This window comes from Saccopteryx leptura, chromosome 6 (assembly GCF_036850995.1).
Source record: "Saccopteryx leptura isolate mSacLep1 chromosome 6, mSacLep1_pri_phased_curated, whole genome shotgun sequence".
Lineage (NCBI taxonomy): Eukaryota > Metazoa > Chordata > Mammalia > Chiroptera > Emballonuridae > Saccopteryx > Saccopteryx leptura.
The window spans coordinates 157905245-157976001 of record NC_089508.1 but is presented as its reverse complement, the minus strand read 5'-3'; the positions used below and the strand labels follow the sequence as shown (position 1 = coordinate 157976001).

General features: G+C 50.0%; 1 protein-coding gene across 1 annotated transcript; it reads right to left on the bottom strand.

Moving 5' to 3' along the window:
• Nucleotides 1-21773: 21773 nt before the first annotated feature.
• On the bottom strand, nt 21774-57726 carry TGFBI (transforming growth factor beta induced). The gene is made up of 17 exons (XM_066343513.1): nt 57538-57726; nt 52509-52607; nt 41803-41867; nt 40406-40566; nt 39892-40056; nt 39465-39611; nt 37375-37516; nt 34654-34866; nt 33716-33853; nt 32796-32941; nt 31918-32054; nt 30986-31116; nt 28537-28661; nt 27226-27328; nt 23987-24066; nt 22896-22920; nt 21774-22410 (listed from the first exon to the last, which is right to left on the bottom strand). The coding sequence occupies exons 1-17, from the start codon at nt 57669-57671 to the stop codon at nt 22370-22372; spliced, it is 2052 nt and encodes a 683-aa protein (XP_066199610.1). The 5' UTR covers nt 57672-57726; the 3' UTR covers nt 21774-22369.
• Between the last annotated feature and the right edge of the window lie 13031 nt (nt 57727-70757).

Below are 70757 nucleotides of genomic sequence, written 5' to 3'. Positions count from 1 at the left end.
GGCTATAAGGCTTTTGAAGGCTGAATTTACCCCTCAATCATCTTTGAAGGGCCTGGCACATGATAGATGATTTTTAGGGGTCTGCTGAATGGATGAGCTCACCATCCAATGCCAACCAGTGTAGATTTCTCCACTGAGAAAGGCCACCAAGCCATAAACGTGGGGTAGCACTTCCTTTGGACTATATGTCCTTTTGGACTAGAGGATGGGACTGTTTGTTAAACCTCTAATCACCAGACACTCCCATTTTTTAGCCTGATGCTAGCCGTGCCTCCTAGCATCCTATTCTGCCTCTCTGAGCCTCAGTTTGCTCACCTAATAATAGGATTTACCACACAGATTGTGGAGAGGATTACTGAAGGAAAGGTAATAGAAAATGGAAACTGCCCTGGCTGGTTGGCTCAGTGGTAGAGCGTTGGCCTGGCGTGCAGGAGTCCCGGGTTCAATTCCCGGCCAGGGCACACAGGAGAAGTGCCCATCTGCTTCTCCACCCCTCCCCCTCTCCTTCCTCTCTGTCTCTCTCTTCCCCTCCCACAGCCAAGGCTCCATTGGAGCAAAGATGGCCTGGGCACTGAGGATGGCTCTGTGGCTTCTGCCTCAGGTGCTAGAATGGCTCTGGTTGCAACAGAGCAATGTCCCAGATGGGCAGAGCATCGCCCCCTGGTGGGCATGCCGGGTGGATCCCGGTCGGGCGCATGCGGGAGTCTGTCTGACGGCCTCCCTGTTTCCAACTTCAGAAAAATACAAAAAAAAAAAAAAAAAAAAAAAAAAAAAGGAAACTTTTCCTGCCATCTGTCTCCTTCTCTCCATCCCAGGGCACTCAGGATAATATCTCTGGCTAAAGGTTACCCCAGGAAAAATTTTTCTTATTGATCATAGAAGGGAAAGGGAGCCAAAACCCTGGAAGGTATGTCCTGCCTTGCCCCCAGCTAGCTTTCAATGTCAATTCTACTCCTGCTTGTTAGGGTAATTTATTTATTTATTTATTTATTCATTCATTCATAAATCAAATATTGAGTGTTTGTTACTGCCAGGTACTATGGCAGGCCCTGGGAGACAAGGATCATATGTAAGACAGATACGATCTCCCTGCCCTCATGACACCATCCTCTGCCTCCCTTGGAAGTGTCTGGGTTTACTTAAGTGTATACTTGCTAATGAATGAAAAAGGCTGCTAATGAATGTAACAGGCTGATGTTACAAAGAGTAAGGTGTGTGTGTAGGGGGGGGGGTGAAGAGGAGAGAGGTGGCCCTTTTTAGTGTTCAAGGAAAGACCCTCTAAGGAGGTACTGTATGAGTTGAGTGTTAAAGAATGATTGGAGGGTGGAGAGAACTGAGAAATAGTGAAGGAGCTAAAAAAGGGCATGCTTCAGGAACCTGAGATGGCAATGTGGTTGCAGCAGAATAAGGGAAGAGGAGGGGCACCAGGTACCATCTGAAAGGTAGGCGGGCACCAGATCTCTCAGAGAATGGAGTTTGGGTTGGAGTCTAAGAGTGAGACAAGATCTTTTAGCATTCTGAGTAGGAATGGATGTGGTCAGCTCTAGTGTTTACAAAGATGGGGCATTTCCTTACCGTCCACTTGTCCACCAGGGGGAGTTCCTGGGACGTACCACTGTGTACTTATATTCTTGCTGGCCAGTTCTCATTCCTCAAACCAGGCTCCAAGCTCCAGGCTCCAAAACCCGGGCATGATCAGATTAAGGGCTGGGAATGGAGAGGAGGGGGAAATGATTACTCTGTTAATAGCTCACTGAACCCACTATGTGCCTGGTGCCTGAATGAGGTGCGTTATCACAGCATAACTTCCCAGGTCTTCATCAGGTACATACTATTAGCGGACCCATTTTAGGATGGCAACTTGGCAATTATAATTTTAAATGTGTATGCTACTCAGCCCAGCTATTCCACTTCTGGGAATTTATTCTCAAGAAATACTTGTTCTCCTTGTTCATTTTCATGAAGAAGCTTGTGCAAAGATATTCACTGGAGCACTATTTGTAAACTAGAGGAAAAAAACAAAAACAACATCAATGTCTGGTCCTACCAGGGGAATGGCAAAATAAATCACAGTTCATGCGCTCTTGGGTAGCTATTATAAATAATGAGAGATCCCAGACGTCTCCGTGGGAACATCTCCCAGACACACTGCAGAACTTCCCACAAAGCTGGTGCAGCGCAGTCTCATGATACCAAACAAAACACAGCCATAAACAAAACAAAGCTATATAGTTTTGTTTACTTTCATATATGAATTGATAGAAAGAGGTCTGGAAAGAGGCAAAACAAACTTTTTAAAAATAACTGTTATCTCTGGGGAGGGGTTTGGGTATGTGGCTGGGATTAGAGTGGCTCTCATTGCCTGTACGGGTTTTAATTTTTCATGTCGTTTTTGTTTCACAAAATGAATATAAAGAAACAATTTATAACAAGTTTGAGGTTGTAGTCAAGCAGTTAGGAAGTAGAGGAGCTGGGCTTCCCTCAGGCTGGGGATTAAAAGCAGTTTCTGGTATAATACTGTCCTATTCTCCCAGCTAGGGACTCTCTTGCTTAACAGATGTTTGCTGCATGTCTACAGCAGACCAGGCACTGTGCTAGGTATAAGGAAACAGCAACAAATGAAATAGAAGATCTGTTTGGTGGAGTTTACTTGTTGTTTGACATATTTTAAAGCAAGATGGGCAGATAAAGCCGATGGGTAACTCTTCCCCTTTCCTAAGGATTCCAACTTTGGTTCTGTCCCTGAATAATTGTGTCTCTTTTTGTAATTCCTAACATTGCAATTGTTTAAATGGAGTCTCAGTTTACTCATCTGCAAAATGGGGCAACATTATCAAACTCACAGTTGTTCTGGCCATTAAATGGGTAAATGCTTAATCCAGAGCTTGGTATTGCGGTATGTGCCCACAGATCGGGGACATTTTTATTCTTGCTGTGCCAGTCCCTTTGTTAGCCATTGTGTGGGCAATGTGTCCATCCAGCGCTTGAATCCTCCCAAAGGAAGGAAGTACAGTCAAGGAGGTGGGGCTGGGGGCAGGGAGGAGGAATGAGTCACCGGACATTATCCTTGATCTGGAGTTTCTCCTGGGCTTTGAGGCTTTAAAGTCCTCAGCCTGCAGGCTCCATCCTGGGCCCCATGCCCTGATAATCATTCACTAATTCACTCACCTTCCCACCCCAAATCATTTGCTAATCATAAACCTGTGTCCTCAGGGCCCAGCTCAGAACCTGACACAGAGATGGAAAATCTGCCACAGCCCTGGAAACGCTCACTGGTGCTCCTGGGCCATGTGATGGAGGGCCTGACAGCTCAGGGACACCCTGAAAAGTTTCTAGGAGAGGCCTTTGCCACCTGATGGCCTGACCAGGGCCGGTGGCCCGTGAGTGTTCACCCGTACCCTGGGCTTTTCTGGACTGTGCACTCCAGTCCCTTTCCTAGATGCCTTCCCCTGTTCCTCAGACAAGCTTGGGACAGCCAGCAGGGAGCAGGCAGACCACTGACACAGACAGCCCAGAGGGAGCAGGCAGACTGCTGACACAGACAGCCCAGAGGCGTGGGGCAGAGGCGCCCAGCCCCTCCACTCACTCCACTATAGTTTATCAGGGGTAGTCAACCTTTTTATACCTACCGCCCACTTTTGTATCTCTGTTAGTAGTAAGATTTTCTAACCACCCACCGGTTCCACAGTAATGGTGATTTATAAAGTAGGGAAGTAACTTGACTTTATAAAATTTATAAAGCAGAGTTACAGCAAGTTAAAACATATAATAATAATTACTTACCAAGTACTTTATGTTGGATTTTCACTAAGTTTGGCAGAATAAATCTTTATAAAACAACTTACTATAGTTAAATCTATCTTTTTTATTTATACTTTGGTTGCTCCACTACCGGCCACTATGAAAGCTGGAACGTTCACTAGTGGGCGGTAGGGACCAGGTTGACTACCACTGGTTTAGAGGCTAAAATCGCCCTTGGTCTCCTGGGTCAGCTTTAGCTCAAGCGGTTACTTTGTCATGGCAGACTTGACTCCCTGCCTTGGGGTTCGAGACCCATGGGTGCTTGCTGACCCTTTTGTACCAAACTCTCTTTTCTTGATTCTGTACATAATTTCCTTTCTTTGAGGATTTTAAATTGGTGCTCTGATGCTCTTCCTTTTGCCAAATTGTTGGGCAGATAAATTATATTATGCTGACTTTGTTAAAGATGGCGCTGCCCACGTGGAAGCCTGTTGCCAGGTGGATAGTATTGGTTGTCTTTCTTGCTTGGGATGGGCGTGATTATGTTAATGTGTGTTGGGGGCGGGCTGTGGGCAGGCAGGATCCTTGTAGCCTGGGGCTTGTTTTTGAGACTAAGCCTTTCCCACCCTTTTTGATGTGGGGTGAACTTTGTATCAGAGACTTCCTTGTTTGTATATTGGATTAAAGGTTTGGATTTCTACACTATAAAGTGGGGCAGATTGGGAGCTTGCTCTCTTGGTTCCTGAGATTAGCATTAGAGGAGACAGCAGAGAAGGAGATGGGGAACCAGAGGTGAATGAGACTGGTGAGCTAGAAATCTTTGATTCTAGGAAACTCGGATAAGTCAGTAGCTTTGTGAGCACTGAATGAGTGGGTTTTAGAGCCCAGTGCGTCTTTTTACTTGACTGCCAGATGCAAGCTAGGATTAAAGGTAATGGCCCACCAGTTCTTGGCTCTGTTGTTTCATTACCGACTGTCCGAATCAAATGGGGACATGCATGGGCCAGGCGGCTGTGATGGTGGCACGGCTACTAGCCTTATACCAATTAACTTAATTAGTTGGTTGAGTACTCTTGGGCCAAGGTCAGCTATGAGACAGCTGAAAAAAAAAAAAAAAAGAATGAAAAGGAAAAGGAAAAGGCACGCAGCAGGAGACTCTCGTGGTCAAAGTCAGAAGCCCCAGGAACTTGGGCTGGAGTGTGGATTCTGGATTTCATTACTAATACCATGAGAGAGACTCTGAAACTTGATTAAAGATCATTGTCGTTTACTGTTTCATCTTTAGGCTGGTGAGGTAGATACCTTTGATTCTAGGAAACTTGGATGAGTCAGTGGCTTTGGGAGCCCTGAATGGAAAGGGAAGTGTTTTTCCACTGTGTGTATTTCTTGCCCGCCAAGCGCAAGCTAGGATTAAAGGTGACGGCCCACCAGTTTTTGGCTCCATTGTTTCATTACCGTCTGTTCAAATCTAATGGGAACCTGCATGGTCCAGGCGGCTGTGAGGGTGGCTGTGGCTACTGGCTTTACACCTCCTTCCACCTCATTTTCTTCAAAGCGCTTGCACATATTTCCAGACATTTGATGTGATTTTGTTTACTGTGTGTATGCTGTTGATTTCCAAGTGTACATCTCAAGTCAGGTCTTTTCTGATCTTCTGTTTCTAATATCCAATTGCCTACCTGAAATTTCTCAGAAACATTTCAAACCTGATTCACCAGAACACTCGATGCCCTCTCACCCACCCAAACCAGATCCTTCTTAGTCTTTCCTATTAGAAAATGGAAGAGCCAGTCATGGCCAGGTAGCTCAGTTGGTTAGAGCATTGTCTTGATATACTAAAGTTGTGGGTTTGATCCCTGGGCAGGGCACATACAAAAGTAAAAAAATGAACGCATAAATAAGTGGAACAACAAATCAATGTTTCTCTCTTTCCCTTTATTTCTCTGTAAAATCGATAAATGAAATTTTTAAAAATTAAAAATGGGCCTTGGCCAGTTGGTTCAGTGGATAGGGCATCAGCCAGGCATGAGGATGTCCTGGGTTCGATTCCTGGTCAGGGCACACAGGAGAAGGGTGACCATCTGCTTCTCCACCCCTTCCTTTCCCCCCTTCTCTTTTGCCCTCTCGCAGTCAGTGGCTCAACTGGTTCAAGCATCAGCCTCAGGCCTGAGGATAGCTTGGTTTGGAGCATTGGCCACAGATGGGGGTTGCTAGGTGGATCCCAGTTGGGGGTGCATGCAAGAGCCTGTCTCTTGGAAGGAAGGAAGGAAGGAAGGAAGGAAGGAAGGAAGGAAGGAAGGAAGGAAGAAAAAAAGAAAGAAAGAAAGAAAAAAAGAAAAAAAGAAAAAAGGAAAAGAAGAAAAAGAAAAAAGGACAGTGCTATCCACTTGGTGGCTTAAATCAGAAATTTGGATGCTATCTTTAACTTTCCTCTTTTCCTCACTCCCCCAAATTTGGTTTTGCTTCTGAATTGTATCCTTAATTCAATCACTTACCATGGCCACTGTGCATTTTGTCCAGACTCCTTGACAACATCCAGCTGGGTTCCTGCTTTCTCTTAGCAACACCCCCCTCACACACACACACACTCAGTTCTTTCTTTGCACAGCACAGTGATCTTCCTTTCCAATTTTCTATTAGGAAAAATACAAGGACATGCTCGAAGCTACTGGGGTCCTATCAGGGTACAAAGCTAGCTGGCCCTGTGGAGCACAAGGAGATGACCTGAGTCCACCTGGATCCCTAAATCTGGATCTTGGGAGAATGGACCCCATCTTCAGGCAGGAGCTACTCCTGGACAGCGGGACATGCATACATCAGGCAGTGGGTGACATGGAGACTCAAGTACCAGCTTCTCTTCTCAGGGAATAATAGTTCATCTCTTAGCTATGAAAAGACCTCCAGATAGGGTAGGGCTGCACCCTGCTGTATCTTTGGCTCATCTGGCTGAAGTTCTGGCTTTTAAAAGCTCCCATGCAGGGCCAGACAGACAGCGGGGCTTTGACTGTGAGCCTCCCATGACCTCCGTCAGCCGTGGGGTGGGGAGCTGGAGGGCTGGGCCTGTTTTACAGGAAAGAAGGGGCCACTTCTGCCTCCTGTGGCCCAGGGCCCTTATTCTCTCCTGCTCCTTTTGACCTCAGCTGTAACTGAGCCCCCTTTTTCCAAGGACCTGGGGGCTCCAGCTCAAAGAGGCATAGCTGAGGCAGGATATTAAGAAGCAAGGACAATCCCTTGGCAAGTAGGATGGGAAAACTGAAACAGAAAGGTGAACACACTGGCCAAGCAATTTACAGCCAGATACAGAAGGTCACAGGACCAAAAACCCTAGGAAACTCCGATAAGTCAGTGGCTTTGGGAGCCCTGAATGGAAAGGGAAGTATTTTCCCACTGTGTGTATTTCTTTTTTTTTTTTCCCACTGTGTGTATTTCTTGCCCACCGGGTGCAAGCTAGGATTAAAGCTCATGGCCCACTAGTTCTTGGCTCCGTTGTTTCATTACCATCTGTCCGAATCAAATATGAACCTGCACAGACCAGGCAGCTGTGATGGTGGCCGTGGCTACTTGCTTTACACCCTGGGTGCCTCTAACAGGCAAAACTGGCTCCGGCCTCGCCTCCAGGGTGGCCTTTTATCCCGTGGCATATCCTGCGCATGCGATTTAGAGCTCCTGACCTTTCCTCCCAAGAGATCACATCTAGGTCCCAGTTGTATTTCAGCTCCAGGCCCAGAAAAGCAGCAAAACCAGGCAGGCAACTTCAGGACCAGCTGCAATGACTCTTGACCCCTGCACCTGTGCTGACCAATCAGTGGAGACCACACCCCCAAAAGGGCACACCTGGAAAAGCTGATGAATATTCTATTGAGATCCTCTCCTAACCTCCCAGTCTTGAAAACCCTCAAAAACAAAGGACCCAGTGCCCTTCCCTCCCCCTTCCTCATTCCCCACAGGGGAGCATCTCCTAAACTCAAAGGGACCCCAGGATACTTGCAACCAGGGGAACAATGGGCAGCAGCAGCAGCTTGTCCAGCACTAACCTACTAAACCTGTCCCCAACCCCTCCCCCGCTGTCTGAGTCTCCAGGGAGCTTTGGCTCACCTCTTTCCTATAATGTTTCTGGAGAGCCAGAGCAGCACTGCATAGTCTCTCTCCTGTTGTTTCTTCTGTTCTAGGCCCTTCCTGGTTTCACTTTCCACAGCTTTAATAAACATACTCTCAAAATCGCCTGGACTTGTGAAGTCTTTTCTGCACAAAATCAAGAACACACACACTACAGGCCGGCCCAAGGCAGATCCGCTCTGGGTGGTCCCTGAATGGTAACAGCTATTCTGAGATCTGCATTTAGGAGACCATTCAGAAGCCCCCAAAGGCCCTTGCAGAGAAAGCCAGTAGTTCCTGGGAGGCCAGGATATGTCCTTGGAAAGGGTACCCAGTGACTTCGTGGGGAGGGGAATGTTGGCACCTGACTTCTAGGGTGGGCATGGGATTGATGGGATGGATTTTACTTTAAGGGTAGAGAAAAGGATCTCACCAATTCTGAGAGCTGGAGCACCGAGTCCAAGTTATCACCTCTATACTCTTGCTTTTCTCATGCCCATTGTGTCCTGGGTGACAAGCACTGTGCCTAGCATGGATTAGGGGCCAATGATGAGACAGCGGATAAATGAAAAAGTATAGATGAGTCCAAATGGCAGCTGTCCCAGAGGATATTCAGAACCAAAGGCTCTTCTCTTTCTTTTGCTCCCCTGGGGCTGGTGTGAATGGGGGGGGGGGGGGGTGCGGGCTAGAGGCATGTGGAGTCAGCGTGGGCTCACCTAACAGACAAACTTGTGATGTGAAAAAATTCTTCACATCACAAGTGGATGTCTCCTTTAGGGTCTTTAACGAAGAGCCTCCACTCAGTTTCACAAGAACACAGGCAATCAGCAAAGCAGCCTTAATCCCCACATTCATCCCCACCCTCAGCCCTACAATAAACTGGCTGTGTGATGAGGGGGCCTGTGACTCTCTGAGCCTCAGTTTATTCATCTGCAAAATGGGGGTTTACAGATAATATTACCTACCTCACATGTGAGAAAATATTATTTGTACCATTAACTATATATGGTACATTAACCATGCAAATGACCAAAAAAAATAATAAATTCTGAGGTGTTCTAAATTAAAATTACAGAAACCAGAGAGTGAGAGAAAGAAACATAACAACCTTTTAATAGCTGTGGGTCAGCTCTGACAAAAGACTGCTCACCTTCCTGGACCTCTGTTGGAATTTAGGATTAATTTCCAGGTGGGTATTTCCAAGATTATCCAAACGAGAGACTAGCCAGGTGCGATTGAACCCCAGAAGCCTCTGCTTCCTATTTGCACATGAATTTCCCAATCTGCTGCCCACAGCTACAACACAGGGGCCCCTACTCCTGGGGGACTGCCTGTGCCTGTCCCTTTCGATTCCGATTCCCGTTCTCCAGTCCCCCTGTCTACAGCTAATGTAAATGCTTTCAGAATAGCTTGCATCTTTCCCCTCCCTGTTAGAAATACTGAGGAATGAGGAACGTGTTTTCTTTCCTGTTTAGCCATGCTGCTGGTGCTTTAGACTCCATGTCCCGAGACCGCTCTGTTTTTGCTAGCCATAACTTAATAAAGCCTTTCTGTTACAAAGACTTGCAGCAATGGAAGTTAACATTTTTTTTTTACCACATACATGTTAGTTAACATATCATTAACTAACACAATGAAGGTTTTACTCTCCCCAGCTCATGGCACAGTACTTGGCATACACAGGCATTCAGTGCATATTTATTGAAAATTTAAATGCTCAAAGTAATAACAATATCCTTTCAGGGAAGTGTTAACTTTCCTTATTCCCCCAGGCCAGGGAGACCCCACTGCTTTCAAGACATGGGTGTTTAGTCTCCAGAAACAGATGAAAGAAAAAAGAAAGAAAGAAAGAAAGAAAGAAAGAAAGAAAGAAAGAAAGAAAAAGAAACCCAACAAACTCTGTATTGCATCTCCCTGGCAGCTGTTGGTGAACCAATAAATGAACATCTGGAGAGAAGGCTGAGCCAGAGCTCATTAAAATCACCGAGTCAATGGCTTTCCTCCAAGAATGTTGCTTTTTGCACATCTGCATAATGATACCAACTTGGCTGCCCCGGACTTTGTCAAGAAGCTGGAGAATTCATGCTGGGATCCAGATGTGGCTGGCAGGACCCTAGTCTGCTTCCTGCTCAACCCGACCTGGCCCCCTGGGTATGGAGCCTAGAGCAGGGGCTGAGAGCCAGACACTCTGTTGGCTCTGGCCCAGCAGATGTAGCCCTTTCCTTGAATAGCCATTCTTAAACTGACCCCTGCATAGAATGACCTGGGAGGCTTGTTAAAACTGCTGGCTGGCTCCACCGCCCCCCCGCCCCCCCACCAAGTTTCTAATATAGTAGGTCTCAGGTGGTGGTGGTGGTGGTGGGGGGCATTTTTGTTTCTAACAAGTTCCCAGGGGATGCTGCTGGTTGGGAGACTACACTTTGGAATACATTGGGCCAGGGCAGTTCTTCTGCATCTGCTAGGAAGTTTACCGCTGAAGGTGTGGCCTCAAGATCAACAGTGTTAGTGCCACCGGGAAACCTGCTTGAAATGCAGAGCCTGCCGCTCCATCCCTGACGTACTCAATCCGAATCTTCATTTTAACAAGTTTGAAAAGCACAGAGGGAGGGGGAAATATGCAAATTACTGGGCCTCTCCCCGGCCCTACTGAAACAACCTCACAGGGTAAGGCCTAGAAATCTGCATCTGTAACAAGGTCCCCAGGGGGTTCTTATGCATGGCAGTGTTAGAGACTCTTCCTCTGCATATGAACATCACCTGGGGAGGTTTCACAACTCTGAGGTATGAGTCCCTTAAGACCAATTAAAATTAGAATCGCTGGCACTGAGGTCCAGGCATCAGGAATTTAAAAAGCTCTACAGCAGGGGTCCCCAAACGGGCCACATGCGGCCCCCTGAGGACATTTATCCGGCCCCAGCCGCACTTCCAGAAGGGGCACCTCTTTCATTGGTGGTCAGTGAAAGGAGCATAGTTCCCATTGAAATACTGGTCAGTTTGTTGATTTAAATTTATTTGTTCTTTATTTTAAATATTGTATTTCTTCCCGTTTTGTTTAGATATGTGCAGTGTGCATAGGGATTTGTTCATAGTTTTTTTTTTTATAGTCCAGCCCTCCAACAGTCTGAGGGACAGTGAACTGGCCCCCTGTGTAAAAAGTTTGGGGACCCCTGCTCTACAGTATTCTCACAGGCGGGACTGAGAACCACCTCCGTCCAGTGAGCGCTGTTGCTAAACGCCCCCCGCCCCCCCCCCCCCCGCCCTCTCCCGCCCCCTCGGGCTAGAAGGCAGTTGTGGAAGAGTCTAAAGTCAGAGCTGGGTCAGAACCCTGGCTCCATCACCTCTTTAATAATCTCTCCTTGGCTGTATCACACAACCTCTCCGAGCCTCACTTTCCTCCTCTGTAAACTGGAATAATAAATGAGAATGTGAGTGTAAAATACCGAGCATGAGATGTTAATAAGAAGGCGCTTGGATTATTATGATTACTACCAGAGACTGGGATTGGAAGAACTCCGGGGCCCTTTGTGATCCAGTCTCTCTAGCCTGCCAGCCCTTTGGCCACCCTTGGCTGGTGTATGACTAAAACTTGCAGACTTGAACGTGTGTTAAAATGCAAAGGCCCCAAAGGCCTGGTGAGCCTTACAGGCTCAGGTTACAGGATCATCCTCTGTCAATCAAATCTAGTCCCCGTGAGGGCAGAGGCTCGTCAGGGAGCCCAGCAGGGAGAAGCCTGCTGAAGGGAGGCGGCCAGTCCACGGGAAGTCCACACCCCCAGCTCTCAGCAGGTCTCTGGTGGGTTTGGGACAGTTTTAGGGGTGGTCTCATCCTGCTTCCTAGACACACAATGGGGTGATTCCCTGGCCCTGACTCCCAGCCCCAGAGCCCTTCTGGGCCCAGGACTCGGGCTTTCTGTGGAGCTAGGGCACTTCAGAGGCGGCTGCAGAGGCTGAGTGAAGAAAATAAATGAAATTCACAGGGTTATGCCAAATAAGATTTTCCTAATGTTGAAAATACCATTAGAAAGATAAGAAAAGGGCTTTACAAATTGTTCACTGGTTGAAATGCCTGTAATAGTTTGCTATGGCTGTGTAGCAAGTTATATCACAATATCACAAACTAAGTGGCATAAAACAGTACCCATGAATGGTTCCACGGTTTTCTGAGATCTGGGTGGACTGCTCGGGGTCTCCCAGGCTGAAAATCAAGGTGTTGGTGGGCTCCTACCTGGAGACTCTGGAGAAGAAAGCCTTTCCAAGCTCATGTAGGTGGTGGTAAAACTCAGTTCTCTGCAGGTGTGGCTCTGAGGTCCCCATTTCTTGCTGGCTGTCAGGGAGGCTGCTCTCAGCAACTTCGCATCCACCCCTCTCAGTATTCAGACCTCTCTGACTTCCTCTTCTGCTACCAGCTGAGGGAAAAATCTGCTTTCAGAGGGCTGTGTGATTAGATTGGACCCACCTGGATAAATCCCTTTTGCTATCAGGAGAATAAATCAGGGGGCAAAGGTTATGGAGGCCATGTTTAAATTCAACACGTTGCAATGTCTGCCTTATTTGTATTTTGAAACTTATTAACCATTAATTTTGGCACAATACAAGAAGATGGCAATCTGTTATGTGCACTCACAGTTCCCTCAGGAACATGGGGAAGGATGGCTCCTATAATTTGACAGTGTTGTCACTGGTTGTTAGAATTACAATATAGATAATCTTAACTTGTTCTTTCTGTTTCTTTGTAGTCTCTAAAGCTTTGCATGGAGGTGTTAATTTTGTATAGAGGAAAAAGTTATCTTCAAAAGCAAAGGAATCTATGCAATGTTAAAAGATATTAAATTAACACTAATTTAAGCGGTGTGGTTTTGGTGCAAGCACAGATATACAGATCAAAGGAACAAAAAATGTGTCTGTAAGGTATTTTTCCCCGCCGAGAAGGAAGGAAGGGGGAAAATAGCAGAGCCAGAAAGTGTGGAATAGCAAAGGCTTTATTTAGTACAGCGCATCCCTAATCCCGTCTACGAGGTTCCCTGGCCCAGAGGAAAGATGGAGGCCGAGGAAGTCGCAAGGGGTGACCCGCTTTAAAGGGTCCCTAGGGTGGGCGAGCTAATATGACGTGGTGAAATCTCACTGGCTGGCAGACGGTCGCTCGTTTCCAAAGGGCTCCTGGGAAGTTTCTTTTGGCGCGCTTGGTTGTGGGTGGTCCTAGCCAAAGTTCGCAGGTCTGGGTTCCCCACGTGACCGTTCCCCATTATCCACCGACCTTACATTGGCCCCAAGACACAAGATGATGTGACTAAGAATCTTGCCTGACCTGTGGTGGTGTAGGGGATAAAGCTTCGACCTGGAATGCTGAGACCTCCAGTTTGAAACTGATAGATATATGAAATTCCAACTGCCCTTTGGTTGTCCCACCTGGCTGCCTGACCTCACCCTTACTTACTGGAAAATCGTCCCTGAGGCAGAAGAGTTCCAGGAAGCTGGTCAACCTGCCCCAAGAAGGAGCATTCCAGAAAGCTGAAATCCTAAAACCGTAAAAGGGAACATACCAGAACTTTTGACTCAGTACCCCCTCAGGATCTCCCAAATGCTATAAAATTCGCCCCTAGTCTGTAACCTGTGCCCTTCTCTCCGGAGAAGTGCCCGGCAGGGTTCCTTTCTATAAAGCCTGTTACTCTGGTCTTTTCAGACTCCTATGGATTCCAACAGAAACCCTAGGCTTGCCCAGTCAAGGCACATATGAGAAGCCAACTATTATGAGTTAATGCTTCATGCTGCCCCCTTCTCTCTCTTTCTCTCTCTCTCCCCTCTATCTAAAATCAATAAATACAATCTTAAAAAAAAAGAATAAAACTCATCTCCATGAAGGCAGAACAACACACAGGGAAGGAAGGGATTGTTGAGCAGGTCCTGGTGGTGGGAGAAAAATTTGGAAGTACAATTAAGTAATAAGTCTTTAAATTCCTATCTTAGAGTAAACTGAATTCAAATTGGATTTGAGAGGCAACAAGAAAATGACCAACATGTTAAAAAAAAACAAACTGAATTCACAGGTATAATTTTCCTAAAGGTGAAAATAAGGTTAGAAAGATGACAAAGTGATTTTAAATTATTCATGGGTATGAATTTTACGATTTTCAAAAAAGCCGGCGATTGATAAATACCTTTAAAGATTTACTTTATGGGGTATTTCTCCTGGTTGAGTTCTCACAAATATATAAATTATAAACCACAGATAAAGGTGTTTCTGTGTCGGCCAAGGGCCTAGGGCTTCCCACCAGTATGGATTCTGCCATGCTGAGAATGCTTTGTGTTCTGGGCCAAAGGTTGGCCCACACTCCCGACATGCACAGGAATCCTCACCAGGCGTGTGCGCTGAGGCGGACTGCACCTGAGCTCTGTGGGAAGGCCTTTGGTCACAGCTGGCTAGGACACTTCTCTCTCCTTTCTTGCTGTCAGGCCACGCCCCGGGGAACAGTCTTTGTGTCCTGTTGCAGACTCAGAAACTGAGCTGCAGTTTGATGGCCTACTCATTCCCTGTTTACTGATGACCTACTGTGTGTGTGAGCTAGGTGCTTTGGGGGCAGACACCCCTGCTTGCTGCACTCAACAAGCTGGCAGTTCTGCCCAATTCACGTCTATGTGAAATGTATTTAGGGTAGGGCTCAAGGGACAATGGTCAGTCATCAAAACCGTGCCCTGTAGAGGTCTGTGCATTATCCTGAGGAGAGGGTCCCCAGCTTGGGTCAGGAGTCCCTGGTTTTTTGAGGAATCCCCCTTCTCAGCTGGAAGTCAATGGGATCTGAGAGAAGGCGTCGTCTCAGCTGGTCAAATAAGTTTGTGAAATATGATTTTTATGTTTGCTCGCTTATATCATAGTTTGCATTGGGGGCTAGGCAGCACCAGGTATGTGGGGTCTGTGAAATTGCAAATTACCTTCCTGCTTGGGAGGGGCCATTGTTTTGCTAATGTGTACTGGAGGAGAGGTTTTCTCGCCTGAAAGTTTTGGAAAGAGAAGAGAAGGCAGAGAGAAACCATGCTGGCAGGGAAAGGGAAAGTGTGCAGATGGGGAACCAGAGTTGAGGGGCTTTGGGAGCCCTACTGACGCTTGTGGGGGCCTTTGATTCTAGGAGAAACCAGAGAAGATTCTCCTGGTTGTGAAATTGGAGAATGTGTCAGGGCGTTGGGAGCCCTGAATGAGAGGGAAGAGGCCTTCCCTGCCTATTAGCTCATCAGCCGGTGTGAGACTTAAATAAAGGGATGGCCCACCATTTCTTGGTTCCACTGTTTCTTTACCATCTGCCTGAATCCAATGAGAACCTGCATGTGAATGGCCACAACGGCGGCAGCTTCTGGCCATACAGTCTCTCAAAGGAGGGCTGGGCTCCGAGGCTGCGTCCGCCTGGCCAGTCAGTCCAGAGACTGGTCCATCTCCCTCTTGGGTGTGTTCTGAGGGGCTGCCCCGCATGGCTGAAGATCTGGGGACAAATGTGCCTCCGCTGGCCCCGTTTCCCTGCCCCCCCCCCCCCCCCCCCCGGTGGTGACTCAGCCTTCTCCTCCGCCAGGCCTCTTCCCTCGCCCTCCACTTCTGGGAGCCCGACTGAGCGCTGTCGCCAGGGAAGGATCCCTGTGTGCTGACGGTTTCCTTGAACAAATTATTCAGAAGCTGCTGCCAAGAAGCCGTAGGGACTCACTGGTCCCACTGATGGGGGAGAGAGTGATTTTCCATCTGTTCACTCAAAAACTCATTTCCACCTAAATGAGGAGGATATTTAATCAGACGGCTTTCCCCTCTGTCTCTGCTGTTCCCAAGTCTCAGACCTTCCTCCTTCTAATAGAACTGGACGAAGAGGAGCCTGGAAATGGGGGGAAACTCTCTAAGCCCAAAGGGGCTAACAGGTCAGGTCATCTGTTCAAGATAAGTAACCCATTCTCGGGTGTGATGAAGCAGCCATCTGTCTGTTCTCTGAGCCAGGTGTTCTCCTGGACCTGGGGCCTGCTGACTCATGGGTACCCTCTCTCTGTGGGGGAGTCCTCTTGACCAAAGCGGTCAGACAGAGCTGGCAGGCTGCCCTAAGGACAACGACACCCACAAGGCCTCCGTCTGCTTTCCTGCAGGCAACCTGAGGAGAGTGCTGGAGGCTGGCTTCCTCCGGCCCACATGCATGAGAGCCCTAGAAGGGCCCCGGCAGTGTCTGGGGAGCCTCCACTTCCGTTCCAGAGAGCAGCAGAGGCTGAGCCCACCTTCTTGAATGAAGAGGCCATTTGTCCTCTGGAAACCAGGCTCTAGGGTAACAGTTTTTGAATATTTACTCTGTGACAGGCCCTGTGCTAGGCGCTGGCACACAGGACAGGGACAGGATCCCATGTCTGAGCAGCTCACCCCCTAGCAGGGGAAGCCCAAAAGGAAGTGGGAAATTACTGCACATAAATGATTGTTGGAGGTGCACTTCTAATCCAGGCATGAAGGTAAAACTGAGCGACTAGATTATTTGATTACCTACAGGGATCTTAATCCCTGAAAATTAAGCACTCAAACCACAAAACCTATCCTTCACTCTCCAGATGCAGTCCTCTCACCTCTCCCAAGAATGATCTTGCCAAGGTTACTGATGTCATTCATGTGGCCAAATGCAATGGGCACAGCAGTAATTTAACATAGTTGATGCTCCCTCCTCCTGAAGAACTCTCCTGTCTTGGGAGTCAGGGCTCCACACACAACTTCTCAGGCCCACCTTCAGCTTTCTCTGTACCTGCCAGGCCTCTGAGCGTGGAGCCACTCAGAGCTCTGTCCTAGGCATTCCTCCTTGTCTACACTCTCTCTCTAGGTCAGGGGTCGGGAACCTATGGCTCAAGAGCCAGATGTGGCTCTTTTGATGGCTGCATCTGGCTCACAGACAAATCTTTAATAAAAGAAATAATAACATTAAAAATATAAAACATTCTCATGTATTACAATCCATTTATTTCCTACCGCTCATGTTCATGGTTGCAGGTGGCTGCAGCCAATCACAGCTGTTCTCTGGGACAACACCAAATTTTTATTGGATAATGCATAATGTACATGGGTTGTATGGCTCTCACAGAATTACATTTTAAAATATGTGGCGTTCATGGCTCTCTCAGCCAAAAAGGTTCCTGACCCCTGCTCTAGGGTGGTCTCACCTGGTCACTGTTTTTTAACAATATCTATATTTGATAACTCCCTAACACTTCATCTCAGGTGTGACCTCTTCCCTGAGCAATAGGCTTGGATATCTGACAGCCTTCTCGACCCCACTTGGATGTTACATGGTCTTCCTTAACTTCAGATATCCAAAGTAGAATTCTTAGTTTTCTTCTTCTGGAAGCTTGACCTATTCTTCTGCATTTTAGGGAAAAAAAAAAAGAACCACCTTTTAATCACCTATTCAAGGTGAAAATGTTAGAGTCATCCTTGAACCTTCCCTTTCTCTCTCTCTCTCTCTCTCTCTCTCTTTTGTATTTTTCTGAAGCTGGAAACGGGGAGGCAGTCAGACAGACTCCTGCATGCGCCCGACCGGGATCCACCCGGAACACCCACCAGGGGGCGATGCTCTGCCCATCTGGGGCGTTGCTCTGTCGCAACCAGAGCCATTCTAGTCCCTGAGGCAGAGGCCACTGAGCCATCCTCAGTGCCCGGGCCAACTTTGCTCCAATGGAGCCTTGGCTGCGGGAGGGGAAGAGAGAGACAGAGAGGAAGGAGAGGGGGAGGGGTGGAGAAGCAGATGGGCGCTTCTCCTGTGTGCCCTGGCCGAGAATCGAACCCAGGACTCCTGCAGGCCAGACCAACGCTCTACCACTGAGCAAACTGGCCAGTGCCTGAACCTTCCCTTTCTCTAACATCTTGTCATCCTGTCTTCAAGTCCTGTCTGCTCTCCCCACAAATATCTCAAACCTTCCATGTCCTTCCATCTTTAGGGCCATGGCCCTAGCCCTCCACCCTCTGACCCCTCTTGCCTGCAAGACTGTAACAGCCGCTTCCACTCCTGAAAGAAGTTAAAAAAGACACAAATGGAAAGACATCCTGTGCTCTTGGATTGGAAGACATAGTATTAAGTAGTCAATACCACACAAAGTGAGATGTGATATCAATATAATCCCTATCAAAATCCCAGGATAGCCTGACCAGGCGGTGGTGCAGTGGATAGAGCGTCAGACTGGGATGTGGAGGACCCAGGTTCAAGACCCCGGGGTTGCCAGCGTGAGTGCGGCCTCATCTGGCTTGAGCAAAAAAAAGCTCACTAGCATGGACCCAAGGTTGCTGGCTCAAGCAAGGGGTTACTCTGTCTGCTGAAGGCCCGCGGTCATGGCACATATGAGAAAGCAATCAATGAACAACTACGGTGTCGCAACAAAAAAATGATGATTGATGCTTCTCATCTCTCTTCGTTCCTGTCTGTCTGTCCCTATCTATCCTTCTATCTGACTCTCTCTCTGTCCCTGTAAAAAAAAAAAAAATCCCAGGATAGCTTGTCTGGGAAGCTCTTTATCTGTCCTTTGATTCTAAATGGTAGCTTTGCTGGGTAGACTACTCTTGGTTGTAGGTCCTTGCTTTTCATCACTTTGACATTTCTTGCTACTCCCTTCTGGCCTTAAAATGAAACATTTCACACTATGTATGTTTTACCACAATTAAAAAAAAACCTGATCATGGCATACCTTTCCCCATCTGTCTCCCCCAACTAAAACCTCCAGTGGCTTCGCATCGTCTTAAGAATAATGTCTACAATTCTTCCCACAGCCTACAAGTCCTGGCATTGTCTGGCTTCCAGACTGCTCACCAGAGGAATTTTCTCTACTATGTGACTTTAGTCACACAGATCTCTCTAGCACTGGCCTGAGAGACTCTATACACTGTCCTTTCAGCCCAAATTCTCCTCCTCAGACTCATCATCTTCTAGGTTTCAGCGGGAGCTCTGCTGCATCTCCTACTAATGGCAAGCACATGGTTGCAGGGGTGGGGAGGGGAAGCAGCTGGCTGGCTGGATGACTTAGTGTGAGTTATCTATGCCTGAGGCTGTCTTGGGCTTTAGGCTTGTAGCAGTGTGTGTGTGTGTGTGTGTGTGTGCGCGCACGCGCGCACGCGCGCGCACATATGTGTGCAGGTGAGTGTAGGGGGTAGTCACAGACTCCCAGTACCCCTACACTTATTCTCTGAATTACCTGCATCTGGGCTTTGGCCAAAGGCCCCATGGAGTGGATGTTTTTCTTTGGTCACCAGGCAGAGATGGGCCCATTTGGCTTCTCTGAATAGGGCATTGGGCCCATCCTCATTCCGTGGCCCTCTCTCCTGGCTTCGGAAAATTTTGAGCACAATATTCCGGGCAGCGCCTCTCAGAGCATGACATTGAATTATGGTTTCAGGCACAGAGGTATTTTCCTCTGCATGAGAATCCTTTTCCTTTCTCCTATTTCCTGACACTCATGTGGCTGGGGAGTCCGTGGCTGTGTGGGTTCCCCTCCCGGCCCCCCAACAGCTTGTAAACAAGTTATGATCTAGCCTGTGCAGGCAGAGACCGGGCTGGCTGGGGTTTCTTACAGGGGTGGATTTCCGAATCCTTACTGGCCACCTTGGCACTCATGCCCTACTTGCCCAGGGCTGCCTGGGCTCTTTCTCAATGGACCCTGTGTGGTGGGGCGGAAGGGGCTGACTAGGTAAGAGTGTAGGGTCCAGAGTAGCATGCACCTGGGCTGTGTTGCAATCTCCTCCTAGTCTGTGACCAGCAAACTGCTCTGTGTCTTTCAGCTTCTATTTCCACAGCAATAAGTGAAAGTTCTACTAGCACTAACCATTTCACAAGGCTGTTAGGAGCAGAAAAGATCATGCCTTTAGGTTCACAGCCCAGGGCAGCAGCCCCTCCCCTGCTCCCATGGCTGAGCTGGACTGTCTGTTGGCCAACAAGGCCAGGTCTACACAGCCCCTGCCTCCTGTGTGGAAAGGCCCACTGCAGCCTAGAATGTCCTCAGACCCTAATGCTGAGGGTCTTTGCAGTCCTTTCTACACCCAGAGCCTTGGAGCCCCCAAGTGACAGCAAAGAGAGAAGGGACTAACTCCCTTCTCCCTCTTCTTTCTCCTGGTTGCGGTTCAGTGGGCAGGGCTCAGACACGGCCAGACAACCTCCCTCTGACCTTCTGACAGATGGGGAATGCACCTCCCTCCAGCCATCATGCACCCCCAGAGACAGCCAGTGGCTGGTTCCTCAATCCTGGGAGTCCATCTCCTGGTGGCAGCACCCAATATTCATCAGCCCACTGAGTCTCCAGAAAAAAACACGGGGTGGTGATGGTGGTGTGCTGTTTAAGACCCCTAAATGGGAACTTGATCCTCTTTGGCTGGGAGAATGCAGGACAATGGCAGTCACAAGGAGGACTCTCCGGGGAAGCTAAGAATAGAGTGGAGACCGCTTGTTGGGGAGGCAGGCTGGGTGGGGCCAGGGAAGAGGTCAAAGGGGCAGATAGAGGCGGTTTGGCATTTTCAAAGAATCCTGTGATTTTTATTTTAAATTTGATCACTCGGGTTCTGATGTTCTCATAAAGTTCGGGTGCGTGCACTTTGAGTGCTTACAGGGAGATGGAGCTGAGCATGCCCAGTGCTGAGCTAGGCCATTGCTGGCAGCCCAAGCCTGTGTGACTAGCAGGTCAGGTGAGCAGGGCGGAGTGGTGGGACAGTGACAGACCAGGCACACATGGAAGACTATGCCTCACTTCTCAGCACACCCTCTCCTGAGCCCTCCTCCTCCAGGCCTGGCCACTTAGCAGGTTACCTCCCTTCAATTCCTGTCTCTCCCAACTCTGAGAGCTTGTGTGTGTCCCAACCCCCAGCCCCCACTCGTTCAGGTTTCTCCATTATCTGCACAGAACCACAGGGCTGTCCTCCCAAGCCCACGTGGATATGCAGAAAGTAGCACCATCCCCTGATGAATGATTCTCCTTTATGTGTGGAATGAATGGACGAGTTCATTGGATGGCACGTAATGTCTGTAAGGGAGGGCTGCCCGGGCCGTTGCTGTTCCTAGCAGTGGACAAGCAGTGGTGCTGCAGACAGCACTATCTTTGTTGGGTCCATTAAGTGAAATGAGCTCCCCCTGCTGGAGAGAGCCAGCCTTGGCTGAGTGAACTGTGGGAGGGTAGGGCTGTCCTAGGAAATGGGCTGCTTTTGGGAAAAAGACACCAAGAAAGGCTCTCAGCTGTGCTGATCCTGAGCAGTCTCAGCACGGTGAGAGTAAGGGCACCTAATGACGTGCCAGGCATTTCATAAGTATCATCTTGTCTCACCCTCGTGATGGGCCTATGAAGTAGAGGTGACGGTCATTCCTGTTACAGATGAATGAACAGAGGCACTGAGAGGTTAAGTGATAGGTCCAAGGCCACACAGGGAGCAATGACACGAGCCTCCTAGTGCCAAGGACGTCTTAAGATGGAGAACACAGAAAGAGCAGGGCACTGAAATGCTGTTGGCACAGTGGAAACCCAGACTTGCTGGCTTGTCAAATGGTGGCCTCTGGGAGTCAGGAGACCTGGGTTCCAGTCCTAGCTTGGCCATTTTCTGTGTTACCAGTGGTTCTTTTTTTCCTGAGACTCAGTCTTCTCATCTGTATAATGGGACCATGTGGGCAACCATTTCACAGGGTCCCAATGCTGTAAGGGAACACGGACGCTTCGGGCCAACAAGAGAAGTGCTGGGAAAGCAAACACTAAAGAATCAAGGCCCTGGGGCTGGTGGGAACGGAAATGAACCCAAGTTCAACAAATCCTGAGGTTCAAACTGCATGTACTGTCTGGGTCTCTGAGGACCAGGGCATCGTCAGGGTTCCCTGCTGAGATGCTCTCGGGTGCTTCTCAGGGATGAAGGAGCATCACAGCCCCAAGGACCAGAAACCCCTCCCCGGTGAACACCCAAGCCAGTACAGTCCCCATCCACACGGGCACGTTTCTTTGGTTTTATTATTACAAACACCATGGCTCTGCCACACCTGGGAAATCCTGGTTTCTGCATGCTCTGCTTACCCTCTGTTATCTACCTGGACAGGGCCACACAGAAGTGTCCAAACCATGTGTAGACTCCAGACACATTTGACAGAGCAGTTCAATGCATAGCTTATAATGACGCCATTTCTCCAGCTGTGAAAAAGCTTTACAAAAACCATGCTGGAACTCCCCCATGATGCTGGCTTGCTTGATTCATGTTTTGGGAGCTCCACAAACTTCGGTTCCCTTTTACGGGGCAGTAGGCATAGGCAGGAAGTTCCACGTCTGGGGCAGGTCCTTTTTGGAAGAGAATGCCAGGCAGTGAAATCCGGGTCCCTCCATACCATGTATTAACAGCCATGTTTAGAGAGAACAAAAATTAAAAGTACATCTCTCCCTCCTCCCCCAACCTGCCCAAGGCTGAGATCTCATTATGGTGAGGCCCATGGATGTTGAAGTGTGATATTTGGTTTCAGAAACATTCAGTCTCTTTGGCAAACTGAGAGACATTGGCAAGGAGCTGCAGGAGTGCGTTCCTCCCGTGGTCCTTCGCACTAATGCTTCATCCTCTCTAATAACCGCTGATAGACCGGGGCTGAAAGAGAGAAGTTTGAAAGGTGAAAAGGATGCTGACTCCCCCAGATCTGTCTAGGACCTGTCAGAATCATGAACATGGGGCCAGGTGGCCTTCTGCCACACTCTCCTGCACATGGCAGGTTCTCTGTGATTGGTGACACCGCCCATCTTACTGAGATTCTGAACTGGGATTTTCTACATCTATTGGCTTGGAACCATGTCCTCACCATGGGCTCCTGCCAACCCCCTGTGCAATATTTCCAGGCTCCCAAAGCCAAACATTTATATCTACCCTAAACGGTTGGTACTTTACTATCTTCATCTTATAGAGAAGGAAATTGAGTGTTCTGAGTCTGACCCTAAAGGCCAGACTTGCTTCACTGCCCAGTGATGTTTTTATCTATATAAGCAGATGGTAGATACGGCCTATTTGGGGGAAAGGCCCAAACAAGTCTATGCCCCCAAATAAGTCTATGGGGACTTCAAACAACAGACCAGACTTACCTAGCTTCACAGAACTCTGGGTAGCCTGAAAGAAAACACAAGGTGTCAGGTTTTCTAGTGAAAGGTTCACCTGCACCTGCTCAGGACAGTGGCTTCACTCATTGCCACCCTTACTCAAAACAAATGCTGAGGTGAGGAAGAGGAGGGGACTGCTGGGCCACAGGGAGCCCCTCAGTGAGCCTTTGGCAGCCCTCAGTGATGCACAAACCTCTACCAAGTGAAGCCTGAGGGGAACATTCCCAGCAGGCCTCAAGGCCAGCCTTCCACCGAGACCACAGCCTAGGGCTTGGGGATCTGGGACTACACAGCGGGTGGTGCTCAGAGGTAGGAGCTCAGGGCCAAGAACCCTTCCTGAGGGGCACTAAGGACACCCCTCTGTCCAAAACGAAAGGGACACATCCTAGCGGCAGGCCTCTGGTTTACAAACTCTATCCTGCAGACTCTTGAAATGCAAACCTTTTGTTAGGTGCTCCATATTCCCAAAGGGCACCACCTGATCCGAAGTAGCAAAGCCCCTCAGTTGGGCTCCTGGGCCCTGGGCAAAGTCAGAAGCAGGAAGAGAAGAAGCACAGAGAGTCAGAGGTCCTGAAAGGGGCGGGGCTCAGGCAAGAAAGTGCCCTCTGCACACACAGCTGGCCCTGGGTCCAGAAGCCACAGCATAGCCCGGGAAGCCCCAGCGCCATGCAGAGGTGCCATGTCGTGTCATGGACAACAGAAGAGGAACGTGAAGCAGGCTCAGGGCAGGCCTGGACCCCACAGGCTGAGTTCAGGACGGCCTGCTCTCCTTAGACAGATGGATTCTGGAGCTGTACTTGTTCTCACCAGCAGTGGCTTCCCCATGCACAGCGGCTCAGCAGCCTTGGTTGGAAGGCCTGGGCTTTTGCCACAATGGAAGCAGGGGCTACCTGGGTCCTTTTCCCTGAACTCCACACAGGCTGGAGCTAAGGATGCCCCAACGGGAGAGGGAAGAAATCTCAAGAGAGCCCCAGGACAGCAGCCAAGGAAGAGAGGGGACTTGAGAACCACTCCATGGGCCCAAGAAGAGGGCCCAGGGCTGCTCAGGCCAGGGGTGAACCTAGCAGGGATCTTACCCTGGAAAACGCTGATGCCTGTTTGAAAATTTCAAGTGCTGAGTCTGCGAGTTCGTCACCTCGTTCCTGAGGTCTGTTGGCTGGAGATGAAAGAAAAGGTGGCTTTGGCGAGAGAGAAACTATTAGCATGTCACTCCCAACAGCGGCGGCTTTCAACTGCTGTGCCGCACGAAGTTTTACAACATACAATACCCGGCTATTTGGGGGCAGTGACTTCTTTTTCTTTAGATTGTCAAATAATAAAATGACAACTGTCAACACAATAGTCGTTCAGCGTGAATGACCCAAATTGTACCTCTTTTTTTGTTAAATCAGCAAAAATGTGTTCTTGTTGTTTGTTTGTTTTTTTATAGCGATAGAGAGGCAGAGAGAGGAACAGATAGGGACAGACAGACAGGAACAAAGAGAGATGAGAAGTATCAATCATTAGTTTTTCGTTGTGACACCTTAGTTGTTCATTGATTGCTTTCTCATATGTGCCTTGACCGTGGGCCTTCAGCAGACCGAGTGACCCCTTGCTCGAGCCAGCGACCTTGGGTCCAAGCTGGTGAACTTTGCTCCAACCAGATGAGCCCGCGCTCAAGCTGGCAACCTTGGGGTCTCGAACCTGGGTCCTCGGCATCCCAGTCCGACGCTCTATCCACTGCGCCACTGCCTGGTCAGGCAAAAAATGTATTTTTTTGGTGTGTCACAGAATTTTAGTAATTAGTTTATGTGTGTCATGAGATGAGAAAGGTTGACAATTGTTGCCTAACAGCCATGATGGAGGGGAACTGTCAGGCTTTCTGGCTCACATTTTCCAATGAATTTTTCCCTTATAACTTTCATAAATTTTGACAGAATTTGGAGCAAGTATAAAGAAAGATGGATGCACAAGTGAGGATGGAGGCTGGACTCAAGTTCAACGCTGCCAGAGGTACAGCGCACTCCCATGGGGAGCAACACTGAGACCGTGTTCATAGTGTGTGCGTGTAACAAACGCTGGGCTGTGAGTAGGCTAAGACAGCCGGCAATTCAGCAAAGAGAGTTCTGTCCTTGTGTTCCTTGCTATAATGTCTTTTTTTTCTTAATTAAAAAAATATATTTATTAGAGTGAGAGAGAGATCGATTTATTCTTCACTCATTCATGTATTCGTTGGTTGCTTCTTGTATGTGCCCTGACTGGGGATCGAATCCACAACCTTGGAGTATTGGGCCGATGTTCTAATCAACTGAGCTACCTGGCCAGGGAAAGTATAATGTCTTTGAAACAACAGTTCCTAATTCATTTTCAATCAGTGTCGGGAGCCGATCCACAACTGCTGGCTGACAAGGTCACAGCAGGAGAAGACCCACAACTGCTGGCTGACAAGGTCACAGCAGGAGAAGACCCACAACTGCTGGCTGACAAGGTCACAGCAGAAGAAGATCAAAAACTGCTGATTGACAAAGTCACAGCAGAGAAGACCAATGGCTGCGGGTTGACGAAGTCACCCAAAGGAGAGACACAACGATACTTCCCCCTTTGACTTTTTGAATTAATCTGGCCTTATATCCCCCCTTTTTCTGGGTGTGTGCTATATTTATGGCACAGGGATAATAGTACCGTGCTTTCCCTATAGATTCGTAGTGATTTCTTTGGAAATGAGACAGAGGGTGTGAGTTCCACAGAAAAGCCTGTAAGCCCCTTGAACTGGGCTCATAGACATAAGAGGCTGGCTATGATATCCCTCGTAAAGGGTTAAGTCTGTAGGAGAATTCCTTCTTAATCATGTTAGAAAGAATAGATTGTGACTTGTGAATGGGTAGGAGGCAGTGGCTGTGCACAGAGCACCTTTCGGCCTTCACTTAATTCAACATTTTTCCTCCCTAGCCTTTTCATGTGCTAGAGTAGAGAAACATTCCTTTCTTCTTATTTGATCTTCAGATAGTGGTACACTCTGAGAAGAATAGAGTTAGAACTTAACTAGTGTTTAAATACAATAAATAAGTAATATTTGACTAGACAATAGTATCTTAGGTAAGGTATAGTAGAATGGCCCATTATGTGGCCTAGGATGAGAGCGTAGTCAGCAAGAAAAGAATGTTTTACTAAGAGAATTGTCTTTTGACTAAAGGCAATTGCTAGGCTTTCTCAATGAGATGTTCTCATGAGATTTACATACTTTCCAAAATTCTGTAATAATGAGAAAAATGTAGGGAAATCCATGGAAGTAATAACAGTTAATGTCTTGTGTTGCTGCTGGGCTATCTTGCAAGTGCACTCTGCATATCTTTGGGTGAAAGCTATTCTTAATGTTATGTTAATTTCTTTAGAGGCAAGTCTTTTAGAATCTTGTGAGAAAAAGTAGGACACTGCATAAACTCAAAGCCATTTACCTGAGCAAGCGGTGGTCCATTGTTAGTCGTCTGCTAAATCTCTCTCTGCCCCTTAACTCACAACAGCAGTAAAGTTAGTTAACTATTAGTACTAATACTTTAAAAGCTTTTACTGATGTTGTTATCGCTATTCAAGTTATTTTGTATTTTGAATGATTTGCTACCTGGTTTGTGATTCATAGATGTAAATTAACTGTTATCTGGAAACATGCAAACATAGTGAAACAAAAGCAATAATTAACACCATGTGATTGTAACTCAGTGTGCGTGTATAAAAAGGGAGCTATATTAGCATTTGGCAGAGATGCCTGGCAGTAAATGCTAACCAGAGAATAAAGAGAAAGAAAAGAATTCGGCTCTCTCACTCCATTTTCGCCGACGCCGTCTCCTCCTGTGGGACCCCTGGATCCCCCCTGGGGCTGGACCCCGGCAAATCAGCCACACTGATGCCGTCCACGAAGGCTCAGTTTGCATGTTGCACTTTATTATCTTTTTTTTATTATTAAGTGAAAGGCAGGGGGCAGGGAGGCAGAGGCAGACTCCCACATGTCCCTGACTAGGATCCACCTGGCAAGCCCCCTACAGGGTGCTGCTCTACCCATCTGGGGCCACTGCTCCATTGCTCAGCAACCAAGCTATTTCAGCACCTGAGGCAAGGAGCCAGAGAGACAGAGAGAAGGGGGAAGGTCGCTTCTCCTGTGTGCCCTGACCAGGAATCAAACCTGGGACTTCCACACACCAGGCTGACATTCTACCTCTAAGCCAACCAGCCAGGGTCCCTTATTCTTACCTTTGCTTAGAAGAGTGTTTCCACTGAACACCAACTGCTAAAGAAGGGTCAGCTACAAGCTGAGTGGGAATGGGACACTGTGGGGCCATACCTGGGGGCTGCAGGACATTGGAGATGGCGTAGACCACGCCATTGGTGGCCATGATGTCTGCCTCAGCAACGGGCTCCTTGTTCACATAAACTACATTATTTTTCTGCGAGAAAAAGAGGCAGCAACTGTTGAATGTGGAGTGTATTTATCTTACCCATTCAGCAAATGTTTACTGAGCACTTCTAGATGCCAGATCCTGCACTAAGTGTTGGAGATCTGCTGGTGAAAGGAACAGTCCCTGCCTACTCCAGGCCTCTGGTCTGGTGGAGTCATTCTACTTGTGGACTCAGTCCCTTGTGTGGACTCAGCAGGTTGTAATTTACAGAGTGCTCTTCTGTATTCTTCATGTCATCCTCAATGCAGTGTGTGGGTCAGGAGGTAGACACCATTGCCTCATGTAACAGAAGAGGAAACTGAGACTCAAGAGAGGCCAAGGGACAGATGAGGACAGATTAGGCCAGGCCTCCAGCTCTGGGGAAAGGGCTCTTTCCACTTCTCCTCCATGCTGTACATAGGATTTTCTCACAGGAAGTGTACTGGAATAACTCTATTTTGGGCTTTCCTGAATGACTCATATATCAAAGGGGAAAAAGGGGAACTGAAGCCTGTGACAGACAGGACCTGGCACCCAATTCTAAGTGCTGGGAGAGTCTCAGGTGACCTGCATAAGTCAGACACGTCGTCCCTGCCTCCCTACATGCCTTTGCATGCTCTGGAGAGAAACCAGCCAGCAAAGGGATGGCTGGAGCTCAGGAAGGAGCAGGGCGCAGAGGCTGGGCCAGCTGCATACTGAGCAGTCCCTCCATGTGGGTCAGTGGCCGTGGCTGGTACAATCAGGGAGGCCTCAGGCAGCTCCAAAGTGGAATGTGTATCAACATGCAGAGCAAGGGAAGTGCACAGACTATGTCACAGAAGAGAAGCTTTTTGGGATGGTCTGGCTCATGGTGCAACTCAGTGCGCCCAGATTTGGGGGATGGAGTGGGCAGGGAATTGGGGATTGATCTCTTAAGACATACAAGTAATTGCCTATTATTTCCTTAAGGGAAGGAAGATCTAACAGACTCTCCCAGATGCCAATCAGATGCTTCATTCCCCTACAAATCTGGAAGGTCTTATTTATGTCTAATGACAATCTCACTTGATTTCCCTGAAGACCCTTTTAGATTTTCTTTCTTTCTTTGGTTAAAATGCACTCAGTGATTCCAGATGCTATCTTAAAGCCTGTGTGTATAACGCCATTCTGGGGTGAGATGTGCCCTGGAATCCTGGTTGCAAGGCACAGCCAGCCCTCTAACTTTCAGACACACTCACCGAGCTGACTTCCAGCTTGTCACCTTGGAGAGACTTCAGCCGCACCAGGGCCCCGATGCCTCCGCTAACCAGGATTTCGTCGCCAATGTGGTATTTCAGGATGTTGGCAAGCTCCTTGGCATTGCCTGCAGGTTTGTGGGGAAGAAAGCAGAGTCAATCCCCAGGTCAGAAATCGGCGTGGTCAAAGAGGGCCCAGAGGAGAAGATAAAAGTGGTCACCCCTGAGTTAAAGAACTCCCGGCCTGGCTATAAATACTCTCTGAGCAACCACTGTGTGCTCAGCCCTCTGTCCTACTGCTGTATAGTGACCAGGGGAACAGGGCATGGGTCTGTGGCCATGAGTCTCCCCTGAAGCTGGCGGCTGTTGGGTTGAAGCATGTGCTCTCTGTGATGCTCAGAAGGAGTTAATCTATACTCCTCTGTGAGCATGACTCATGTTTCCATAAGCTAAATATTTGCTTGGAAAGCCAGGGACCTTTCCAGGCCTGGCATCTGGGACATTTCATCACCAGCGTGGCTCCCGATGGTCATAACACAGTAGTGAAATATTTACACATTCTGCTCTCAGATGCATATTCTGAGACGGCTATTTCCTGAAGGGAGGACTTGAAAGAGTCAACAGCTGCAATGTGGAGGAGCCATGGAGCCGGTGAGGTCAGGGCCGAGGCGGGATTCCGCCACAGCCTGCCGCCTCCTCACGTCTCAGCATTCCTTCCAGCCCACATCAGCTTCTCCAAAGGGGGACAGCATCCAATCGCTCGTAAAGGTGCACAGGTATTTCCCAAATTAAGTGTGGGAGGCCGGGCTGCAGGCCGCCAGCTGCTCTCTCATCTCTAACACGGCTGCCCCTGATCCTCACAGTGCCAGTCAAATGGCTGAATTTCTCCAGGGCTCATAGATGGCTATTTCTAGCACCTTGGAACTGAGAATGGAGGAAGTTTTAAAGCATTTCAGAGAGTCCACTTGGTTACCCACACATCCGCATTCATGCTGTGGGATGGAACAACCAGATACCAAGTGATTTTTGAACACAGCCTGCAGCTGGCAAGAGTGCCCCTTCTACAGAAACACCGCCGGCCCCTGAGGTGCCAGGGGCCGCTCTCTTCTGAGATGTCTACATCTGGATTGACCTCTAACAGCTGGCTGGCCCTCCATCCCCCAGGAGTGCTGGAGTCTAATCCCACCGTGGGCCTGTGGGAGGGTGTGTTTGGGAAGCTTGGCTCCCAACCCCTCTGCTCCTGTAGCTGAAAATGAAACGGAAGCCCAGCAGGCTCAGGCCACCTGGGGAATATATCGTTCCTGCTGGACAGGGAGAGGGCGGGAAGTTTATGTTCAGAGTGAACTTCTCCCCTCTTCTCAGGGACATGCGTCAGCATCAGAGACACAGGCATTCACTGGGAAATAAAGAAAACTAAACAGGACACAAATTCAGCCCGCAGCCACCTGCAACCTGAATTTTCCATTCTGTTCCAGAGCAGAAAGGGAGGTATAGATTGTGTGGGCCCCAAGGTCTGGCCGAGGTCCTTCCTCTTCCACCACATCCTCCTCCTCCTCCTTCTCCTCAGGCCCACCTTTCTGTGATGGGTAGAAGTGTCTCTCATGGGGTTGCATCAGGATTCGACGCCGCAACCCTGCCCACATCCCCTCCATGGCGGCCATTACTGATCGAGGGTATAGCCCAGCGATGTGGGGAACACCTCATTTAATCCTCACAATACACTGAGCACGGTACTCTTATCATCTCTGTCTTCCTAATGGGAAAACGGAGGCTCGGAGATGGGAAGAGCTTGCTAGAGGTCACTCAGCTGGTAAAGGCCAGAGGCAGGATTTGAACCTGCTTTCGGGTAATCTGGGAGCTTACGCTCTTGAGCATTAGATTTCTTCTCAAACATCCTCAGTTACATTTCTCAGGGCTGTGACGGCTTCTCAGTAAAGCTGTTATCCCCATGCAGGTAAAAGACTTTGAGCCATGTCTCGGTTGACTGGGCTGATTCTCATCCACCCTGAAGAACTTTCTGCTCTTCTCTGCCTTGTTCGGCGCCGGGAAGGCTGACGGCTGTAAGTGTGGCTTCCAGGCTCTCTCAATCACCCTGCTGTCGCCCGCTGACAGGAGGCCTGGCCGGCAGTGGGTGTGGGAGAGGAGACTGGGCTGAGGCGCGTGGAGACAAGGTTTCTGACAGCAGCTGTGTGTGGCTCTGGCCACTGTCCTGTGCCCCTCATCCAATTCTCCTTAGTCCCGCCCACCCCAACCTGCCCCCAAGGCCTTGTTAGTTCCTGGGCACCATCATATTTTGCTACATTGTTAATCCTGCCCACACCTCTGCCAGTAGTCTCATCATTAAATTTCTTTCAGTCAAACCCTTTGGAATGTGCCAACTCTTTCCTGTTGGGACTCTGATTTATGTAGTTACTTTAGAAAAGCTGAAAAATGTACTTAAATTGGTCTTTACCCAAGAGTTTGCTCTGTTCTCCTGGCGGCATGGCTTGGAATGCCTCATCTGTGGGAGCGAAGATGGTATAGACCCCGTCTCGGGTGAGCATCTCCGTCAGCCCTGCAGACTGAATGGCGGCCACCAGCATCCTAGGGACACACGCACAGAAAACAGTCACTGCCTTGGGGGCCGTCTCTTCCACACACACCTCACCACTATGGGCAGGTGGAGCCCAGAGCACTGGGTTCACCCCTCTACCCCCACACAAAAAGCGACAATACCAGCCTGTGGCTTCTCTCCTCAAATGCCAAGCTCAGTTGGCCAGAAGTCAGAGGCCGGAGGGGTGGGGGAGGGTAGGAAGGGAGAGGCATGTGGCAGGGCTGACCCAGAGACTGGCTGAGCCACCGGGCCCTGGAGATGTGATTCCAGGGAGGGCAGAGGGTGAGTCTCCCAGGCTCTTGTGCAGGCAGGTGGCTGAATTCAGTGACAGGAAACACTCAATGTCACAATACCCGGTGGTGAGCACAGAAGTCAGAAATGGAGAAATCAGGCAAGAAAAGTGACACAGGGAGCCTGAGAAAGAGTAGCAAACCTTTAAGTGCAATTAACAGACACTACACGTGCACTCAAAACCAGGCGCACTCAGCCCACTAGGAATGTCAGGAGCAGAGCGTGACGTCTCCCTTTGCATCTGAATAATAAAAGTGCAGTCCCTCTCTGTTCCCCTCGGATGTGAGGGTTCCACTCCCAGAATTAACCCTTTTTCTCAGCTTAGGCTTTAAGGTCACTTTGATCTTTTCCACAGCCCATGCCAGGAAGGTCACACCAGCATGTCACTGGTGTTCTTTAACCCCCAGAGGGAGGTGGGGGCTTGGCAGACAGCTGATATCCAGCATCCTCCCCCTCATGACCACTGGGCAGAAGCCCCACCCTGGGATGGGGCCGGTTACCTGAAGCGATTGTCCCCCTTCAAGACATCCATGACAGTCCCCATTGGTGGGGTCAGCACCCGGTCCATGGTGAACAGCGTCCCGTACCTTCCCCTCTTGTCGTGGGCAGCAATACAGCTGTTCTCGATGCATAGGCTCTGTGCAAAGAGGCAGAGACAGGGTTGGTTATCCCCCCCAAGCAGAAGCACCCTGATTTGTCCTGATGCTTTCATTCATAAAGATCAATATATACTGGGGTGAGTTTTCAAGACGGGGATAAAATGATGTGTTTCCTCCAGGAAAGAAACACATAAAAATGGTGTTCCTTAAGGAAAGAGAAGATCACGTTATACGTGAGGTTGAGTCTATTGATTGATTTATTTAACAGATGTCAGCAGACTTTGGTCAGTAGGTGTTGGCTGGTCTCAAGCAAGAGCTATGTTGTGTGTGCTTCCTGTCTGATGTTCCAGGGTAACTGTTGGGTTTGAAGAGGGAGGAGAGATAGGAGAAGCGAGAAGAGAATCTTTGGACCAAGGAGGGCTGTGCTTCAGTCCAGGGGGCTTCTCTTCAGATAAGCTAAGGATTCAGCACTCCATCCCTGCGCCCTTAGTTCAGCACTCTGAGTTCAGGGTGGACTGCTGCCTACCTGACCAGGTCAGACAGGTGTGTGATTTATTCCTGACGGCCTCCAGAAAAAGATTCCAATCCTTCTACAAAACCTCATTTGCTATATATTACAGAAATTCTTTTCTTCCTTATTAGAAAAACCAGTTGCCAGGCAAGCTGCTGGTTATTGATGACTCTTTTTTTCTTTCTTTTTTTTTTTTTTTAACACAAATATAGCTTCTCTTTCTTAGAGCTGAGACAGGAAGGGACACAAGTGGGGACTCAGAACTTACATTACGATAAACAAAAACTCTTAGTTTTTTGCCACCCAGAGTGTCCAGGGTCTGTCCATGGTACAGATACTTGGAGGCCAGCTGGTCTTTAATCATGTGGTTCAGAAGCAAATTCTTTGTACGAGCATCAATGTGAGGGGTCCCATCTGCAAGAGAAGGTGCGGTCAGGTCCAAGGGCAAGCCCCGGAAAGGACGCGAACCGGGACACACACGGGGAAGAGCCTGGCTCTCCTTGACCTTGGAAACGGAGACTGAGAATGCAAGTGAGGCTGCAGTAGTGCTTAACACCTGGCATCTTCTGTGAATTAAAAGAATTCACAGAACAGACGTCCTCAAACTGCGGCCCCCTGAGGCCATTTATCCAGCCCCCCCGCCACACATCCGGAAGGGGCACCTCTTTCATTGGTGGTCAGTGAGAGGAGCACTGTATGTGGCGGCCCTCCAATGGTCTGAGGGACAGTGAACTGGCCCCCTGTGTAAAAAGTTTGGGGACCCTTGCACTAGAAGGTCTAGAAGATGATGGAGGGGGGTTGGAGTTTTGTCCCAAGAGGGAGGAGAAGGCAGGGACACAAGTTGGCCCCAACTCTGCCTTCCCTGTGGCCACACTCAGCTGCTTCCTCACACTGACCACCTGACTATCACACTGGCCACTGACACTGCAAATAAAAAGGCAGGGGGAGTTTCTCTGCTCCCCCGACAGACACAAACTCTTGAGTTCTGAGGACCAGAGCCCCCAGTGTGCTCTCTGCTCTGCCAAGGGAAACAGCAGTGGCTCTGAGCTTCCTGGCGAAGTCGCATCTGCTTTCGGTTGAGCTGGGCGGGAGCGCTAAGGTTCCCAGGGGGCTCTAAATCAGGGAGGTGACAGCAGTGAGGCAGCTGCCCCCAGTGACACACTCACAGGGGTGCCTCCCCTATGTTACCTTTGAAGACAGAATTCAGGGGGGCCAGGAGGGTCACCCGCTCATTCCCAGAGAGATGAGAGCTGAGGCCCGCTCGTTTGAAAAGGTCAATGGCAGTGGAAACATCGGACTCGGCAGCCAACTCAAACAGTGTCTTGGCTACAAGGAAGCAGAAAATGGGTTCAAAAGTTAAAAGGATTGTTTTCATTTATCATTTGTCCACCCCAGAGCATGACATGCATCAGCAGGAATGTCACCTCGTGAGTCAACAATGCCTCTGAAAACTGCTGCAGCACTGCGGGCTCATGTCACCAAGGGTCGGTCACCCCAAAACTCTCCCTGGTCAGGGAAGTGAGGTGAAGTTCAGTTGGGCAGAGGTCAGCTGCTGTCCCAGCCCTTGGATAGGGCACTGGCTAGAGCAGGGACGGAGGCTGCGTGGTCTGTGTCATGGCTTTGGAAGAGTGACACACCTATGAAAAGTTTTCTTCTGGTCTGGCTTTTCCTCTGCAAATTCTTCACTTATGGGCAGTAGGCTTCCCTGGAATTCCAGAATGGGGCTAGGGTGCTAAATGAAACCCAAGCCAAAGTCCATTCGGTCATTTCTCCCCAGGTCACTGACCCTGGGATGCTTGGGCCCTGGTGAGAAAGTAGCTGGCTCCCATGCCCCACGGAGCTGGCTGGTCTTCTGAAGGTTTCTGTGATGGAGTCACTTCCTCCCCAGATGCCGCCAGAGATTTCCCACTGCCCCCAATATAATGTCCAGACTCCCGGGCCTGCAGCTCAGGTCGATCCACTATCTGCTGCCACCCCCCGGGGCGTTAGGCTGTTTCCTGAGAGGCTGTGAGCTGGGTGCAGGCAGGGAATTGGCCCCAGAAATCCCAGAACCCCCTGGCTCTGCCACCATGGACAGCAGAGGGGACCACGCGCCTGCTAGGACCGAGGTCCCAGGCCTGGCTTACCGGAGTCTGGGATGAGCAGCTCGTCGATGAAGTGGATCACACCGTTGGTGGCCAGGATGTCTTTATTGGAGATGATGGCCTTCCCGTTGATGGTGAGCATGTCCCCGCTGCAGCCCACCTCCAGCGTGGTGCCCTGCAGGGTCTCCACGGACAGCCCCGCCACAATGGCTTCGGCACACATGGCTGACTTCAGGATGTGGTTGTTCAGCAGGTCTGGGGGCCACACAACACAGGTGGGTCAGTGCCACGCCAGGCTGACCCCGGGGGCCGGCTCGCAGCCTGCCACGCTGTGAGGATTCTGTTCTCTCCAACGCAGACCTTTGGATGAGGCTGTGGCACTGCATGGCTGGCTCCTCCTGTCCTGCCTGCTGTCCCTCCGAAACTAGCCGGGCTCTGTAGTCAGACTGCCTGACTCTGACTCCCAGCTCAGCCACCTACCAGCTGTGGGTGCTGGAGCAAATCATTTAGCCTGTTAGAGTCTCACCTTTCTCAACCGTCAAGTGCAGGTTAGCACAACATTCATCTCCTACGAATGTTGGTGTAAGGACGACATGAAATTGAGTGTGAAGAACCCAGCACAGTGCCTGACAGAGTAAATGCGCAGTAAGTATTAGTGATTAGCTTGTTAACACTTGAACTTCAAGGTGAATTCTCATTAGTACCTGAAGTTCAGGGATAGGGGAAAAACTCAAAGGAGTTCACTCTGGGACTTTTTATCTACTGACCTTAATAAACATGTAAAATGTAGTAGGAGAAGATGGAAACTGTAGCACATGATGTTATGAATTATTTGTACATTTCATTTGCTTGTGTACATTTTACCCAAAGGTCTGCTGGTTGCCAGGCTCTCTCAGGGGTCGGGAATGGTAACCAGTAAGACATGGTCTTCGTCACCCCATTCTCCCCACCCATGAATCATAAATATAATCAGTGATTTACTTGCCAAGAGCTGCTCTGGGCACCAGACGAGGGCTGGGGGCCCGAGGAAGCTGCGAGGAGCAGACAGGGGCGGTGCCCCAGCCCCAGCCCCAGCCCCAGCCCCAGCCAGGCAGGGCAGGTTCTGGGACTGCTGCTCACCAGCAGAGGCGAGTTTCAATTTGTCCCAAGTGTGGGAACCAAAACTGCGCTGTCACGGGCATGAGGAAACCCTGAGGCCGCAGGGCCAGTGGGCCTGCAGAAGCGGCGAGGACCTTGAGAGCCATGCTGACCCGATTCAGCCATCAGGAAGAGAAAGGATAAGACCGCTGTGGGGATGAGGCCTTGGGGATTCGGCTTCTCAGGGACAGAAATGGAAGGTGGGGGTGACCTGCCAGGGCCACCCACAGGGTGAGCCAGGCTAGGGCTGGAAGCGTCTTCACACACAGGGGCACACCTGGGGCCGCTTCTCACCTGCCTGCCAGCTCACCAGTAACTACAGGACCTGGCTTCTACCTTCCTGCTGCCAGCCAACCCCCACACAGAGGGCTCTTGCTTTGAGCAAACGGTTACGGAGTAGAAGGAAGCTGTGCATAAAGGATAAATGACAGGTGGTTGTTTTCCACTATATACTAAGGAGTTCTGTTATCTACAAGATAAAAATGTGCTCTGTACAAAACATGTTTCAGGGGAAACAGTTCTAAATGGAAGTCTAAATATGCTGAGATGCACCCACATCTCCTCTCCTCCAGGAAGCCTTCCAGACCCCTCCGGCTACATGTGCCCCATCTGTGTCCTGCCCTTATGGTGAGTATCTCTGTCATTGGGACCTGCTTTTAAGCTTGTCGTCCCCACTAGGCTAAACTTCCTTGAAGGCAAAGGTTGTATGGTGTTTGGCTTTGTGGCCCAGTTCCTGGCTCAGGCCAGACGTATAGAGGCACCACAACATCTGGACACAGCCACCTGTGCTTTCAACAATGTACCCTTTCCTGTCCCTGTATGGCTGCAAAGAGAACCTTTTGCATGTATAACGTCGGAAATGCAGCAGGCATTGTAGATAATATATTTCAAAAGTGGGTTTAAATAGAGTTAAAAAAAAATGAAGTCCTCCCTGTAATGTATCTTGAAGGAGTTAAGTGTGGCTAGACCATACCGGGGACCTGAGGCCTAGTCCCCTTTGCAGGGGCTCAGGGGTCACCAGGCAGCAGCTTGGTGGTCCTGGAGCTGAAGGGGGCAAGGTGAGGGGTGGCGCAGAGCCTGGTATCCCCTCCCCTCTCCTCCAGTAGTAATCATTGCATCCCCCAACTCAGAGGCTCACTGAGGAGATAAGGAAGGACCCAGCAATGATGAGTCAAGAGATGACCGTTACTAGTTTTTAATTATTATTCCAGATTATCCACGACACCCCTGGCCAGACACAGGAACAGTGCAAGGGTCAGTGTGATGATTCTGTGTCAAAGGTGCCAGGACCTGCTGCCCCCTCCGCATGCCGTCAAGCTTCTGTCCACCTGCAGCCTTGTTCTGGCTTTGGTCACTTGGGCCTTTAACTCTCTCCAAGCCTGGCCTGGACCTGCTTTGTACCTCCAGCTCAGCTTCCCTCTTTGGCCCAACTGCGTCCCCAGACAAAGGCTGCCGGATTCCCCCCCGTTCCCCTCTGACCAGGGCTCTGCTCTAGCCTGTGCAGAGACAGGGCGGGTGGGAGCAGCAGGACAGGACGGCAGGTGCACCTCCATCCTGGGAGACACAGGCCGTGGGCTCAACACAGCTGCTCCTAGTAGGTGTCAACATGAACCGAAGGGTGCTTACCTCTCAAGGCCTCTGGGTCACCCAGGATCCGGTTCAAGGTCTCAGCAGGAATCTTCTCGAAGGCCTCATTGGTGGGGGCCAAGAGTGTGAACTGGCCATCACCTTCGAGCAGGGTGTTGAGCCCGGACGCAGCCACGGCAGCCTGTGGTGAGGGAGAGGGTGGTGTAACCCCTGCAGGCTACAAGAGTTTCTGTTGACCACAGTCACAGCCTCACCAGTCCTCCCCTGAGGGCTCCAGGCATTTGTAGAGGCCCCCCATGAAAAGAAAGGCCACCCCAGAGCTCACCTCCTCCCATGGCCTTGAAGGCCTTGCTCAGCCTGGGCCCCGGCCACTCCGGCCACCACTCAGTTACTTCAAGTGCCTCTTCCCTTCCCACCGGCAGCATGTGCCCTCCCCCTCCCCCTTCGTGGCTTCTCTGATTCCCATTCCTTCTTTGGGCTCTAACTAAGATGTCACTTCTCTAGGTAATCCACATGCCATCGCCTCCCACCACCACCGCCCCTGCCACTGCCCCCAGTGCGAACGCGCCTGTTACACATGCCCACACAGCTCACTGCCCTTCTCATGCTGTAGTTACATAGTTACGGGTATAACGACCTGTGTAAAGATCATACTACCCCTCCCCTACAGAGTGGCCAGAATGAGCTAGAAGCATACACGGCTTCCTGCTGCTCTCAGGGTGAAGCTACACTCCTCGGACAGGTCTGCAAGGCCCGGAAGGTGCTTCCCTGCCGGCCCGGCCTAGGCCCCTCTTGTGCGATTACCTAGCTGTCCTCCCTCTTGGGCCTCACTGAGCCCCTGCTTGTTTACTCCTGCCCTCCCCTCTGCCCGCTGTGCTTCTGAACTCACGTTTTGTATAACTGGCTGTTCTCATTCTTCAGGTTTCAGCTCAAAAGTCACCTCTTCCAGAGAGACCTTCCCTGACCATCCAGTCCAACTAGCCTCCTCTGCTCGCCACTGGTTGCCCTCACACGATTCGCACAACCTGGGGGAAGCTTGTTTGTGTCCTGTCCGTGTCCCCAGAGAGAATGCACATGCCACTGAGGACAGATAAGGGTGTCTTGTCCACCTCTCTATCCTTGGAACACAGATCAACGCCTGGGAAGTGGCAGGTGCTTAAACAGGTTTATGTTTGTAGAAGGGAAGATGGGCATTAGGGAGAAGCAAGGCAGGAGTAGCTGCCAAACCTAAACAGTAAGAGGAGGCCACTCGATGGGGATCAACTGATGTGAATCAAAAGACGTGCCACTCACTCTGTGGGAATATCGTTCCCATGCAGGCTCCTGACCTGTGAGTGACCCGGAAGGAAAGCAGGAGAAGGGCTTAGACAGCAAGGCCCCCAGGGCCTTCCAGAGCCACTTCCTGAGGCCACCTCAGTGCCAGCCCAGCCCGGAGGTGTTTGTCTCTCTGTGTTGGAGATCTCCAGGGGAGGAACCACCTCACTCCCACTGAGTGTCCTCTGTGGTCAGGAAGTTCTCCTTGAACCAGGGCAAAACCCCTGACGGGGCAGCCTGCATTCACTTCCTCTGGGCAGCCCTTGCCAAAAGGCATGCCCGCACCCACTCCAGTTGTCAGACACATGTCTGCTGGGCAGTGGGGGAAGGACAGTATTCTGTGGCCCATTTGCTGGCCTGGGCTCCAAGGGAACATGGGTACAGAGCAGGTGTCCCACTGAGGAGACGTGGTAAAGGGGATCACGCAGCCTGACAGGCCATCTATTCTGGTCCCACATGTGGGGACCACCAGCGGGGAGAAGCACCCTCCCACCTCTGGGACCCACAGTGCAGGCCCAGGCAGTTCAGGGACCCTGTCCTGCAGCATAAACCACTAACATCCCCAGGGGAGTCGAGGAGAGCCCAGCTTCGCAAAGGAGAGACGGGCTGAGCAAACTCACAGCAGGCAATTATGTTCCCATGTGGCCAAGATGAGGGTCTGATTAGTGGATTCTCCACATTCACGGGCATTTAGAGGAACTAGCTCCACATCCTCTAAATGCCCGTGAATGGGGAGATGTCCAGCGCTCCTCCCGCAGAGGAAACCCCCTTGGGAGGCAGTGCAGGCGGGCCCTCTGCCCAGGGCAGTCCCTCACCCGAAGGGTCTCGAAGGTGTCCTCTATCTCGATGATCTGCTGGATGTTGTTGGTGATGGTGGAGATGACCTTGTCGATGAGGTGCACCACACCATTGGTTGCATGGTGGTCGGCTTTCAGCAGCCGGGCACAGTTGACAGTCACGATCTGTCCAGAAAAGAAGCAAGGATGAGCAGTTAACACATCAGAGGCACAGTCTCGAAGCCCCAGGCAGGGAAGACACAGCACAGAATGAGGCTCACACAAGCCGTGCACCCAGAGGGCCCCAGGGGAAGTAGGTGCAAGGAGCAGAGGAATAGCTACAGCTTATGTCCCCTGCGGGACCAAGCCTCAGATGCCGGACCCATGTGTGGACCAGGAGTGAGCTTACTGTGGGCACAGGGCAACGCTGTGCGGGGGTGGGGGTGGGGGTGGGGGGTGTCCCTACCCCGTTGGGATAGTGGTGGATTTGGATGTCTGAGTTCTGGTACATGGAGGTGAGGGCCATGCCATGCTTCAGCTCATCTGTCAGGACTCGTCTGTTCACCATGTGGTAGCGAAGGGCGTTGAGCAGCTCGATGTTGACATTGCTCACCAGGGAGTCCAGCACTTCCTGGAAGGAAGGTCAGTATGGCATTTAGGGGGCTGCAGACCCCATGTTCAAGAGACGGGTCATTGCTACCCTAGCAAAAATGCTCTGAAGCCCCCATGACCCAGGCCTCCATTCCGCCAAGGACCCCTGCTCAGAGAACACTGAGGTCCGCCTGTCCAAGTGGAAGCGACCTGGAGAGGACTCTTTTAGCTCAAGTTCCCCTGGCTTCATCTGAGAGGTAAGAGAAAAATTTCCCGAAACGGGGGAGATTGCTGCAGTCTTGTCCTTCATGCCCACCAACCAGCCCACCCCTCTGGGGAAGAAGGCAGGCCCCAGGAAGAGTCCCCTGGACCGAAGGAGGTCATCTCACCGTGGTCAGGGAAGCCCAGGCCTCATTGCTGGGGGCAAAGATGGTGAAGCTGCCAGGCCCTTCCATCTCAGGCCTCAGCTTCTCGGTGCGGTCTGTGTACAGCTGTGTGGTGGTAGACCCGACGACTCCCAGAGTCTCGTAAAGGTTAGAGAGCGGCAGGGCTGCAGGGGCAGAGGACAGAGGGGGACGGGCCTGTGAGGCCACCCCACTGGACCACACCCTCCCCTGTCGCAGAGTGGACGGCACATCAGCGGGAAGAAGTGTGTGGTGGCCTAATGGTGGGTGAGGGGTGAGGTGGTCTAAAGCTTGTTCCCTGCTCTTTAAAATAACTCGATCAAATGCCTCCCTACTTGAACTCAACCAATTGGTAATTTTCAATCATTTTAGCCGTGGCAGAGCAAAGCCTCAGTTCACAGACATTTAGATAATACAGGTAGGACAGATACACGAGAACAAACCCTAGTTACAAACTAGTCTTACAGATTCATCTAGTTGTCGGAACTGGTCCCCAGAATGAAGGCACTGTATACATCTCTGTGGTCCCCGGTGTACTTACAGGGACTTAGGAGGGCCTGCCCCTCACACAGCGAGCTTGATGTCCACTTTGCAGTGCTGGACCGCAGGCTCGGAGGTGAGCTGCCCTTCGCGCTATGCTCCGTCCCCATTCCATATTTCCCACTGTCCTTCTGCCCCGTCAGGAATGCCAGTCCCCACATGTGCCAACCACACCCCTCGTCACCCAAATCACCCCCTTCGCGTCTCAGTCCCACGTCCTCGACTAATAAAATATCAACTATTTCAAAGTTAAAAAGAGAATCTCGTCTGCACAGTCCCTGGTGGTGTATGGGACCAAAGGGAAGGCCCTAGTGAGATTCGCAGGTGCCACGCAGTCCTTGGCTTCATGTGGCCATTCATGCCCCTTTGTTGACTATGGGTGAGCCTCCCTGGCCTGGTGCTTCCCTTCCTACAGAACTCCACGGGGCCAAGTTTCCACAGAGCAAGGGGGCAGCTTGGCATTCCCAGCCCAGCTGGGGACCACGCCTCTGCCATCTGCTCTCCAGCAGGGCTGGTCAGAAATGCTGGCTGTGCCTAGGATCACCCCCACCAGAGCTAACAGGGCCAGGAGCCTGAGCAGAGTGCAGACAGGTCAGAACTGGAGCGGTCCCTCCAGCCTGTCGAGGAGGTCGGTGTGAACTGGAAGGAGCCACAGGAAACCCGGCTGCCAGCTTCCACCCTTTAGCCCTCATATGGAGCCCGGAGGCCGGAGAGCACGTGCAGGGAAGTCTGCAGCCTTGTCCCTCGAACCCCCAGGCAGCCTCTGCTGCCTTCACCAGGCTGCTCATCTCTCCCACCTCTGCCCTCCATCTGTACCAACAGGACAGGCCTGGCTTACTCACCTGCCGGGCAGCCCTTCTCTCCCGGGACCTTCTCATACCCAGGACAGCACTCGTAGCTGATGACTCTGCAACGAGACACACACGCACAGTATTAGGCGGGGCTTCCCTCCTCCTCACACGTCAATAGTTCTCTCTGCATTGGCAAGGAAGGGCAATGGCAGGTAACACATCCTGCTTGAGGAGGAGATCATTCACTAAGGTGTTTGTGAGCCCGTCACTCTCCTCAGCTGTGCAGACTGTTCCCAACGGCTGCCATCCATCACCTAAAGCACGCGTCCCCAAACTATGGCCTGTGGGCCGCATGCAGCCCCCTGAAACCATTTATCCAGCCCCCGCCGCACTTTCGGAAGGGGCACCTCTTTCACTGGTGGTCAGTGAGAGGAGCACTATATGTGGCGGCCCTCCAACGGTCTGAGGGACAGTGAACTGGCCCCCTGTGTAAAATGTTTGGGGACCCCTGACCTAAAGAAATCCAACTGGGAAATGGTCAGAGGACCATGGCAGCACATTCAACAGTGGGATTCGAAAAACATACCAAGAATTTATCTCCAGTGTGATTCTGGGGGACCCAGAGTTAGTGTTCCTGAGAGGCAGCAGGGAGGAGAACGACCCTGGGCCTGCCCTGCTCTGAGGCGGCCACTAACTCCCTGGGGCCCTCCGGCCAGTCTTGCACATCTCTGGGTCTGTTTCCTTGTCTGTGAAACATATGCCGTATCGTGGGACGGTTGTTGGATAAAATCTCTCAGGGCCTTCCAGCTTTCCAACATAATAAGCAAGAAGGGGAGCATGTTTTTCTGTTGTTACAATAAAAAAATTTTTTTTGACAGAGACAGAGAGTCAGAGAGGGACAGATAGGGACACACAGACAGGAAGGGAGAGAGATGAGAAGCATCAATTCTTTGTTGCGCCACCTTAGTTGTTCACTGATTGGTTTCTCATATGTGCTTTGACTGGGGGGGGGGGGGTCTACAGCAGAGCAAGTGACCCCTTGTTCAAGTCAGTGACCATGGTGTTATGTCTATGATCCCACGTTCAAGCCAGCGACCCCATGATCAACCTGAATGAGCTGTGCTCAAGCTGGCGATCTCGGGGTTTCGAACTTGGGTCCTCCACTTCCCAGTCTGACACTCTATCCACTGCGCCACCTCCTGGTCAGGCACAATCAAATTTTAAAACTTTAAAAATTTAAATAAAAACAAAGTTCTTTTAATGAAGATCTTTAAAAATCTTTTTAAAATTAAAAACAGAATTTCAATTCGTGAAAACACTGATATGGTTTCAAATTGAAAATATGCAAAGGCTTGTACAGTCAAGTGTTTCCCACCCACCCTGATCCCTCCACAACCCCAGCAACCTTCTCGGAAGCAACCAGCATGGACAGTTCGCAAGATTCTTCATATTTGGAGGAACTAGACTAGCAGTGTACAGTTTTAAACTTTGAAATCACTTGGCAGAGAAACCGAAACATTTCTCTTGTCTCAGACTAGCTCATCATGGAAGATCTGCCTTCTCCTGGAGGTCTAGAACACACATCTTCAGCTAACCCCATATCCTGGGCAAGCCGCAAGAATTTCAAATATCATTGCTAGGAGGCAGGTGTTCTAGAAGGCTACCTGAGACAGACTTGCTTCACATCAGACCCCCGGGTTCTGTCACAGCCCCTGTGGCAGCCCCGGAACCAGATGCAAACAGCCATGCCCTGCCCTTCCTTTCTTTTTTTCTTTTTTTCTTTTTTTTTTTGGGGGGGGGCGGGAGTTTATTTTCTTTTTATTTATTTATTTATTTTTTTACAGAGACAGAGAGAGTTAGAGAGAAAGATAGACAGGGACAGATAGACAGGAACGGAGAGATGAGAAGCATCAATCATTAGTTTTTCGTTGCACATTGCGACACCTTAGTTGTTCATTGATTGCTTTCTCATATGTGCCTTGACCAAGGGCCTTCAGCAGACCGAGCAATCCCTTGCTTGAGCCAGCGACCTTGAGTCCAAGTTGGTGAGCTTTTTGTTCAAACCAGATGAGCCTGCGCTCAAGCTGGCGACCTCGGGGTCTCGAACCTGGGTCCTCAGCATCCCAGTCCGACGCTCTATCCACTGCACCACCACCTGGTCAGGCTGCCTTTCCTTTCTTATACATGGATCTGCCCTTTGGGGCAGTAGAGAACTCAGACTGTAATTGCAGTGGGTTTTACCATAGAACTGCTCACCACTGGGCTCTCACAGGCTATTTAATGACATCACCAGAGGAGAGGCAGCCAGATGGGGAAGAAATAGGGCTTTGCAGCGGGGGAGGGTGCTCTCAAAGAGCCTAGACATTCTGCTCTTAATGCCCCGGGAGTCATCGCAGGGAAGTCCTGGTGAGTCATGAGAAGATGAAGCCTGGTTCAGCTATGATCCAAGGTGGTGTTTCAGAGGTAGACTAGCTAAGATTTCCAGGCTGCCAGAAAGCCACATGTGTCATTGGCCAGAAATGTTCCCTCCCTGCACCAATATGGCCGAGGAGTGACAAACACGCACAGTCTTCTGTGTCCTATTCTCTCCATCTTTCTGCCTTTATTGCCCCCTTTCTCTCCAGCCCTCCTCCCAGCCGCTCCTTTCTAACTGTCCATCCCTCTACTGGTAGGCGCTAAACAAGATGGCAGCCTTGGGACTCACCGTGACTGACTCACAATTTTATCTTAAAAAACCGAAGTAAAATTTGATCGATACTCAATCTTTCAAAGGCAGAGTGGTGTAACAGAAAAAGTAGAAGAACTTGTGTGTGCTCCATCAGTCACTGCAAGGTGACCTTGAAAGCCCATTTTCTCTGAGTCTCAGTCTCCTGATCTATAAAATGGGATGACATTAAACTCAATGATATCTACGGCTCCTTCCAATCTCACACAATTTTAGTCAATGGGATTATTTCCAGGGGGCAGAGAAACTGTTTCAAAGAAAGAGAGCACCAGCTTCTTCCAGCTTACCCTATGGAGGGCTCTAAACCTTGAGCTCACAGGACCAGGTGATGCCCATGACTGGGATCTTAGGCTTTCCTTGAGAAATACCAGGGTTCTGTGGCTGGGTTGGGGGTGGGGGTGGCATAAGGTTAAGTCCCCCAAAGCTTAGTTTCTTTTCAGAAGTGCCTGGGTGACATTAATGAAGGTGGAGAAGCACAACTGGAGGCTAGGTCTTCTCCTCAAAGCCTTCCTTATTTCTGGGGACTCTGTGCACATGGGTGCCACACGCTCCCTGCCATGGAGCCCCCAGCCGCGCTGCCTGGTGAGCCATGTGACTCGCCAGGAGACGGCTCTTCTTCCAGGGCGTCAGCACTTAAGTTCTGCCCCAAAAATCCACCCAAGAGCTCACAATTCAGGTGACTTCATCAGATTTCACCGAGGACAAAAGAAAAGCAACTCCCCAAGTGTAAACTGGTTCCTGTGGCCTAGTGTATGTGTGTGTGTATGTGTGTGGGGGGGTGAGAACAATAGGAGAGACAGAGAGCTGGGGCGGAGGTACAGACCTGTGCAAAGTCTCTGTGTGCAGAACACTTAGGGTAGAATCAGAAAGCTGCAGGCTCTGAGGGACAAAGGGGTAACGAGGTCACAGCGAGGGAGGGGCAGATCTAGGACTCTCCTCAAATTTCAGCAGGTCCACTCCCTTTCCCCTTGCTCTTTATAATGCACAGATTTGGGGGAAGGCAGACTGATTTGGAAAGTTTGACAATGAGAAGACACAGGTGTTCTCTCCAATGTGATCAGAACTAACCCTCGTCAGCATTCACTGTGCCTCTCCCGATGGGTTTTCTGCACCCATGTTCCCCAGTAGCTGGATGTGGGTGGCACACCAGCCCCAGCACAGCTCAGTCCCCTAGCTGAAGGCTTTTTCTTGGTTCTCTGCCAGGAAGCTCTCTCCCAATCCTCTCACCCTGATGATCTCTCCCTCCTTTACCCTCCTGCTGCCCAGTCTGGCATCCCTGGCACTCTCTAGATGAGCAGGTGTAAGCCATGCCTCTCGGCTTGAGCCTGGCAGCCTTACTGCCAGGTTGAGATGCTTCCACAGCTGGCAGCTGCCCTTCTCCCAGCAGCCCCAACACCAGCTCCTCTCAGAATCTGTCTGCGGGGCCCCAGAGAAGCAGAGAGCAACTGCTTCTGAAGACCCAGAAGACAGCCCATTGAGATAATCTTGACCAAGTCTCTCTGAACAAGAAGTCTGTTCTCAGCCCAGTGTGCCGCTCTGGCCCTGGTGGGCACATATGCTGTAAGCAGATCAGGCTGGGGTGACCACAGGGCCATGGGCCTGATGCCATCTGTCTAGGATGAAGACAGCCAAAGATGGACACTACAGGGAGCCCCCATCTGAATCTCCCCAGTTCCTGGGCTTCTCTGCACAGAGAACCAATTTGTTGGTCTCTGAATCGAATCTCAGTGGCAAAGGTTGTTCCAGTGGAAGGCTCCTGGCTCTCCTTGGCCTGACACAGTACAGTAAGTAAAATCCTTAGGCCAGAAAAAGAAAAAGCATGTTCTCTACATCAATGAGACACTAATTTTTTGTCCCAGCTTCCCCAGTCAGAAGAACAATTTGAGGAAGAAAGTGAGGGAAGGTCAACTGGGGGAGCGTGCAAAGATAGTGTCAGTGCAGTCCCCTCCCAAATGTCTGCTTGTGATTAGATTAAGAGAGAATTATTGGTGTTTCACTCAAATACACTGCTCACAAAAATTAGGGGATATTTTACAGCTTCATATTCATTCTGAAATATCCTCTAATATTTGTGAGCACTATAATTTTCCAAGAAGTTAATTTAAGAAATTAAAACATTCACTCTCCATTACGTATGCTTCATGCTTCTGGCCAGGAAGAGAGGCTGTAGATACCCTATAGATGAATTAGACTCTGGGTGTACGTGGAGCAAGGAACGGAGACTGAGAGCTGGCTTCCTATGACAGAAGGTAAATTGTTTCGTGTGTCACGATCTCCAAGAGGAATCGTGGATCAAACACAGACCAATGATGTCTAGACATTTAACATGCCCCACACACTGGCTGCCTCGAGTGGTTTATTTTCAGAATCACTGGCCTTGGAAACTCAGCTGAGCTTTCTGGAGGCTCCCAGTAGAACATCAAAATCTTGAGCCTGCCATTGAAAAAGGGCTTGTTTTAACCTACTGTCCATCCCCAAAGACCCCGCTAGGGGTGCAGCTTGGTTAGCGATGAGACTGTCCTGTGCAGTCTGTGAGGGCATTCTGGGGGCTCCTGGATGCTGACTGTGTCTTCTCAGTTCCCATGCCCTTCATCATCTCACGAGGGGTGTTGGGGAGGCCCCTTGTAGCAGGGGATCAGAATGACAACAGACTGGGGTGATCAACCAGGAGAAGGTTGATGACTCTGGGCCAAATGGCCTCTGTTGACCCTGAGAAGGACTTCTTAGGGCCGTAGAGAGAAATCTGGACAATTCACCCAGGCCCTATGGGGCTGCTCACTTGTGGATTACTGACATTAGTCGCTAGAACAATGGGGGCAGCAGAGTCCCTGGGTACACTGGGACTCCCTCCTAGGAATCTGCCACTTGCTAGCGGTGACTTTGAACAGATTGCTTAGGCTTCTGAGCCTCAGTTTCCCCCTCTGTAAATGGACTGACAACCATACTGATCTGATAGGGTAATTGCGAGAACCGAGTGAGTTTCCATAGTAAAGTTACTAAACAGATGCTTGATATTTACTGATGCTCAATTGCTGAGCTTCTTCTAAAATTCCAGGTTGAAACTTTAAAATTAAAGTTAAGTTAATAACTTCACTGAAAGTAATGTCCTACATGAGACCACTGATCAAATCACATTGTAATTAATCTCCCATAACACATCTATATATAAATAATTCAGTAGATAGGGCCTGTATTAGTTTCTCATTGTTGCCATAACAAATCATCACAATTTTAGTAGCTTAAAACAACACAAATTTATTTTCTTACAACTCTGGATGTTAAGAGTCATAAACTGGCTGTATGAAGCTTAAATCAAAGGCTGAATTCCTTCTAGTGGCTCTTGGGAAAAATCCGTTCCTTATCTTTTCCAGCTTCTAGAGGTTGCCTGCATTTCTTGGCATGTGGCCACATCACTCCAATTTCAGTTTTCCTTGTCATATGTCCTTCTGTGACTCTGACCCTCTTGCCTCCCTCTTATAAGGGCCTTTCAGATTACACTGGACTCCCTGATAATCCTGGACAATCTACCCCCTCTAGAGGTCCTTAACTTAATCATATCTGCAAAGTTTCTTTTTCCTTGTAAAGGAACATGTGCATAGGGTCAGAGATTAGGATACAGACATATTTAGGGGATCTTTATTTTTCCCACCAAAGGGTCTAACCCGAGATGGTACCTGGATTCATGAAAATACTCAACAGAACAAAAATTCCATGTTAGCTCAGCTCCCTACTAGGAGTTTGTGGAATGGGACAGAACCTTTCGGAAGCCCTGCCCAACAGAGGTCTTTGGTGAACCTCTGGTGTTGAGTGTATGTCAAATCTCAGCTATTTCAGAGCAGATTACCTGTGGGTCCCCCTCTGGCAGAACAGGGAAGGAGGGGCTGGCATACCGTTTGGGGACAGCCTGGTTTCCCTAGATGGCTTCTCACCATTGTCTTTTTCCTCTTGGGGCCAAGGTTGTGGGACACAGGAAAGGGAGGACAAGGAGGATTCTTCTTTAGCGTCACTGCAATGTCCCTGGTTGCCCTGGCAGACTGAGACCTACTAGAAGGCCTGCCTTCTGATTCACAGCTCATCCATACACCAGCTGGCTTTGGGAAGAGGCCGACTTCTAAGCTTTAATGCAGTGCTGAAGTCATTAATATTTCAGCCCTTGGGCAAAGCATCGCCTGCTACTAGAGAAAGGGGAGTGTCCTGCCAGCTCATCTTGGCTCTGGAGAAGGGCTATTGCACTTGTGAAATGTGTCATTTGTGAAACAACTTCAAGACATTTAGAATGGACAGCTGCCACTCCAACCTGCCAGTTCCCATGGGCCTCCCGGTGCCACATTTACGATGTCTGAGCTCCTGCAATGACTTTTACAGCCGCATGATGTCAACGCCAACTTGGCTGTTACCTTGGTCTCCCTCTCGCTGGGGTTTGCACAAAGGAAGCCTGTTGAGAGGCAGCAAGGCTGCCTGACCACAATTTCCTGCACCGCTGCTCAAGCAGCTGCATGTAAAAGTTTTATGGTTGCTGATCAGACTGGGGCCTAGAATCAGAGTGGGGTGCTGTCTCCCTCATAACTCTCTTTGTTTGATTAGCTATTGTATTACTATAATGATGTTTAGGATCTGAAATAAAAGCTAACTTAAATTTCCAAGTAATAAAATTTACTCAAGTCACTAAATAGAGGCCCACTGGAAACCTCATCCAGTAATAAAGTCCATATGTTGGCTTGACAAATAGCAACCAAAGTCTCTCGTTCTTCTCCCTTAGGAAATGCAGAAAAGTTATTGTGTGAGGCAATGCAATGTCCCCTGAGGGGAGTGCTAAGTGTGGCCAGTCCCCACCCTTCCCCCAGGGAGGTGGCTCTAGGCTCCCAGGTCTCTGTGTGACCTGACACTACCAAGTCTTCACATGCACACACATCCCTCACACCCCAAACTTGGTGTTACTTTTCTGCTTTCAAATTCAAGTTCTCCTTAATCTTGGGTTCCTTGGTTACCTGTGCTGCCCCCTTCCCTGTGACACTGCTCCCTTTCACCCCAACATACACTTCTGCTCCCACATCTGTCTTCCCTAGAGTCTTTTTTTTTTTTTTTTGGTGACAGAGACAGAGAAAGGGACAGATAAGGACAGACAGACAGGAAGGGGGAGAGATGAGAAGCATCAATTCTTTGTTGCGGCACCTTAGTTGTTCATTGATTGCTTTCTCATCTGTGCCTTGACCGGAGGGCTACAGCAGACCCAGTAACCCCTTGCCCAAGCCAGTGACCCCAGGCTCAAGCTGGTGAGCTTTGCTCAAACCAGATGAGCCTATGGTCAAGCTGGTGACCTCAGGGCCTTGAACCTGGGTCCTCTGCGTCCCAGTTCGACACTCTGTCCTCTGCTCCACCACCTGGTCAGGCTTCCCTGGAGTCTTGGTGAGAAAGTTCCCACTGCCCAAGTTGACCCCTGGTGACAGTCATCCGTTCCACCCACCTCCATGCTCCGGTTTCCCACTCTGGTCCTCACTCAAATAAATGTACTTAGGGACCCATTTTCACCAGGATGACAAAACTCCAGGCAGTACAGCTCCCCCTCCCCCTTCTCTTCCTGACTGCCCACAGCACTTAATTCCTGGGGGCCAGATGGCAGCTCTGACGCAGGTCTCGTCCTGGGTGCACCGGTGAATGGCGAGGCTGCTCTTTCTCAGCGCTCTTGGGGGCAATGGAGATGAGTTCAACTGCTTCCCCTTTCCCTCGCTGGTTCTCTGGACCTCTCCCAACTCAGCTCCACCTTCCCAACGTGCACATGATGTTCCAGGAAGGGACCCTCTTGTCCCAGATCATAAAGTTTTATATCAACTCATGTTTTCCTATCCTCATTTCCTCTTTTGAAGCTACCCAACGCCACAGCCACAGGAAGCGCTGCATGTGCACATCGTCCCTTCTGGCTCTGCAAGGCCAGGTCGATGGCAGGGCCCTGGCACCGGGCTCTGCTGACTCCACCATACACCTCGCTCTCTGCACCCACACCCCACCAAATGCCCACACACCCTGCACTCACTGGTGTGAGGGGCTGCACCATTGCATGGCCACACTCTTGAAGCCAAACTTGCCTGGCGGGGAAAACTGGGTCATCAGAACATGTGGCCAGCACACCACTGTGCTGCCTGCACCATGTCCCGGCACACAGACAGTGAAGGATGCAGGTGTGAGAGCCAACAAGCCAAGGCGACTCACCGTCGACAGCAGGGTCAGCCCGGGCCCTGCCGGGGAACGGCAGCCATCAACGTCTACTGTTGACTACTCAGGCCAATGCCTCAACACAGGGCCACCTGGAGTACCACGGCCAACGCCACCCCTGCACCAGCTTGACATCACCAGTAGGTCCCATTTTTAGGGAAACCAGTACTAACCCAAAGGTAGAGATCTTTGAAACCCAGGCTCTGACATGCAGAAGAGCTGTTTGCTTGGTACAGATGCTTTGGTGACCTTCCAAGAAGCAATTATATGGGGCCTGACTTGGCATTTAGGTGATTAACTGTTTATTTAAGCACATAATGTATGTGCATGGGAAAAATCAGAGTACTAAAGGGATATATATATGGTGTTTTGTGTTTTTTTTTTTAAGCTTGGGCACTGTGAAAGTATGTGTGACCCAGAACTTGCATAATCTCTATTGTCTATAGCAGCAAGAATTATTACTGGGTCTTTTTCACTGAACTGGGAGGTGTGTTCTCTTAGCTCGCTTACTCTACGCTTAGCTCTGAAGCCGGGCTTGGTCAAGTGGGGAGCCAGCCATCACAGACCTGCCCTTGGCGGCTCCCAGGGAGCTGTCGGTCTCACCACAGCTCTGCCACAATCTCTAATACCCTTGATTCATACTAGCATGGACAACTGACTAACATAATAAGGATTGCAGTTGGGATAGTTACTATATTTCCATGTCCATTTTAAAGAAACAGCATTCTCCCTTCCCTCCGTTGGTTATGAAACTGAAAGAGCTATCTGCTCAAAAGCAATGTTATGAGTGATACTTTAAAAAAACCTCTAACATGGAAAAGCGTTCAAGACAGCAGCTTAGAGGCTCTTAATCTTCCTATTCTGCAGACAAGAGGAAGGTCAGGCCCTCACAAGTTGCTCAGGTTTTACATAGCACATCTTTCTGTCTGCAGGAGACAGCCAGTTTTGAGATCTGTTGACGGTCGATGCCAAAACAGATTAGGTTTCCCCGGAATCCTGTTAGTACAAGCATGTCACCCTGTTTCCACCGTGCAGCAGGCGGCCGGGGGGAAGCTGCTTCCCTGTGAGCTGACAGAGGCACCAGCAAGCCCCACAGTAACCATACTGGTCCACACCCCACTGGCGCTCTCGCTTCTGTTCTTGTGACCTAGATTTGCAAGTTCTAGGGGAAATAAAAATAGCAGGTAGCCTCTCACAAGCATTATTTCATTCAATCCTCATTAATCATCCCTTGAGGTCATCCTACTGTTATTCCCATTTTACAGATGGGGTAAGTCACCGCGGGCTGCAAGGTGAAACAACTTCCCAGGGAAGCAGCAAAGCCAGGGTTTAAATTGGGGTGTCCAAGCCTGTGTTAATATGCTATGCTGACTCGCGATGTGCAGATTTTTAGGCACTCCGAGTCTTTCTGGGGTGTCCTCCTAGGACTGCAGAGCAGTTCCCCACTGGGTGTTCTTTCCCAGAGTCACAGGCTAGTGGCTTCTCCATAATGATGATATTTGTATCATTTAGTTTGGATTAAGAAACCCATACACACACAGTCACACCACGGTTCGTGCTTCTTGTAATCTCAAATCAGCCCTGAAATATGTAGCCAAGTCTCATCAGGAGCCTTAAAAATGCAAAACAAAACTGGCCAGCTTGCTCACACAGCCACTCCCAAGCATCCAGTTCACCGACATGTTTGCACATGCATCTCACGCTGCTTTAGGCAGCCTGACCCTTCAGAAGGCTGGCCCAGAGTGGAGGGGGCCTGCAGCAGGTGGACACGGAGCCCAGCCCCCTTGGTGGCTGGTGGTCTCGGGTGGTGACAGATACTCACGTAGATTTGCCACAGATTTTCCTCTGGTACCACTGCTTGCAGTTGGTGAAGTACTTTTTGTTGGTGCCGATGAGCTTCTGCACAGCACACACATTGGGGCTGCAAATGGAGCAGCAAGGTTAACAAGATGATCAGCATGTCCACCCCCCCCCCCCCACACACACACGTACTTCCCACCCAGGGCCGCCTGGTTCATCAGAGCATCCCACACGTGGAGAAGACATAGTCATCTCAGTCTCGGTGCCTGGGCGTGGTTGGGGACAGATGCTGATGCTCCTGAGCCAGGTTTTCATCAGCCTCCCAGAAGTTTCCCTCCCAACTAAAAACTGCCCCCGTACATCACACATGGACATAATTTCTTCACCTAAGTATCCTTCATTGGCAGGGACATTCAGTAAATGGAAATAAAATCATCTTAAAACTTTTACTTTATTTTTATTTATTTTTTTACAGAGACAGAAAGAGAGTCAGAGAGAGGCATAGATAGGGACAGAGATAGGAACGAAGAGAGATGAGAAGCATCAATCATCAGTTTTTCGTTGCGACACCTTAGTTGTTCATTGATTGCTTTCTCATATGTGCCTTGAACACAGGCCTTCAGCAGACCGAGTAACCCCTTGCTTGAGCCAGCGACCTTGGGTCCAAGCTGGTGAGCTTTGCTCAAACCAGATGAGCCCACGCTCAAGCTGGCAACCTCGGGGTCTCAAACCTTGGTCTTCCGCATCCCAGTATGACGCTCTATTCACTGCACCACTGCCTGGTCAGGCATCTTAAAACTTTTAGATTGCCTGTTACTGATGGACACAACTAGCTAAGGAAAAGTTGTGCGTTTGCTAAGTAAATAAAGCAACTTTCTGAGAAACCCCTGGCCTTTCTCTGCATCTCCACCCCACATGGAGCCAAACTGTCCCAGGGCTCTAACCTGGCACCCAGTGCACACTGGCAGCCCTGCTGTCATGATGGGAGGCCAAGGCCTGGGTCCCCGCACCTCCCAGGCAGCTCCACATAGACACATACTTTCCATCCCTAGGCTAGCTGCCTGGTTCCCAAACACACCTATCTAAGTGCCACCCTGGAAATTAGAGAGCACAGCTGGCCGGCTGACATCAGGATCTTGGTAAGAGATGCTTTCCCATTGAACTCTGTCATTCATACTTAGGCCCCAGCTCAAGTCCACTTCCCCCAGAAAGCCTGTTTCTGGTGCTCCAGGTGACACTCTTTTACCTCTGACCCACGACACAGCCCTTGTTTGACCCTGGGTACCAAACAGAATCCTGTAACTGACCAGGATGAGTATGTCTCCTCTCTTCAACTATTTTCCAAAGGACCTTAAGGACAGGAGCTCTGCCTTTCTTTTATGTTCTAGATGGGGCCTTCCTCCAGCCCGGGTGAAGGAGCAGCTTGGGGTGAACCTGAATGAACAGAATAATACTGCTCCCAGGACCACCCAGTTCAGAAGGATTCTCAGGAACGCTGGAAAGGCTGAGGGCAAATGCCTGGGGTTCTGCGAGAAGCCTTCTTTCCCAGAGCCATGAGTTCAGTTTCTGTGTATTTCATTCTAGTGTACCAAGTCCTGACCCAAGCCATGCCCAGGCCATGTGGTAGCAGGACCTTTACTGGGCTCCCGGGGAAAGGAAGAAGCTGTGGCCGTGTGGTGACCACTGGGAAGGGTCTTCCTGAGCTGGAGGCCGGCAGTCTGTCTGTCTGGCTGACTCAGAGGAAAGGAGAGTGAAGAGGCTGTGGGCTTTCACACAACCCATGTGCCCAGAGAAGTTCAGGTGTCATGTTTTCACATCAATTCCTCTGTTACTTCAAAATACAATCAATAGGCATCATTTGACATGCCTGGTATTCTTCAGGAAGGAACTGACAAAGCCGTTTGGTCAATACCTGCCAACCCATCACATGGGCTCCAAGAAGTCAGTCAGTTCTTAAATACCCACAGCCAGGTTATTGGGTGGCAGGGCATGCTACCCTTTTATCTCTCTGCCCACGTAGCACCCATCACCTCTTGTCCAGTTTGTGGTTCACAAGGCAAAGGCGATTGGGCCAAGGAGACACCATAAATCCTACTGAGTCAATGAAGACCCTGAAGGCCAGAGAAGTTAAGGCTGGAGAGGAAACCACAGGCTGGCAGGAGAGCTCATGTCCCCTTAGTCCTGGCTGGGTTTGGTCAAATTCCCACAGCTCCCAGATGATTCTAACATTGCCTTGCTTCTGTTTGCTGTTTGGGACTCACAAGGTACAGCAGTCCCCAAATAACCCCTGGAGAGTTCCTGCTGGCCACACGCCAGCCCTAGGTGTACAACCTCAGAAGTTCTATCTGACCAAGCAGGAAACAATTACTGTTGAATTCCCTGCAACATTTTGTAGGTGTTTGGCAAATCTTCAGTGAGTCTCTTGTGGATGCGGCTCCAACATTCCTCTGTGGAGTGTTTCCACTGGTGCTACCTTTTGAGACAGGAGCAGAGGCTGAGGGTCGCTGTGACCAGCCCCCGTCTCACATCAGGGTGAGAGGGGTGAGTTGTGCACATAGGAAACTGATGCCGAAGTTTAATCAAAATGAGCAAGCCATTTTTGGACTTTCGGCCCTAAGCCCAGCAGCTCTGCTGTTCAACTTGGACTTGAAAATCAAGTGCTTCCGGAAATCCAGTCCGGTTTTGGTTGGTGACATTCGGAAGTGTGACTGCACTTTTACTTCTCTTTCAGTGTTATTTTTCCTTCCCTATAGCAACACAGATACAGCCGGAGTAAAGAGACACACCATCGTCACTACTCTCCTACAGCTCTCTGTGTTTGGACTAAGTCATTCCATCTCACTAAGCTGCAGCTTCCCCCTCTGTAAATGGGAACATGAACAGTGGATGCCCAGGTGCTGACGGGTAACACAGGGCTGCATACCTGCGAGGCACCCTCATTCCTTCTTTCATATCTTGGAGCCAGCTGTAGTTCCTTAAGATAGCAAAGAGGTTTTCCCTCCCCTTTCAGCAGTTTTCACTTTGAATGGAGGGTTGGAACTCAAACAAGGTTATCCATTTTCCATAGGTTGCCACACCCATGTGCCAGGCAGGCAGCCTTGCTTTACTTTCAGAGACAGTTAGATCAAAATCAATGCAATTGTGCCTGCAACCACTTTGTCACAGTTCATCGGCCTGTGCACTCAGACTTCCTGGGGGAGGAGTGCACATGTGACTGCTAGACCATTCTGCCCATCCCAGATCACTAAAGACCTTTCTAACTGCACTGCAAGAAGTTAATCCAGAGGATTAGCCTGCAGGGATATTGGGTGGGGGGTGGGGAAATAAAGTTGATCTAATATCTGAAATTCATAATAAAGAACATTTGCATAAAAAAACAACCACCCTGCTTTTGGTTGGTACTCTAAGGAGAAAGAGCTTTGCTATTGCTATGGTTCTTGGTGAAACCCTATCAACACCTTCGGGGAAGTTTCACTGTGGTGTGCACAGATGCCATGCTAGGTGACAGTGCTACAGGGCATCCTATAGGGGTCTTCTCCTTACTTATGGCTAAGACACAGAGGGAACACAAACCTTCCAGGCAGACACTATAGCACGCTTCATTTGCAAGAAGGGCAGAAGGACAAAGGTGAGCTGGGCAGAGACAACAGAAAGGCCAGTTGCTCATATTTTGACTTTTATGTCTCATATCCTCCTCCTCTTTCTGACATTCCCCTCTCCCTCCAGCCTAAGTCAAAGGTGATTCTCCCACTTCTCCAAAGACCCCAGGACATCCATGGTGTTCTCCTCTTTCAAGGAGAGTACTGAGTCTGTGGTATGGCTTGTCTTGATGTCACTCTGCAGAGTGGCCAGACTCTCTCTCAGTGGTCTCCCTCCCTGCAGCCCTGGGCACTTGAAAGGCCAAGTGAGTGCATCAGGCCACAGGCAGAGGTAACGTGAAAACCACCCAACCACAGAGCAGTCCTGGGGTGCGAGCCAAGGCTTTGTAAAGCCCCAACGAAGTCAGCTCTAGTCACCCCCAACAAGGAGTTTTGATCTGAGCACATATCTCCTTAGTCACGTGCTGGTCTGGACACTACCTGGGTGCGAATGCCTGAACCCAATGGCATTTGAACAACTACAGTGACTCTATCCACATACAGTTCTACCTGGTTGTGAGAAAGGAACTGGCTCAAGCAGGCAGGCTGGAGACTGCGCTAAGCCTGGCTCTGTGTGAGCTTGGTACGTAGAAATACTGCCCACCTCTACCAAGGTTGGCCAAAGTCTTTACTGTCTTTAGTGGGTTGGACCTTCAGCCTGGGTTTGCTTTCTAAAAGCAACACATCCTCTTACGCAGATATGCCCCTGAGGAGTATGTGCAATGATACTGCCCCAAGTTAACAAACCTAGCTGTTGTTTTAGGAGAGATTCCAATCCTGGTTCCAGTGCATACTGCAGGACCCTGGGAAAGTGGTGTGGTCCCTCTGGACTCAGTTTCCCCATCTGTACAATGTGTGTGAGGTCATACAATTCTCTTGCTCTTCATCTGGAAGGGGAGGGGATGTCCCAGTGCCATTACTGCCCTGGCTGTGCCCCCAGAGCACTGGCTGGTGCCAGGTGGTTGGCACAGGGCCAGGCCAGGTGAACGGGAAGTGGGGGCCTTGGATACTACCAGCTTGTGTGGCCCCAGGGTCACATCAGGAGGCGCTGGACAAGGACCTGGCTGGACTGTAACATGTGTACTGCCAGGTGGGCTTCCTCTTTGCCCTGGCCAACTTTCCACGTGATTCTGGGCAGAGCTGCCAACTTGCCTTTTCTCCTATTTGCTGTGAGGAGAAGCTGAAAGGCAGCCGGCTTGGGCAGTCTCATGCTCTTGGCCTGAGTATGGGGTCGCTGGTCATCTCTCCCATCCCCTTCCTCTGCAAAGTTTCAGCTGCGGGTTTCCCCTCCACTGTCCCCTCCCTCTCTCCACTCCATTCAGGGCTGGTCCCTCTATGGGAGCGCCCCACGCTGCTGGCTTTGTCCCGGGCCCCAGCCCGTCCCTCCGCCACCCCAGCCAGCGGCCAGCTTACCCGTGCTGCCGGCCCCGGAGCCGGCTATGCTGCAGCACCAGCTGGTAAGGCGACTTGGCAGGGCCCGCCAGGGTGGCAGCGGGACCCAGGGCCAGCGCCAGGGTGAGTGGCAGCAGCCGCACGAGGAGCGCCATGGAGGGAGAGGTCACAAACGGCGCAGGCGAGCGAGCGGGCAGCGGATAGTGTGAGCAGCTCCGCTGCGGCCGGCTAATAAGCGGGCGGCTAGGGGCGGGGAGCCGGCGGGCGGAGGGCGGGCACCCCGGTGCTCCCCGCCCCCGGCCCCCTGCCCGCCGGCCCGGCTGGGAGGCTCCACTCACTCCCTCCGCCGCCCAGGCCTTCCTCCCCTCCCCTCCCAACCCGCTTCTTGGCACCAAGGCTACAGGACCTGAGAAAGGAGAGGCTGGGAGTGAGGGGCCACTGTGCCTGAGGCTCTCAGCACACCCACTCCCTCCTGGAGTCTCAAGGCTCTAAACTCAAAGACCCTTGGCTGGTCTTGAGGCGACAAAACAGTGCCCAGAGTGGGGAGGGAGGCAGTGCTGAGCCCCGCAATTCTCTCCCCAGCGACTTGCCTCTGCATTCCAGGAGCACCTCTCTCTCCTCCAGGCTTGCTCATTGAAAGATAAGGAGTAAATCTTATGATTGACAGAAGCCCAAAGAAAGTGGGGCAGGTTTTGCTACATCTAAGCTACTCTTGGGAAGCCTGGAGGAGGGTGGGGTCGCACCTTGGTAACTTCCTTCTCTTTCAACAAGTATCTGTGCAGCACTGTGGCCAGATGGATGCTTCGGAAGATTTCTGCCCGGGAGGTGCTCAGAACAAGTAAACAAAGAGTCACAAGGAGAGAGGATTCACCCAAGCACTTCTTAATCACCACCAGTTAGTTACCTGGCTCTGTTAGCCTGAAGGAGAGGAGGATGGGGGTGGATGGGATCCAGGCTCTTTCTGAAAAAGCCCACAGTCTGGAGATCTGCTGGCTGCCCAACAACGTGCCATGAAAAGGGGCCACTGTGGCCTCGGGATCCTGGAGGAAGCATAGGCCCTGACCAGAGGTGATACCTGCTCTTAGGCCTTAAGGGTGAGGAGTTTGCCAAGCAAAATGAGGCATGCATTCAGGGAACTCCTGTTGTCCTATTGGCTGAGGCAGGGGGTGGTGGAGACAGGGGTAGAGGAAGAAGGAAGAGTGTTGCACGGCCTAGACCCCAGCTAAGTCCTGCAAGTGATGGAGAAGCAGGCAGGTGATACCATCGTATTAGGAGCATGTTGGGCAGATAAAATATATTATGCTCACTTTGTTAAAGACGGCGCTGCCCACGAGGAGGCCATCGCCCAGGTGATATTAATGTGTGTCTCTGTGGGCAGGTAGAATCCTTGTAGCCTGGGGCTTGGTTTTGGGATTAGGCCTTTCCCACCCGTTTTGATGTGGGGTGGTACAATCCAATCATGCCTCAGAGAAGTGTCTGTATTAGAGACTTCCCTGTTTTGTATATTGGATTAAAGGTTTGGATTTCTACACTATAAAATGGGGGCAGAACGGGAGCTTGCTCTCTTGGTTCCTGGGATGATTAGCATGAGAGAGCAGAGGGAGCAGAGCAGAGAGCAGAAAGGGGCCATGTGGCCAGGAGAAGCAGCCAAGATGGCGGAGTGCTGAGTGAGATGCCAGTTTGTGCAGAGTTTGTATCTGGGATAAGGAAGGAGATGGGGAACTGAGGAGAATAAGGCTGGTGAGCTAGAAACCTTTGATTCTAGGAAACTCGGATAAGTCAGTAGCTTTGTGAGCACTGAATGTGAGTGGGTTTTGGAGCCCAGTGTGTATTTTTACTTGCCCGCCGGGTGCAAGCTAGAATTAAAGACTATGGCCCATCAGTTTTTGGCTCTGCTGTTTCTTTACCGACTGTCCGAATCCAATGCGAACCTGCATGGGCCGGGCTGCTCTGATGGTGGCCCTGGCTGCTGGCTTTACAGAGCAGCTATGAGAGGACTGGCTGGAATGAAATAAGGCAAGACTGGCAGCAGAGGGCCAGGTGGCAAGGAGGGGGCCATGTGAGAACCTGACTCGTGGTAGTGGCAGTGGGCACGAAGAGAGGCGACATACCTGAGGGGTGTGCAGGGATAACGGGCTCAGCAGAACTTGGAGGCTGTACATAGGGCGAGGGGGAGGAGGAGTCAGAGATGACCAGGTGCTGTTGGCATGGGCATCCTAGTAGATGGAGGTACCATTTTTACATGAGGGACATGGAGGGAGTGCCAGTCTGCCAGGAGAGGGTAACTGATTTTGGACACACTGAGGTGGAGGTACTTTTGATTTACCCAGGTGGGTGTCCCTGGGCAGCTGGATATAGGGATCTGGGCTCTAGCGGAGGTCTGGGTGAAGATCAGAGGTGGGAGTTGGCTCTGGCCTGGAAGCAACAATGCTGTAGGAGGGGATGAACTCCTAGCTGCAGCCTGTGGAGCAAGAGGTGGGTGATGACAGATGGCAGAGAGCCACCACCACTGGGAGGTGAAGGAGCGCTGACAGGAGGAGGTGGGAGTGTGGGCCAAAGGAGGGAGCTGTTGGTAGTGATGCCACACACAGGACATGACGGAGGCCTCAAACAGATGTGTCTCAGAGGCACTGGGGACTTGGCTGTGGAGAGCCGGTGGCTGAAGCCAGATCAGGGTGTTCTGATGGAGAGACAGCAGAGTGTAGGGTGTGGACAAATCTTTCAGGAAGCTGGTCTGTAAAAGGAAGGAGAGTCAGATGGAAACTAGGGAAGACAAAATCAGCAGAGGCTCAGGGCCCTGTTAGGTGCTGAGGGAAAGGAGTTGGTCAGAACCGTGGGAGAGAGAGAGGAATCATGGTGGGGGGAGGGGGGGGAGCTGGAGAGGCTCGGGCATAGAAATGTGGGGCTAGGGGAGGGACTGGGTACTTAGGGAGTAAAAGTCACAGAGGGCCAGACTTGGGTGGATGGTGGGAGGAGTTGCGAGGAGGGGACAGGTTTCAGGGAGAGGTCAGTGGTGGCACTGATAAAACTTGGAAACCTAGGTATGGAGGGTAAGGGAAAGGGAAGAGTCAGAGATGATCTATGATGACTGGGTGCATGTCGGGCACTGGTGAAGGTCCACACTGGGCTTCCTGCGGGGTGGGAGGCATGACTCCAGGTGTGTTCACATTGTGCCTGATGGCCCCCAGCACTTCCAGGAAGACATGTCCGGGAAGAAGCTACCTTCAAAGATCTGGAGTTCAGGGGAGGTGTGAGGAATGGAGATGCAGATTTGAATCATAACACTAGCAGGTGGTGGCTAAATCCATGGGCTGTACAACCTCCCTGAGGAGCACATGTTGGAAACGAGGAGAAAGAGTAAGGGGAGGAGGAGATGGCAGGCCCTAGGAGCACCCATCTGGGAAGACAGAGAAACCTGGAGGGACAGAGGTCCAGGGAGATCCAGAGTGGCCACAGGAGAGGAGAACTTCAGAGTCACCATCACTGCCAGGCGGGTGGGCAGAGAGTTCAAGCTGAGTGGTTCCTAGACTATGGTTGGCACTCAGAAAACCAAAGGCAATAGGGCTCCAGAAAGTTTTCTGGAACATTCTGACCCCAGGCGGTATTGTCTGCATTGAAGATAGGAGGTATTTTGGGGTGACTTTGACCTTGCAGAGAGTCAAGGCCTTTCCTGATGTCCTTCCTGTCTCCCCTTCTCCCATCTCCCCAGAAAGGAGAGTTGGGACAGCCACTCCCTTGGCTTCCTGTGGGAGCCAGTCCCAGTGCTGGGGACCTCTGCCACACTGGGTAAAATGCTCCTATTGCTTGTCTCTGTCTAGGACTTCAGTCTGTAATTACAGGACTATTGGTCAAATAAGTTTGTAAATATGGTGTATATGTTTGCTCGCTTATAGTTTGCATTGGGTGTGGAGGACAGGCTGTAAGCAGGCAGGGTTGTTATAGCCTAAGGCTTAGTTTCAAAATTAAGCTTTTCCCCACACCCTTGACTGTTACACGATAGGGGGTGGTGCACTCTTATGAGGAATCCCATTTATGCCTCGGATGGGTGACTTTATATTGGAGACTTCCTTATTTGTATATTGGATTAAGGGTTTTGATTTCTACACTATGGAATGGGCAGACCGGGAGCTTGCTCTCTCTCGGTTCCTGAGATTAGCATTAGAGGAGAGCAGAGAAAGACCACGTGGAGGAGAGGAGAAGCAGCCAAAATGGCGGAGTGCTGAAGGAGAAGCCAGTTTGTGCAGAGAGAAGGAGATGGGGAACAGAGGTGAATAAGGCTGGTGAGGTAGAAACTTTGATTCTAGGAAACTCGGATAAGTCAGTGGCTTTGGGAGCCCTGAATGGAAAGGGAAGTGTTTTCCCACTGTGTGTATTTCTTGCCTGCTGGGTACAAGCTAGGATGAAAGCTAATGGCCCACCAGTTCTTGGCTCGTTGTTTCATTACCGTCTGTCCGAATCAAACCTGAACCTGAATAGGCCAGGCGGCTGTGATGGTGGCCGTGGCTACTGGCTTTACAAGGACTTTTCTGAAAACCTCTCTTTGGGAGAGGAGAACACCTCTTCGGTTCCATTAGGGTCTGTGTTCCAGCTCCTGGGATTTAGCTCCAGGAGAAGAATCCTTTTCTTTCTTTTTTTTTTGTATTTTTCTGAAGCTGGAAACGGGGAGGCAGTCAGACAGACTCCCGCATGTGCCCGACCGGGATCCACCCGGCACGCCCACCAGGGGGCGATGCTCTGCCCATCCGCCGTAGCTCTGTCGCGACCAGAGCCACTCTAGCGCCTGGGGTGGAGGCCAAGGAGCCATCCCCAGCGCCCGGGCCATCTTTTGCTTCAATGGAGCCTTGGCTGCAGGAGGGGAAGAGAGAGACAGAGAGGAAGGAGAGGGGGAGGGGTGGAGAAGCAGATGGGCGCCTCTCCTGTGTGCCCTGGCCGGAAATTGAACCCGGGACTTCTGCATGCCAGGCCGACGCTCTACCACTGAGCCAATCGGCCAGGGCCCAAGAATCCTTTTCTTTATCTAAGAATCCTTTTCTTCATTGTGGTGTTATTATCATTTTCTTTTTTTTTCCTGGAGCCTGGGGGATTAAATAAAAAAGACAGGATAGGAAGTACCACTCTGGTGATTTCCACATCAACAAGTCTCTGTTGACTTTTGCTCAGTCAGTGATCATACAAAGAGAAAGGTGTCTTTGGCAGTGACCCTACTCAGTGAGTCAATATGATGAACCCTCAGGTCAGGAGTTCGGAAGGTGCACTGGCCCGGGCTGAGGTCTGAGTATCCAGCAACTTCCGTGGATTGACATCGAGTTCAATCTGCTATAAAACAGCCCCTTTTATAAAATTGGGGTGGTCCTGACCCAAAGGCAGAGTAAGAAATGATAAGAAATTTCAGGGAAGGAAATGCATTGAGAGGGGAGGAAGTAGCGATGGTTAGGGTCATGGGTCCCCAGCCAGGATCCAGATAGACTGCCAGCCTTGCCCGAGTACTGGCTGTTGAAAGAAAGCTCTAGAGGCAGGTGTCCTGAGTTCAAATCCCAGTCCTGCTACTCACAAGCTGTGTAGCCTTGTGCAAGTTGCTCAACTCCTCTGAGCCTCAGCTGCTACTTTCTCACAGGGAGGATAATAAACCCTACCTCAAAGAACTCTACAGTACATTACATGATATAATTCCAGTAAAATGGCTAATGAATGTGAGTTGCTTACCTGTCCCCAGTAATCGTTCTACATAATAGAGCAACTATAGAAGTAATTATCTGAATATGATCATTTAATTGATTGAAAACAAAACATTTCTCTGTTTCAACATGACCACTTGGCTCACAAATATGCAAACTAGGGCTTGAAGTCCCCTCCCTCCTGTCCCTGGGCCAGAGCATTGGCTGCATCCCAGTTTTAAGAAGATGCCCTTTGTGTGTGAGAGCCTGGGAGTCCCTCCAGGTCCAGCTCTTCCTCAAGCATGATTTATAGGCTTTGGGGCAAGTCAGGTACTCTCACTGTAAAACTTCCTTCATCGATAAAACTAACATTCCATGACCTGAGTTCTTCCATGAGCTCAGAAAAGAGATTGTAGTTAATACTTCATATACTGTTTATATATTGTTTATATATAAAAAATTACACCTCCATGCCCCAACACGACACCTTCTCCAAAACCACAAAGCGCAGAACCGTATGAATGTAACCGCTCTCCCCACAGAGGTGGCTGTGGTGGGGGTGTTTAGCCGCACAGGACACGATGCAGCGGGAGGCAGGAGCCTCCATCCCTGCGTGGCCGGAGCCAACCAGGCTCAGCACAGCTCACTACAAGACCTTTCATTTGGGAAACATTTTTTTTTTTTTTTTGCCTTTCCATGTTAGACAAACTGAAGAGAAAGAGAGGCTTGTTTGGAACAATAATTACTAGACTTTTTCTGGCACTTTATAAAAATGACTACTTTCACATTCTGCGGTTCATACAAGATCACCAGAAACAGTTTGGTTTTTTGAAAATAAGCCTGTCGAGCTTGACCACAGGCCTTGGACAGCCAGATGAATGAGTAGCTCCAACAAGTTCCCCACAAAGGATGCTAAGAAAGAAACTGGTCTGGGTCTGTCAGGGCATAGCTGGCACGGGCCGCCTGGCTAATGCCACGCCTTCCCTTTGCCATCCTGTCCTAGTGCTGCTGGGCATCTGTTAGGTCGGTGATGACATGGTCAAAGTAGTTTCCAGAGGACACTTGGCCTTTCTAACCTGCCGCACATAGTGAACGAGAGCAGTGGTTCTCAACCTCTTTACACTTGGGGACTGGTGAAAATAGAAGAATTAAGGCAGAAATCACCTTGAGCATAAGCAAATTTAACTAAGATTATTGGGTCTGTAATCTGAGGCGGATGTAACGGTGGGCACACTGGGCACGTACTCTGGGCCCTGACTTCTGAAGGGCCCCGCAAAACCCCAACTTGACACTTTTTTCTAATGACACCACGTTTGGTGTCATATGTGCAATTTTAACATTAATAGTATATAATATTTTTTATTTATTTAAAAATATGGTTAACATGTATTTTTATTTTCCCTATCTCTCTCTCTCTTTTTTTTAAGGGGCCCAATATTTTCTTCTGCACCCAGGGCCTCAACTGACCTTAATCTGCCTCTGTCTATAATCTTCATACAACATGAGAGTTGTTAGCTCTTTGCGGACCTGCACCAGCCCACAAACTGGCAGTTGAAAAACACTGATTAGAGAGCTCTTAAAATTCAGTTCCCTAAGACTTGCTGGGGAAAAAGAAGGGTCAGTTTTGGCATGATAGCCAATCTAAAATCAATCAAATTTGGGGTGCGTTGTCCATTCTTTATACAACACACGCATTTAGAACAATACTTTACACGTAGCGATTACTCACCCACCTAACAAACAAATGCAAGAAACTTCCCCATTTACTGAGATTAAGAAGTGATTATAGGGCCATTTAGGGAATTCGGATTTGGTTCTCCAAGAATTTTCCATAATCTTGCCACTCAAAATGTGATCTGCAAAACAGCAGCGCTGGTCCTGGAACCCACATCCCTAATCCTTAATCCTACTGACCCAGAGGACATTTTAACAAGCTCACTAGGTCATTTGTGTGCTTGTCGAAGGTTGAGAAGCACAGGCCTATGGGATTATGTTAAACAGCAAAAGCTCAGATGAGTTTCAACTAGGATTCAATTTATATAAAGCTTTTCAAGAAACATAACCATTGGCAAAAAAGAAATACACCTGAAAATTGCACCAGTGAAATGACTATGTTAGGAATCTCTCCTCCTCCACCCTGTGGCTGGGTGTTCAGTGTCTTCCACACAAGGAATGGGAGAAGGAAACTGTCATTAGTCTGGAAACTGGAAAGATACCTGTGTTCCCACTGTCTGTCATCACTCATCCACAACAGTAGAGACAAAGATTGAATCTCTATGGGCACTTTATTCAGATGGCCGGCTATCTGAGAAGATGGGGATTCTGTACCCAAAGACCATCTTTACACCTCATCTCAGCCAACCTGTTTTATAAGGGGAAGAAAGGGACAGGTAAGGGGTATGGAATTTAGGGAGAAGTTAATTGATAGATACGTGAATTCCAAACTGCCCTCTTGATCTGCTTATCTGCCAGACCTCACCCTTACTGGACTAATGACCCTGAGACAGAGGAATTCCAAAAAAGCTGAGAAGCCGCCCCAAGGAGGGGCTCCGGACATACCAGGACTATTGATTCAACACCCACATGCTCGAAGCCCCCCAAGGAGAAGCATTCCAGACATACCAGGACTTTTGCCTCAGTATCCCCTCAGGCTCTCCCAAACACTATATAACTCGCCCCTAGTCTGTAACCGGTGCTCTTCTCCCCCAGGAGAAGTGCCCGGCAGGGTTCCTTTCTTCTTTTCAATAAAGCCTGTTACTCTGGTCTTTCGGACTCCCATGGATTCCAACATTAATTAGATAAAAGTTGCAGTCCAGGGGTTTTCCTAGCGTTTCTTCATTTGCTGACCAGTGCTTCTTTATCTGCATCCTTGTCAGCAGGGCCTTCCACCCTTAGAGCACTGGGGCTTAAATACCATTTTGCTTACAGCTCTCCTGGGCCTGGGGACAAAGGTGGATTACTTAAAGCCTCATCAAGTCACATAGGCCCATTCATGTATCCCAGTCCTGGAACAAAGCTTTTTACTTGCATTGACCCTTAAGACTAAGGATTATAACTGAAAGCCACTGTTACTACACCTAAAATTCTAACTCTGAATTCCCCTATCAGTCCGGGTCACCTTCCACTCTTCTTCCCTCTCAAAGCCTGCAAAGGGGGCCTGGGTGATCTACAGGTTTGTATCAGCAAGCACCTAAAACCAACCTATGGCTTCAGGCTCTACAGCTGATGGAGACAGAATAGCTGTCACAGTTCTAAAATGGCACCAAGTCCCCAGTGTTTACTTTCCTGAGTGACTTGCTGTTTCCTCAACTTCTCAAATGCAGGTTTCTTAATCAGGGCTTGCCAAAAGCTACTACTTGTTGGTTAGAGCCCAAGTTTATTTTCCAAGGAGATTAATTTTTCACAGGAGAGTTCCATCAATTTGGCTCAGATAAAATATTTTAAGAGGGGAGAATCCAGAGGCGCTTTTGAGGTTGCTTCAATTGCCTGAGCTTCAAATACTTTGGTGGAGTGATGCCCACAGTAGGGAATTTACCAGATGATTGTTGGCTTGAGAAGCAAAGCTTACCCACGCCTGCCTGCTGCCTCCCCCAAATTTTCTTGCAAAAGCCTCTGAGAAACAGACACCACCCAGGGGCAACGTATTCCGCAGTCCAGTTATCCATGTGGCTCATCTGTCCAGCTCCCCTCTGCTTCCTTATTCCCAAGGGTGGAAACCAGTGCAGCCAGTTTTGCCCCCTCCTTCCTCCCTCACCTCCTCCAGGCAATCAGTCACCAAGACCCTGCAGCGTTCTTTCAAAATCCCTCCTACGTGCTTCTATTTCCCCATTTACCACTCTAATACGCAGATCCCCACTGCCTCACCTCTCATCCCCCAGCCAGTCTCCTTGACATCACCTTCCACACCTACCCTCAGCCCAGCCAGCCATCTTTCCCAACACTGCCTGTCTTATCTTCCACAAACATCACTTTTATCAAAACACTGTTCTCCTAGGACATTCCTGGTGGCTTCTGTTGTTTACCAGAGAAAACCTAGACTGCTCTGCCTGTTTGGATTTAGTAAACATCTTTCTCCCCCCTAGTTAAGAGAAGAATACATACATGCATATTATGCAAAGCTTGAAAAATACTAAAAATGTTAGCTAACAGGATAAAAATGATCCATCCATAATCCCTATGTCAAAGATACAGGGGATAAATGGTCATGAAAGGAGACTTGACTTGGGGTGGTGAACACTCAATATGCTAAATAGATGATGTATTACAGAGTTGTACACTAGAAACCTGTAAAACTTTGTTAACCAATGTCACCTCAGTAAGTTCAATTTTTAAAAAAAGATACTATCTGTGTACTGTCCCCTTCTACTGTACCCCCTCCCCCCCCCCACGCAGGCAGTACCCTGGCTCCAGTGGGGCAGTGCCTCCTTCACTGCCCCCCCAGCCCCACTTCTGCTCCCCTGGGCAGAGTCTCTGCTTACAGGTACAATACTCGCCCCTCAAGACCAGCTTTGCTACCTGAGATGCTGTGTGTCCTCAGGTACTTAACCCTTTCTGGCTGCTGTTTTTTCAGCTGGTCTTCATAGAAGGCTCTCCTTTTTGATGTCTGACACTTCCAGCCTTTAGCCCTTGGGTCTGTCATCACAGTTTGCATCTGTGCTTCTTTTATACTCCCTCTCACCCCTTTGATAACTCAGCATGAAGCCCAGTTAGTATTAGGGGATTCATCAATGGACTGGCTGGCTGTGCTTTGAAAGGTCTGGCCTAAATCCCTTCTGGTCCAGTTCAGACCTGTTCTGATGGATTGGTCCCAGGTAGAGAGACTGGCACTGCATTTGGTGGCTGCTCCCCCACACACTCTGGACTAGGCTGTGGCCCCCTGGGTCAGGCAGAGACTCTGCAGGGCCTTAAAGAGCACTGGTTCTAGCTCCCCTCCCAGCTTCCTGGGCTAGTACATTCAGTGCCGGCAGGAAGCAGCCAGCTTCTCATGAGCCAGGTGCTCCCAGCATCAAATCCTGATTCTCTGACTGTCCCCCAGGCAGGTGACAAGAGAGCCTCCACTTCCTTAGCCACAAAGCTGTGCTGGCAGCAGGAAAAGGGCCAGGAGGCTGTAAGGCCAGTATCCACGGCCACCATCACACCCGCCTGGCCCAAGCAGGTTCATATTAGATTCGGACAGATGGTAATGAAACAATGGAGCCAATAACTGGTGGGCCATTACCTTTAGTCCTAGCCTGCACCCGGCGGGCAAGTAAAAACACACACTGGGCTCCAAAACCCACTCACATTCAGTGCTCACAAAGCTACTGACTTATCCGAGTTTCCTAGAATCAAAGGTTTCTACCTCACCAGACTTATTCACCTCTGTTCCCCATCTCCTTCTCTCTGCACAAACTGGCTTCTCCTTCAGCACTCCGCCATCTTGGCTGCTTTTCGTGGCCTCCTCCACGTGGCCTTTCTCTGCTCTCCTTTCTCCTCTCTCCGCTAATGCTAATCTCAGGAACTGAGAGAGAGCAAGCTCCTGGTCTGCCCCACTTTATAGTGCAGAAATCAAAACCTTTAATCCAATATACAAAATAGGGAAGTCTGTAATACAAAGTCACTTATCTGGGGCATGATGGGATTGCACCACCCCACATCAAAAAGGGTGAGAAAGGCTTAGTCCTAAAACCAAGCCCCAGGCTACAAGGATCCTGCCTGCCCACAGCCCGCCCCCAACACACATTAATATCACCTGGGCAACGGGCTTTCAGGTGAGCAGTGCCATCTTTAACAAAGAGAGCATAATATATTTTATCTGCCCAACAGATAAAAAGCTGCAGCCGCCGCCCTAAGAGCCTTGTTAAAGTGCCCAAGAAGTGTCCTGATGCCAACACCACCCTGACTCACCCCAGCTCACCCTGGACACTGGCATCCATGGTATAGGAAGCAGCTGGTGCTGACTGAAGAGCTCGTGAGATGGGAGCCGGAGAATTTTGACTGTTGTTTTTAACATCCGGAACCTGCTCATTCTCCTGGAATGAAAGGACAATATTAACTCACAGGCAAATGCTCCCTGCTACCCAGCCCGACTTCCCTGGACCCTCCACTCCCTCTCTTTCCCCATAGCAGTCAGGCTCTGGCCATCCCAGAGAGCAGGGCTCAGAGCACACACCTGTCAGCATCAGCTAACTGCAACACCCCTTTTCAGGCCTTCCTAAGCTTATCTCCCATCAGGGGGCTCCTGCTAATGCACGGGGTATGGTTGTGGATGCGATAAATGCTGAGAGGAGAGGAGGCATACAAAGGGGCTTGGATTGATGCTTTTAAAGACGGCAATAGCAGGGATCAGCCCGATGTGCCCCGTTGAGGCTGTGTCTAGGAAAGGCTCTGAGCTGGAGAGTGACACGGGGAAGCAGTCATAAGGGAAAAGCAGATACGTGCACGCATGTGTGCACGCAGAACACTAGCCCGTTAAAGAGTAAGTACAGGTGACCAATGGCTGGCTATCCTAAGTGTTGGTCAAATAAGTTTGTAAATATGATAGGTTTGCTCGCTTATAGTTTGCATTGGATGTGGGGAATAGGCTGTAAGCAGGCAGGGTCGTTATAGCCTAAGGCTTAGTTTTAAGACTAAGCCTTTCCCACCCTTTTGAGGAATTACATTATGCCTCAGATAAGTGACATTGTATCAGAGACTTTTTTGTTTGTATATTAGATTAAAGGTTTTTATTTCTACACTATAAAATGGGGCAGAGGAGCTGTTGGGCAGATAAAATGTATTATGCTCACTTTGTTAAAATGGCGCTGCCCACGTAAGGCCGTTGCCCAGGTGATGTGTTGAGAATCCTTGTAGCCTGGAGCTTGGTTTTGGGATCAAGCCTTTCCCACCTGTTTTGATGTGGGGTGGTACAATCCAATCATGCCTCAGAGAAGTGACTTTGTATTAGAGACTTCCCTATTTTGTATATTGGATTAAGGGTTTGGATTTCTACACTATAAAATGGGGGCAGAATGAGAGCTTGCTTTCTTTGGTTCCTGAGATTATCATTAGAGGAGAGAGCAGAGCAGAGAGCAGAGAAGGAGGCCATGTGGAGTAGGCCAGGAGAAGCAGCCAAGATGGCTGAGTGTTGAGTAAGAGGCCAGTTTGTGCAGTTTATGCAGGGAGAAGGAAGGAGATGGGGAACAGAGGTGAATAAGTCTGGTGAGCTAGAAACCTTTGATTCTAGGAAATTCGGATAAGTCAGTAGCTTTGTGAGCACTGAATGTGAGTGGGTTTTGGAGCCCAGTGTGTGTTTTTACTAGCCCGCTGGGTGCAAGCTAGGATTAAAGACTATGGCCCACCAGTTTGTGGCTCCGTTGTTTCTTTACCGACTGTCTGAATCCAATGGGAACCTCCATGGGCTAGGCTGCTGTGATGGTGGCCGTGCCTACTGGCTTTACAGGAGCCCATGCAAGAGAGGAGAGCAGAGAAAGGCCACGTGGAGGAGAGGAAAAGCAGCGAAGATGGTGGAGTGCTGAAGGAGAAGCCAGTTTGTGCAGAGAGAAGGAGATGGGGAACAGAGGTGAATAAGTCTGGTGAGGTAGAAACCTTTGATTCTAGGAAACTCGG

Excerpts from the sequence above, each read along its gene's own strand:
- TGFBI (XM_066343513.1), bottom strand. The coding sequence starts at position 57,671 with ATGGCGCTCCTCGTGCGGCTGCTGCCACTCACCCTGGCGCTGGCCCTG. Across the intron at positions 52,608-57,537 it reads CTCCGGGGCCGGCAGCACGG|CCCCAATGTGTGTGCTGTGC; the intron begins GTAAGCTGGCCG and ends CTCCATTTGCAG. Across the intron at positions 33,854-34,653 it reads GCTGCTCATCCCAGACTCCG|CCAAGACACTGTTTGAGTTG; the intron begins GTAAGCCAGGCC and ends GCTTCCTTGTAG.